The sequence below is a fragment of the Papaver somniferum genome, chromosome 8, assembly GCF_003573695.1.
Source record: "Papaver somniferum cultivar HN1 chromosome 8, ASM357369v1, whole genome shotgun sequence".
Lineage (NCBI taxonomy): Eukaryota > Viridiplantae > Streptophyta > Magnoliopsida > Ranunculales > Papaveraceae > Papaver > Papaver somniferum.
The window spans coordinates 88,461,460-88,533,548 of record NC_039365.1 but is presented as its reverse complement, the minus strand read 5'-3'; the positions used below and the strand labels follow the sequence as shown (position 1 = coordinate 88,533,548).

At 38.2% G+C, this 72,089-nt stretch overlaps 1 protein-coding gene and 2 pseudogenes across 1 annotated transcript; all 3 read right to left on the bottom strand.

The window, feature by feature from the left end:
• Positions 1-32,970: 32,970 nt before the first annotated feature.
• LOC113305749 lies at positions 32,971-33,821 on the bottom strand (annotated as a pseudogene).
• Positions 33,822-38,877: 5,056 nt separating this feature from the next.
• LOC113305748 lies at positions 38,878-39,969 on the bottom strand (annotated as a pseudogene).
• Positions 39,970-50,702: 10,733 nt separating this feature from the next.
• Positions 50,703-51,434, bottom strand: LOC113305746 (transcription factor-like protein DPB). The gene has a single exon (XM_026554752.1). It carries the CDS (start codon positions 51,432-51,434, stop codon positions 50,703-50,705), a length of 732 nt encoding a protein of 243 aa, XP_026410537.1.
• Between the last annotated feature and the right edge of the window lie 20,655 nt (positions 51,435-72,089).

Below are 72,089 nucleotides of genomic sequence, written 5' to 3'. Positions count from 1 at the left end.
CTTCTACAGATTCAGTTGTTGTTGCAGTTCTTTCGTCCATAACTACGTTATTCACCTCATCTAATTTATACGTCGATTCAGCTAACTGACGTGATGACTCAGCTAAATTCCTGAGAGTCTCTTCTAGAGAAGGAATAGGAACTGAAGGATCATAATAAGGACTACTTTTCAATAGTTTGATTGTATCCTCTAGAGACGAAGAACTAGTACTATAATCTTCTTGCTCGTATGACTGATGCACGTGTGGATAGTAATTGGGCTCACCATGGTATGACCCATAACCTTCAAAAGGTTGGCGTTCTCAACCACTATTCACACTATGGTCATAATAATGTCCATATTGTTCAGTTGGATAATTATATTCATTCTGATGGCTATTATAATACCAGTTTGACATTTTAACTGCAAGGGAATTCTAAAGAAGCACAAAGAAGGCTGACTCGACCACGACAAGCCTATTTTATCTAGCAAACAAAAAGCATGATGGCTCCCTTAGATTGTTTCTAGACTAGCTTCTATCTCTCGAAGGGGAATTCGTTACAGTTTGAGCAACCCCTCTAGATCAATCCGAGCTAATATGAGATGAAACTGAGGCGAGGGAAGCTCAATGGAGCTTTGATACCCAAGGCCTCACCGGCGTTACAAGGCGGCTTGTTTTAACTCCCAGAAGTCATCATGAACTTTGAAATTGCTTAAAAGATAACCAATATCCTTCAAAAAAATTTCCTAACAAGCTCGATACCCTATATGTCTCTTTCTAATCAGATTTTAAAGCTTGGGTTCGCGTTAGGTTTCGTTTTCCTAAGGCGGGCAAGAAGGGAGCGGTGATGAAATCCGAACCCTTATCTTGTATTGGCCAGGCCTTGCCCTTTACTAGGAATTTAAAAATAGTCCAAATTCGTCCTCAATCAATCAATCACCTTAAGGAATACAGTAACTCGCTTACAGGAGATTCGCGAGTGTTTCGATGGACTTACCTCCCGTACCAGACGGGGGATGAACCGTTGTCGTCGACTCGGGCCACGACTCCTATGTCGTGTGCGAACCCGAGGGGCCGAGGTGATATCGTAATCACCGTCCTTCTCTGCACACAATTTAATAATATTTTTTTTTTATTAATAATAAGACCCTTCCGTAGGGTTAAAAAAATAAAAAAAAATAAAAAAAATGTCCAAAAGTCCAGAATAAAGTCCAAATAAAAAGTCCAAAAATTACAAAAATTATGAAAAATAAAGCCTATTTACAAATTCTAAAAAAATAAAATAAAAGCTATATACAAAAGAAAAAATAATAATAATAAAAATTAAATCCTAAAAAAAAAATTATGTCTTTTTTTTCTTCTCTTTTAGCTTTAAGCTTTTTGTTCCCAAGTCCTTAGTATTCCAATTCGAACCTGTAAATCAAAGACACAAAAAGAAACGTAAAAAGGAACAAATAATAGTTAAAAAAAAAAAAACCTAAAAACAAATCTATAAACAAGTCCGCGTCAGCGGCGCCATTTTATTGTAGTATTTCGATTGCGGTAAATAAGGATTCGTTGCTCGGACTTGAAAAGATTTTTAAAACAAAAATATATACAAAATTTGTCACAGGATCAAGAGATACTGGGACTCAGGATTCCACCAATTCTTATACTCATGCGAATCAACTATTAATTCTAGACAATTATAGCTTATAATGATAACAAATATCGACTCTTTTCTTTACCAAAAAATAGATTTTATAAAGTATTAGATGTAAATCATAAGCATGATGCATCAAGAGTTCCTAGACTAAGCATACATCATCAGATAAAATCACAAATAATCAAGAAAAATCATAAATCAACTCATAATAGTGCAAATAGTCATAAAAGAATTAAAAAGAATTACTCATGCATAAAGAATGGTTTCCTCCATCATCCCAGTAATGGGGTTTAGCTACTTATATTAATCATGTACTCAAAATACATTATTGATGCTCAAAGTATGATTAAAAGAGTAAAAAAATATAAAACAGTGAAACTACGACCCTCTATAAGCGCCCAGAGAAGAACGATACTACTGCTGCAGAAGAACGATACTTTAGCGCTGCTGTTGAATAACGACGCAAGTCTGCTGCTGCTAGCACTGTTGAAGAACGACGACCCTGGAGGATCCGTTCTTCATCTTCTTCTTTCTCTTCGAGCAGCAGCAGGAAGCTTTCCTGCAGCTTCCTGTTCTTCGTCTTCCAGCCTCTCTGCTGCGTCTCTGTGGTCTCTAAACTTCCCCAAACTTCTTGATAACCCTCTCTGGGACTCGTATCATCCTATATATACTCCATAGCTCGACTAAATCTCCCCAATATTTGGGTTTATCTCTTTTTTTTTCTCTTCACACGTAAGTTACGGGATTCTCCCTGTAAACTTTCTTCACGCGGCTCTGTGAGTCCCCAGCCTCTATCAAGCTCTTTATAAGATATATCACATCTTCAGAAACTCTTGATCACGCTGGAATTCCTAATTCGACTCAAACAGGACCCGATAAACCTTAACTCCCCTGTTTAACTATGATCCCCTCTCACGGTTTATCCAACCAATTGGATCGAGGAAATTGCCCATAGCATCCCTGTTAAGTCCATTAGAGTCCATACCAATCGATTTCGGCAATTGAATCTCTTCATAGATCGATCAAAAATCCATCCATAAATCTGCATGCGTGATAATTCTTTTTCCCGCCAAAAACAAAGATTTGAATTTGAGAAAGAATGTCCCCTATCCAGTTCTGGTGTCCCTTTAGCAATTTGGGGATGAAATAGAAATTCTTGGGGTGGAAATAACCAAAACTTGGGTGCCTATAGTAATTTTTCTGGGATGTTTTCAGCACTTTTTCGGGGTTCTTCCGGGGTATTTCTGGGGTGCTTCCGGTACACTTCTGGGGCGCTTTCGGGATGTTATCTACGGAGGTCCAAATGCCGTATTTTTAGCCAATTTCGCCGGAAAGCCTTATTTTTCCAAAAACACCTACAAATAAATAAAATAACCAAATAAGTACAAATTCGAGCACTAACAATATATACAATTAAGATATATTAGACACATAAATGCGTCTATCAGGATGCTCTTCTAGAAACATGACTTTTTCTATAACATATAACCTAGAAGAAGGTGATGTTCATTGTACCTGTCAAAGGTTTACATTTAAAGGTATATAGTGCCGTTACGTTCTGTGTGTATTGGTCCATAATGGTGTAAGTGAACTCCCTGATAAGTACATATTGAGACGGTGGCGGAGAGATGTGAAAAGGTGTCATACAAAGGTGAAAGTGGGTTTTAGTTGTTGGAGAAATGATGACTCAACTCATCAATACTAAGATTTTCTTGGTAAGTCTATGGAGCTTGTAGATTCGGTAGCAGGTAATGATCATCTTTACCGCGTTATCAGTGACTGGTTGGATCATGTGAAACTAGAAGTTCAACAAGCAAATTATCGAAGCGAAGGAAAGCGCTAAAGTAATGTGATGATTTGTTTGTCTATTTACCGGGCTGTATCAGATCAGGACTTACAGATAACTTACATATAAGAAGTAACTTTTTTCGCGTGCGCTAATGTGGAAAACGTCAGGGGTATTATCCCGACCTCTATTCTCTTCTTTCTTCGTCTTCCCAATACAGTTTTCATGACTCCAACCCCTTTGTTCTTCGTCTCAAACTCAAGAACGCAGAAAAATCGACCGCCAAATCAAGTCAGTTCTCAGGATTCTCAATTGAAGTATTTCAACCCAACCCAATTCGATCATTAGGGTTTCGATTGTTACACTGTAACCTAACTTTACATTAAATTCAATTTCATTAAATTATTTAATTGGCATCTTATTTGGTTCCTCTAAATTCATCCAGAAGTCAGTTATCTTCGACTTCTAAATTCATTTTTCCCTATGTTTTCTACCCGATCATGATTTTGTTATGATTCTGGTAGATTAGGTTAGTTCTTTTATGTTTTGAATAAATAAGATTGCATTATAGCAATGATCAATTTATTTGTATTATATCTTTTAATTCTCATCCGTATGGAAAGTGTCTACCATTACGATTTCTCATACCTCCCAGAGGGACTTCGATTTCGTTCAATCTTTAATCCAACCAGTTACGTACATGATGATCAGAGATTACATAATTCGATGTGGAAAGATTTCAATTATCCAATCGTTTATGGTGATATCAGTTCTTATATGGTGAATTGGTGATAAACCATTAGAAGATTTCAATTACCCAATCGTTTTACATATATTTGGGACAAAATTTGGTTTTCGGTTTTTTTCGGTTCAGGATTATTGTACTAATCATGTAAATCGATTTATGGGTGCAATTGAATATTATGTATTTATATCTAATTAATTTTCAATAAAATTTGGGGTTTTCATGCTCCTTATTCCTTCAAAAATAAAATAAAATAAATAAATATATATATATATATATAAATCGAAAATATGTTGGTCAAGCCAAGTCTTTGACGATCACAACAAATTTATGTAAAATGTTGTGTATCAAACCAATGTCTTGGACATTCGGTAAAAACCGTTAAATTATCCAAATAAAATTTCAGACATGCATAGGTTAAATAGATCGGACCTGCAAATATCACTTAAGAAATATGCATGATAACTTTGGCCATGTGTAGATACCGTGCCGGTATATATACGATACGACCCTGTGTAGTTTCCCCGATTTTTCTCCTGCGTGTAATAGAAAATGTCACCAACATATGCCTACCGTAACATTTCGCAGCTAAAAATGTCGGTATGTGTAGCAGCGCTCGGGAAGAAAATGCGGAAGGAGGAATATAACACTGTCCTGGAATCAACGAAGGGCGAAGAGAAGAACTCGACAAGCTTCCGACAATACCACTAGGGCAACAAATCCACTTCCTGTAACAGTTTCAGCTTTCGTTTCTTTCTATTGATATTGAATTATCCGCCCATTCTAACAACATGAGTATCAGAACCGAGGGAAACTAAGGTTTCCCGATAATTGTTGAGTCCCCGAGTTAATGCAAGAGTTCCATTCTTAGTTTTCTTACTATGCAATGTTTGGTATCATATACAAGACCCTCCCCAGGAAACCAGAATAAAATTTCACCGCTAGTATAGTTAAACGCCATTCTCAATGGGTACGAGTGCCATTCATCCTAACCTATGAAACGAGGGTGATTCACAATAATTTCATGGGTGATGATATAAAGGTGACACCAAGATTTTCCTTATACATATTCTTGCATCACCCATACTTTCACAAGAATCGTGGGGACATGTACCAGTGCACAGATGCACATTTCCAGAATTCATATATCCTTCAAGACATGTCCCTTAACACAAGTTATAAATGGTAGTTGCAGTTCTTTAAATTCCTCTGTGTTGATGTCCCACGACAATACTAACTCAGATACTTGGCCTCCCTTTCCACATATCCAATGGAAAGCGCCATGAAAAAACACCTCACCTTTTGAATAACGAAGAAAATAAGGGATGATTTGCGAGCTCCATGACGCTTCTCGTAATCTGAAAATGTGAATTGATGAACTATCAGTGGTTCCACGAATACTTGCGGCAATTACCAGCTTAAAGTTTTCGTTCTTGCAATCATATCTTAAATTAGTAAACCTGATTTCGAAGTGGCCGCAATTTCTGAATTCATGTAATTCCGGTATTTGTTTGTGCTCGGAAGTAGCCGGGTTCCAAAGAATGATGAAAAATGATCGAGAGTAGATATTCTGATGCAAAAGGCCAACCACACCGTAGGATGAACCTAATAAACTTACATCATAATATGGATACTTGTAAGGGATATCCGAGACGATAGTGTACTCCGATTTACGTGAAGAAGCCACAACAGAATCATGACTTACGAAGATAATTGTCTTTGATACTGAATATCCGTAATACTTAGTTTCATGTCGATCTAGGGTTAAATGAAGAAATTTAAGATTATTTATTTGGACCGCATGTTTAGTGTGCATTTTAGCAAAATGAGGGTTGGAAATAAGGGTACGGAAATATCTGCATACACACTTGCAAACAAAAGTTGTTTTCACTGATACCTTAACTAGGATTTCAAGCCATACAGTTGGTAGAATACTTGACATCGTTATCTAGGATCTGCAGCAAGGTTGAGAATCAGACGATGATGAGAAATGGAATAGCCGAAACCTCCCACTATGCGGATATGCAGTACATTAATAGGCACATATATGTATAAAGACAATGTCTCTTCTTGTATATAACACCTTTGTGCATGTTGGTTATCTGGGTAATTAGAGCGTCCACAGTGGTACGATCAAAACCAAAGATCAAAGACCAAAACAAACGATCAAATTTGAGTTTAGTCTGTAGTGTCACGTTAAGGCAGTGGAGTATATTTAGTCGGGCGGATGTATAATCCACGCTTGCATGTGGAGCGTTGGTATAATCTTCGTTTGGGCCGGGCAGAGATATAATTAACGCTGCTTGTGGGGCGTTGATAAAGAATACGCTTGTTGTGGGGCGTACATATATTTCACGCTCGGAGAAGGGGCGTTTGTATAATCTACGCCTGGTGTGGCGAACGTATAATCAACGCCTGAATGAATCGTTTGTATAATCAACGCCTGACGTGGGCGGACGTATAATCAACGCCTGTATCAGGCGTACGTATAATCAACGCCTGACGTGGGGCGGACGTATAATCAACGCATGTATCAGGCGTACGTATAATCAACGCCTGACGTGTGGCGGACGTATAATCAACGCCTGTATCAGGCGTACGTATAATCAACGCCTGTATCAGGCGAACGTATAATCAACGCCTGTTTTGAGGCGTAAGTATAATCAACGCCTGTTTGAGGCGAACGTATAATCAACGCCTGACGTGGGGCGTACGTATAATCAACGCCTCCTCTTCTCTCAGGCGTACGTATAATCAACGCTTGGTTTGCAGGCGTATGTATAGTGTTGGACTTCCATTAACACACGTATCTAGCACGTGTGGCATTAAAGCCCGGCCAATCTCTAACCACCACGTATAGCCCACGTGTTCACTTTCCCTTTACCCTAATCTTCTCCGTCTTCTTCTTTTCTTTTCTACCTCCTCTTTGTTTCTACCGCCCACAAACACAACACAGCTTCTTAACAAAAACATCACAGTGAAGAGCAGTAAAAGAAAAGAAAAAACCAAGATACTTGATGAACCCGGGTTAAAAAAGAGGTATGTTTTTTTTTCTTAATCTCTTTTGTTTTATCCATATTGTTTGTATAATTTATTTAGGGTTTTATTTGTTAAAATTAGTTTATCTAAAGTTTGGTTTTAACGAACAAATAAGAATATGAAATTGGTTAAATTTAATTGGGTATGTGTGTTTTATGTTTTTATAGAGATTAATATGTATGTGAAAAAAACCATATTTGATGATTATGTAAATTTGGTTGAATTTTTTTTTAAAATAGTTAGAGCTTAAAAAAATTTGAGATTAATATTTGTGGGTATGTGTGTTTTATGTTTTTATAGAGATTAATATGTATGTGTGTTTTATGTTTTTATAGAGATTAATATTTATTAGAGCTTCCACAGTGGTTGTAAAAATTTATTTGTGGGTATTGTAAAAATTTGATTTGTGGGTATTGTAAATTTTTATTTGATTTATAATCTATTCACTAAAATTTATTAGAGCTTCCACAGTGGTATTGTAAAAATTTGATTTATTATTTTTGGGTATTGTAAAAATCCGTGGTTATGTAGATTATGTGGGAAATAGTTCTCACCCTTCAACTGTTTCAATCAACCTATTTCAATTGAGAGCTTCCTTTTATTGTTTTTCTTCATGTTGTCTGTTGGTAATTAATTTTAGTGAATATGGTTATCAATAATTGTAGTTATGTAAATTATTGGATTAATTTTAAAATTATTGGATTAATTTTAAATTATTGTAAATTATTGTAGTTATGTAAATTATTGGATTAATTATTGGTTTTCTGCATGTTGTATGTGAATATGGTTACCAATAATTGAATTTGTATTGTTTTTTATTGAATTTTGAGGTGATTAATTTTAGTTATGTAAATTTTGGGAGTTACATATGTAGAAGAGCTAATTGCGTGAGTATGGAATTGATTTTTTAGTGATTTTTATGGAATCTTGAAGTGATTAAATTGGGTTGTGGAATCTTGTAATGATTTTGGAAATGCATCGGTGACGATTTAATTTGTGTTTCTGGAATTATAGAATTTGGAATTGATATGGTTTGTGTTAAGGATTTATAGTATTTGGAATATAAATGGTGATGGACTAATAAAAATATTCGTTAATGAGGGTTGGTCTTTTAATAATGTAACTGCATCTATATTGTGTGTGCACAGATGTTGAACAAATTCACAACGCGTTTCAATGGTCGCATGAAGACGAACAAGAAACAAAAATCTGTAGCCGAAGAGGATTATAACTTAATCGCTACTGGTACAATTAAGGAGGTTGATATTCCCCGGTTAGGGAGGTTTCCTATACTGCAAGATGATAAACCGCACGCTACTACGGACATCACATTTACAGGGGAGCACAAATTGAAGTATCAACATCGTGGATCTTTGGCATCGGTAATTCATCACTATCAAACTATTTCACAACACTGTCCTAGAGCTAAATATATTATTGAAAAAGCGGGATGGCAAAATTTACTGGACATACAATGTAGCGAAACCAACCATTCAATGGTTGATTATATTGCTGAGCGGTTTTGGGATACAACAAACACTTTTCACTTCCCATTTGGTGAGATGGGATTCACCCCCTAGATTGGCTCATGTTGACTGGACTGAGTATCGGTGATGGGCCTGGTGTTCCTTATGATTCGGGGAAGTACCAATTTGAACATGTTCGTGAGCATATCTTTCCGGATATCCAAGATGTCACGCTCTGTCCAAAAGCACCGTCGTGGGTTTCAAATTCAATTACAATTAAATATTTAAGGTCATATTTCATCGAAGACAAGTTGGTTGCGGCTGAAAATGATAGCACCCTGGCTCATAGAGTAGCAATTGCCTTTTTCATGTATGTTTTGGGACATTTTTTCTTTTCTAATGCAAAGACTTATATTGATGCTGGATGGTTAGCTGCTTTTGAAAATCTTGATGTAGTATCCACGTATGACTGGGGTGGTGCTGCGTTTTCGAAATTGTATGCGGCACTCCGTTTATCTGGGAGGAGACATAAGGCACTATGTGGTCCATTCCAAGTATTAGAGGTATTCTTTCAATCTAGTTATTTTTCCTCTCATTGTTTATTTTTTTGCTAAGTTATTAAATTGGCTAATTATTTTGATGGAGTAGTTTTGGGGGTATGAATACCTGGGCATATGTCGACCAGAAATCCCAGAGGCGAGTACAGAACAAAAATGGCCCGTATCTTCTAAATGGAATGTACCGAAGAATACAAATGATATTTTCCGTTGTAGGGATTTACTAAGTAAGCTTACTGCTGAACAAGTGACATGGCGCCCATGGGAATCATACAGAGAAGTTCTTGCATCTGATATGGGATGCACGGCTACGCGGCTATCAGACTCGAGATATATATTTTCTTACATGGGCATTGTGAGTTAATTTGTAAATTCTATTATATAACATACTTTTTTCCTATATAACATACTTACTAAATTCTTATTCCCTTACAATACTGGACAATGGTAACCAACTCCAAAGATTACGTGACTCATCCTATTTGGGAAGCCCAAACATATGGGTATGTCGGTGACTTGTATACGGTCCCAATTGAACAACCTGTTGAACATGTACATATCCCTCCTCCACATCTATTATCCCACGTAAGTGTACTTTCGACTTTTTATTGTACGTTCGATTTTTGTTGGTATATTTGTACTTATATATTTTATTTTTTCTTCACAGCATGAAGCTTACACATTATTTCAAGAAAATGCTGATTTTAATCAACAATTTCGCGAATTTACATTAAAACAAACGAAGGAGAGGATGGACGTTATCATGTCGAAAGAAGCAGAAATACAAAGGCTAAATAATGCGAACGTTGATTTGCAGCAACAAGTATCTCTTTTCCGTATGCCGCACACTGTCCAACCTCAGCTTGGATACTGTTCCTTTTCCCAAACCCTGCCATCACAAGTTTGGAGTGGTATGAATCAGGGATCAGCTTCAACAATGTCCTCAGTCAATACCAATCCGAGAAATGGGATAAATGTCCGTCGGCAGAATCTGGGGCTTACACCGTGTATAAAGGGAGCGAAAGTATCGTGTTGGAGGCAGTGGTGTCGTATGACCTATGGTTTTGGCATGTTTTTTTTGGTATGCCCGGTTCTAACAACGATATTAATGTTATGAACCGTTCATATGTTTTTCGAAGTCTTGTAACAGGAAAAGCACCGCCGGTGAGCTATGAGGTGAACGGACATTCATATGATATGCCGTATTATCTAGGTGATGGAATATACCCAGAGATTCCTACTATTATTACGGCCATTAAACATCCGGTGGGTAGGAAAAAGGAAATATTTTCATCGATGCAAGAGGGTGCAGGAAAAGATGTTGAACGGGGATTTGGTGTACTTCAACAACAATTTGGAATCATCAAACAACCTGCAAGAATGTGGAATCCAGATGTGCTTGCCTATATCATGAAAACTTGTATTATCTTACATAATATGATAGTCGAGGATGAGCGTCTACCCGGTGACTGGCCACATGTTTATGAACAACGTAGCAACGCAACACCGGTTAATATATTAAGAGGCAATAGTGACGAGTTTTCCCAAATTAGAGCTCAGCAACGCCGATGTGCAATGCGTAACAAAGATGCACATATTCGCTTGCGTGATGACTTGATCGAATATATATGGGCAGAATATGGGAATTAAAAATTGTCGTTTGTCATTTCCTTTCTATTATCTCTTTGTATGTAAACATCCTCAAGTTTTAATTAAGGTCGTATGTTTCAAAAAAGTAGAAATTTAATTCAAATCAACGGAAGTAAATTTAAAATCCAAAAATTACATAATAATAATGCTAATTGTTCAGATACTAAGAAATTTAAAACATAATAATACTAATAATACTACTAATCACTAAATAGGAGAAATAATTAAGGTTTGAACTATTCCGCCTTTGTGTTAAGATTGGTTTCTTTTATTCCGAACTATGTCCGCCCTGCGAAGTCGGAAGTACTCTTGTTGTACAAGTTCCATTTTTTCAAGATCCATCATAATGATGCGAAATTCTTCGTCTTCAGCTTGCTTGGCTATTTTTGCAGCATGTTCAGCTTGTTTTGCTGCAAACTCTGCTGCTCTTTGTTCCATCTTGAATCTTGATTGTGCTTGGTAATGAGTATTGAAATTTTGTTGTTCTTTAATAATTATTCCCATCAATTCCTCTTGGTGACTGGATTTCTCTCTCCCTGTTTTCTTCAATCTTTTTGCTGTTTTTTTCCCCATCTTACGAAGATATGTGTTCTCTATGTCTCCCCATCTGTATCGTTACCGGTCTCTCCTTGAGTTGTTGTTTGCGGTCCTTCATCATCTTCCTCGTTATTCTCATAAGTGTCCAAATCATGCGTCGTATCGAATACAAAAGTCGATCATCGATTATATTTTATATTTTCTAACACAACTTGGTAGCACTCTTCGTGCTTAAATTTTTTCCCATCGTTGCATTCCTTGAACCTCTTGTTAACTTCTTCAAGCTGTTAATGTTTTTAAAAACACTTAAGTACATGGGCGCTTATTAAATATTAGAAAACAATGGTCTGCAAAATCAAGAATGCTTACCTTCTTTTCAGGACCCCATCCAGTATGATATTCACCTTCAACTTTTGCCTCTTTTGCCGAAAATAACGCCACATCTTTACTTATTCCCTGATATCGTTTTTGCCAAGAACTCCAAGACCGCTCTGGATTATTAGGTAAATGAAGTTCAATATCATCCTTGATACGAGTCCACAACGTCGCCTCTGATTGATCAGCTCCAACACTAGAATCTTGAGATATAGATAAATGAATTTTACACATTGTTACATCTTCGATTGTCGTAAAATTTGGACCTCGTGCTACTCTTGGTGCCATTGTAAGCGAATCCGTGAAAATTTTCCAACTGATTTGAAAGCAGAAACAATATTTCTTCTTATTGGTGTGGATAGTTTGAAGTATTGGTCGTGGGAAAATGTCACAGGATCTCATGTGTATATAGGTGTTTCTTCCGAAAAAAACCGAAATGTCTTCCAAACTTTCCAACGTTCCAAATTATCCAACGTTCCATTTTCTTCAACGTTCCATTTTCTTCAACGGTCGAATTACCAACGGTATAAAAAAATTTCAAAATCAATTTTGTCTAAGTATTTTTTTTTTTAAACTCAAGCTTGGGGCGTTAACTATATAAACGCCTGCCGTGGGGCGTTAACTATATCAACGCCGGGATGGGGCGTTAATTATATCACCGCCTGGCATGGGGCGTTAATTATATCACCGCCTGTCTGGGGCGTTAACTATATAAACGCCTGGCGTGAGGCGTTAAATGGGGCGTACACTTTATCAACGCCTGGCGTGGGGCGTACACTTTATCAACGCCTGGCGTGGGGCGTTAAGAATATCAACGCCGGGCTGGGGCGTTTGTATAATCTTCGTCTGAATGGGGCGTTCATTTTATTAACGCCTGACGTGGGGCGTAAACTTTATCAACGTCCCAACGGGCGAACATTTTATCAACGCCTGAACCGGGCGTAACTTATATACACGCCTCTTTATGGGGCGGTGACTTTACTTACGTTTCACAACAGGCGTAGATTATATATACGCCCGATGCCAAACGGTGATTATACCTCAGCTCCACTATATATAGTTTTGGTCTTGGTCCCAGACCAAATATGGTCTGTAATTTGGTTTTAGTCCAGATTTTAGTCTTTACTCCGTCCCGTTGCGTCTCGTCCTTGGATCATAATTATAGGTTTACTCGTCCATTGCAGTTGCTCTTAGGCCGCTGAAGATGAGGACTGATAACTGTGGTGAGGGTACACTCTCTTCTACTTAAACAAATACATTTTTTCCATTTTTCTTCCACCTATTTACCTCCGTTATTGACCTATTTTGTCCGGGAATGATACACTGACCGCGGGTTGAATTTCGCGGTCTCTCCCGGGAGAGACAAATATGGGTCCCTCATCAGCGGGTGGGTTAACAATGGGACCCACATATGGATCCTCTTTCAAAATCTAAGGTGCATCCAGATGACACATAGTGGTGTCAGATGATGGTGAGGAATGCGTGTGACGCCTAGATTGAAAGAAACATTATAGCACATAAAATCACTTTATTAGCGCGAAAATAATAGATAACCCCCGGTTTTTACGCCAATTTTTAGTTGGTCCATACTTTAGAATAGGCTCCCTATTTTTCCTCGTGGGGCAGTGTGGGAGGAGATCAATGGTGGATGGAGATGTCACCTCTGTAGAGGTGTAAGAAAGTGTTGTAGATACCAGGGGCTGTGTAGCACTGTTGTCGTTGAGCTACTTGATAACGCTTGGAAAATGCAAATTGCCCCACTCTCACTACTTGCTTTCTCCGTCGGGTGGGGGCACAATCAAATTTTGCTGTGGGTATTGCTTCTACCTTCTGGGAAAGGACTCTGCTACTCAAATGCTTTCCCAAATGACCTCCCCCAACTATTTCCACGCCACGTCATTATTATGCAAATGATAGACCCTGTTTACTTCGTGAGGAAGGAATGTGACGCCATATCATGGATGCGAATCAGATAAATGGGGGCCACATTTTCTACCATTGTCCAATTTTTTTCTTCTTATTTAATAACAACAAACCTTATCAACTCGTTTCACCCAATGCCTTTACACCTCTTCTTATCCAATAACAACAAACCTTATCTTATAGCAACAAACCTTATCAACTCGGTTCACTGAATCCGTTAGTTCTGGACCAAAACCGCTTCACCATCGCTTCGATTAGGGATCCTGATTTTCCCAAAATTTTGTCACCAATTCTCACATGCTAATTCGGGACTGTGAAACTGAATTGGAAACCGTGCAAACACTGTGTTGTGTTCAATGTCCTCACACGGATTGCGTAATATATTCTGCCTTGTTGTTAACCTCACATATCAATTTAAAAACCGGTTGAAATACAGTTTTCCAAAGTTGCATTAATTGAAATGATAAATTAAAGAAAGATGTACAAAACAAACATAAATGATTAACACATCGTGATAGACAAACCGGTTTTCTCTACTCGGTACAAAACTCGGGAGAACCCCTTCGGTGTGTTAATCCTTTTTGAAGTGGTATCATAAACGTTTTTTTCTTTGAATGACTTAATTATTCTCAACTACCAACTAGTAATAGTCATGTAAGTGGGTATCAGGTTCAGCTGTGGAACCTTATCTGCAGGATAGTTTCTGGGGTAACATTTTAACTTTTGAAGCATTTAAGGAATTTAAAATTTGGATTAGTGGACCCCTAACCCGCCTACACACAAAGTGGACCGTAGAAACAGTTTCTCTCCCACAATAACTATTGTTGTTGCACTAGGTTAGGCAGGTAGCAATAACTGTAACTACAGCTGGCGTCCACTATAATAATATGAACCAAAACCAACCTTATATTCAGTTCGAGATGATGTTCCAAGTAGCTTAACATTCAACCGTTTAAGGATATCACTGTTGGCATCTTGAAACACCCATCCACCTTCATGGTTTAACTTCCGAGTACCCTCTAGATTCCAGATCGTTAAGAAGTCCAAAGAAACAAATCTAGTTCGGTAGCATCCACTGTGATCGTAATGTTCGACTCTATCTCTCTTCAACATGAGTTCACCTCCCTACAGAAAGTTTACAAAAATGCAAAAGACAAAGTTAAACGATGTTAGTGGGTAAAATCTTCTCCAACCAGTACATCAACCCAGACGAGATGCCTTCAAAACTAAAAGATAAATGGCAACTTTCATATATGAACCCAAAGTTAACCACATAGGAAACTATAAGGGTGAAAATAGATTCGTGTTTACTCTTGAATCAACAGAGGATGCTGCTATGGATAAATGTAGAGCTCCTTGGAAATTCAAAAAGTTCACTCTAGCTCTAGCACAGTACGACTATATAAAAACCCCCAACGAGATTGGTCTGGATGTTGTGGAGTTCGATGTTTGTGTGTAAAACATACCACCCGACAAATGGGATGCAGACATCCTATACCAAATAGCATTGCTATTAGGCACACCTGTTTCGTATACAAGACCTCACACAACTTATTTTGGGGATCAGTACATCAAGGATAAAATAAAGATGAAAATGATCAACAGGTTTCCAGAAACCCTTAAATTTTGGTTCGATCCTACATACTCGATCATTGTCCGGTTTTTCTATGGTGGTTTCCCTAGTTACATCTGTCCGCTGTGCAGAGTGATAGATCATCCATCTTTCAGATGTACTACGTCTCGGCCTAATGATGTGCAAGACCAGCTTGTTGATGATGGTAGCCTAATGATGATCCAGCAGCCGTCAAATCCCTCTCAACCCATCAAATTCATTCCGGAACGGACACCACAAATGTCAACATCACCCCAACTATCAGATCTAGTCACTTCAGGGTTATCTGTTAAGCATGAGAGTGTTCACAAAAAAAGAAAAGAATCGCATCAGATAGCCTTCTCTAAGCCCGTTGAGCGTGAAATTTGTTATGTATCTAATCGAACACTTAATTCAAGTACCCATACTCCTCTGCCACCATCCACAAATCACACAGCTCAATTCCCATTATCATCACCTGCCGTCCAGTCATACCCCGTTACCCAGTTATCCTTATCTATTGTTACCAGTAGCAAGCTCGCCTCTTCCGCTACCAGGGATCTAAACAGCAAGCAGTCTCTCTCTCCTTGATCGGTCTTCCCACTACCACCCCCATTATCATCACCAGCCAACCTTGTAAATTCAACTTACAAGTTTCCCTCATCCGTTCGTGCCAGTTCGTTAAACCCCGGGCCCTATCCTGTACCTATTATTAACCGTGAAATAAATAAAAGTAATCCTGCATTAATCGTCAAATTTTCTAAAAGAACCTCACCGAATTCCAGTCCCTTATGTAACAACCGCTCTTTAGTCCGCCCTCTCCAGACTTCTCTGGTAACTACCAAGGCAATTAGTTGTTCAGGACCTGTTTGTGGAGATTGACGAGGAAGAAAAAAACGCCAAGCCTTTGGCAGATCCGAGACCGCTCAACAGTTACTTAAGGGATAGCAGGACTTGTGAGATACATTGAAAATGGTTGGTTTGAGCGGAGAAGATGCCTTCTGCCTTACTAGTTTTATCAATCACTTGCTCAAATTGTTAATGTTTTTTTTTGTACTGTGTTGTATAACCTATCATCGACATATTATAATGCAGGCTTATTATTATTATTATTAAGCTTCAACTTAAATGGAAAACCCAATAATGTTTTACACTATGTGATTGCGTGGATTCTCCGTGGCTGGAGTGGAACAGGAGAAGCTTTCGTTACAAAGAACAATTTAAGATACAACCTTCTTATGTTTCAACGGGTTGACATCGAAAGGGTGCGGAGGTTTATATTTTTATGATTGGTCTCCAGCAGGGAGGAAAATACATAACAGTATACAACAATCACCAACTTTGTATGTTTTTAGCAAGCTTTTGGTCTATGAAGGTAAAGAAAACGTCCAAAAAAACTTAATGTACCGCATAAAAAGAACTTATAAGTTACCTCTTCAGCTTTCACATTTTTTCAAAAGTTGGTCCGTCCCTGCTAACTCCATATGAGGCTAGATTTTGTGTAGTTTAGATCTCCATTCGCATATAAAAATTTGTTTATCTACGTCAAAAATTCTTGGTGAACCGTGGTTTCAAACCAAGGTGACAATTTTTTTTGTACTGGTAGTATTCCGTCCCTCTAGAATCACGGTGTGTCCAGATGTACTGTATTTGCATATCTCGATGTTTCTTTGTCTTTTATCTAATTCCGGCTTTTGGCTTATTCATTTCCCTTTGCCTTGTCCCACGGAAAGTACTGATCCAGACGGACCTGGAAAGCAGGGGATGGTATTCTGGATTTGACGTTTCACAAACTTAAAAGTGAAGGGGGAATGACTCTAGCTGGGATTCGTAGCGGGGTGGCAATCAAAGATCAGAATTCTTTGTCCCAAATGTGTTAAATGATCTGGATGGAGCCGCCTAATGGTGGAAAGGAATGAAGAAAGGGGTGGGGCAGCGGGGGAAGGGCAACACCCATTCGTACCACACCTTTTCTTCACGCGTGGCATTCTCATTAGTTTGGAGAAAACAGGGATGCATTAGTGTCGGGTTAACCACTAAGGTGACGACACGTACTGGGAAATATTTTTGGGCAATATTTTGGAGACTCCAAACAACACTCACAATATTTGGGGCAATATTTTGGAGACCATCTTTTCAAATATTAAAAAAATCTAGACAACATTAAACAACACTCTCACATAATTTTCAATTGTAGGGATTAGGAACAATGTGAGGGGTTGTTTATCTCTTTGTAAAATGTTATCAAAAATTCTTAACAGACTAAGAAAAAAAACCGAGTGAGAAGGGGTTTGGGGTTTATATGGGAAAATGATAAACTGACCGAGAAAATATACCGACATTTTCTCACGACTGAAATAGAGAAGGGACCCACTCTGCCACATTCCTGATCCAAATGATGAGAGAGCTTAATCTCGTCCATTCGTTTCCCTATCGGGAGTTTTCTTCGGGAGAAAGCTCGGTTGGTGTAGCATCTCTCGTTATATGTCATTTTCGTGTCAAAAAACCCTAAATTCATCAAAATTTTAAATGGTAAAAACAAGCAAGTCGTATCATAGCCCTTGCTCTTGTGGCTGTCGATGTCTTGCCGAAATTTCATTACCTCATGTTTGTCTCATAGTCATTAAATTTATTTATTATATTAATATTTATTTCTTGATTTAACACCCTGTTTTTTTTGTGTATTTATCGTGTTTGACTCCGAGGCAGAATCTATAAGTAAAAGAAGTCAACTTATTGTTCGATCTAAACCACTTTTTGAAGTTTTTTTTTGCCTGCTTCTAACTCAACCCTAGACCTGAAAACGATCACGCTCGCTTCTTTAACACTCCGGTGAGTTTGATTTCCAAATTTTATATGGGTCTGCTTTCAGAATGGGCGTTTGTAGCAACAAAAGTTAACCAGATTATTCAAGTTTATGTTTGAGATTTTCCAAACTCTTTCGGGATCTGATGATGATGAAACTAGTTACCCACATACATGGAGGCAAGTGGGGTTGGTTGAACCCACATACCCCTCTGTGGAACGGGATTCCATTTTCTGTTCTTTTTTGAAGTAATGGTTCAAACTTTTTTTTTTTAGTTTATTCAAATGTACTTGTTTTTGTACAAAAGTGACATTTGTTCGTGCCTTGAATGGTAAGGTTTTAATAGATAACTTGATTGTTCTTGTTTAACGAGTTGTAAATTGATAATCTCAAACCATCCCGCGCAAATTTGTAGCTACAACAGAGGAAAACAAAATAGCTCTGTATGATCATCGATCAGTCTATGATTTTTCAGTTCACAATTTCTTAACGCTGACAATTTTAACAACCGAAGTTTAGCACCTGTTGGCTCTTTGTGTGCGAGTGATTTCCACCATTTTATTCCAACTTTTATCCCGTCTTCGTGTGCAGTTATCATGACTTCCCGTAGTGGGAGAAAGTTACGCGAAGAGTTGGTACAACCTAAAACTCGACCACGAACCAACCGTAAATCCAGACGGTATGCTGCAGATCCGCTTTTAGGACAATTTCCAATAGCTCACCTTGAATGTTCTTCCTCTGATTCACATAAAGATGAGAGAGGCGCGAATAAAGTTGCTTTTGTCGAATGTGAGCATGAGTTGGCCTCTGGATCGGTACCACCTCCCCCGCTGCCTACGCTAAACAGAGTTCCAATGAATATAAATGACAGTTACGGACGCTGGAGCCTTGAATGGATTAAGTCTGCATTCCATCTTGAGAGGTAAATAAGCTTCTACCAGGGTGATGACGTTTTGACTGCCGATATGATCCGGGGATTTAACTTTGATTCTCAAAATTTGTTGATAACCGTCGGTCAGTTGGCTGCCGGATTAGTCCTGCCTCTTTATAATCCCGAAGATCCTTTTTTTTCATGATGTTCTCTCTAGCAGGGGCATTTCCACAAAAGATAAGAAGACGTACACTCGTGGGATTTACCATTATACTGATAACTTCTTAAGAATGCTCAATGAATGCTGGCGTCGCAGCCGTGGTGAAACTAATCTCCAGTCTTTTGTGCCACAATACAACTCTAAAGATTATACGGCTGCAAATTTTAATGCTACTTATGTTGATTCTGTTTCGAATGGAAATGGTCTTCCATGGAGCGTTGGACCTCGTCGTCTTCCCTTGTCTGAAAAGCAAAAACGTTTAGGTGGAGTCCGCCTCCTGACTGACATTGATAAACCAAAGATTAAGTACGTCCCCGGCAAGGAAAAAGAACAGGTGCGTGTCCCTGATGAGGATAGGCTTCGGCAAAATCATGATGATAAGTGGTGTCGCACCCCTCTTTGGGTTAAAGGTCCTTGGGCCCATGGTTGGTCTTCTACCTCCTCGCACCTCCATTCCCAGCAGGCAGCAAGTATCATGGTTACCTGCCTTGGGCTTTTAACTCAACTGATAATCTAGAGGTAGTCTGCTTTCATTATTTTTTCTTTGCTTATGTATATTTTTTCTTTTACGTACAGTTCTATTACTATTGCATTCATAATGCTCTTTGGAATTTAATTCTATGACAGGAGAGACTCACGCAGTCATCGGATAGTTATGGCAATGTGCAGTAACAAATTAATTGCAAGCCTTGTGACTCTCTGGACAAGGTCAGAAACAATGTTTTCTTTAGAATGTGTTCTTACGCTTTGGTACTTTCCCACTGATTCTTAGGAACCAAAACCTTTTGCACGTTGTTTCAGATAGCGACGGAAAGCACGCAGTTGACCGACTCTGCTAGGTCCCCCAATTTTAGTTCCGATCAAGATAACGAAGTGAATCACACTGTGCTTAGCCCTCCTCTAGGGTTTATTGATCTTGGCGAGTGTTATGATAATCGTAATGTCATATTTCACTCAAAAAAAGTATCTGTGACTTCCATACAAGCTATCGAGTATGAAGTTGATGAAAATGCTACAAGTCCGAAAACTGTAATTTCTCATGTTAATAAGAATTCAAGCTAAAAGAGAAGTATTGAGCCGCTGATTGTAGCAGTCAAGTATACGCTTTATAATTGGTCTTTGGGTTCTAATTTTTTTGAAGGAATCTCTTTGAGTACTTTTATTTGTAATTGGGAAGCTTTAATTGGGAACAACTAATGTGTCAAGTCTCCTTTATCGCTTGAGATTCAATCTGAGACTCCAAGTGGGTCAACGGAGGGACTTGATTCGGCAGATATAACAGAATACTCATGAAAATGTTTTATCGCTTGGTATAGAATCGGCTGACGCTGTTTCTCCTCTTCTTGGTAAACCCAAGGAAGTTAATGACCGTCTTGACTTCAACATCCATGTTGCTGCTGCTGACATCATGGGAAAGGGCACGAAAGACTCTGATAATCCCATATTTGAACCTACTGTTTCCCATATACCGGAGGATGCTCGTAAAGATTATGCGCATGAAAGAATTCAGCAAGTGGATTTTGGCCAAATGTGTGATTTATATTTTAATGCGGAACGATTTTCTGCTAGTGAGTGTTTAGGAGAACTCCCGCCCATGGATGTCAAATCTATGGATGCGTTCGTTGATGGGTATTCGAATTTTCTACCTCGGCTCACTCTTTTCACGGTAAGCTATTTCTCTAAATTGCAGTTTCTCCGTTGTTACCAGTGAATCGTGAAATGACCTCTCTCGTATCCCACAGTTGACCCAGCAGCAAGATTATTGTTATAAATTGTTGAAGCTTAACCGTCTGAAAGCTGCTAAGTTGTCTCTCCTTCTAGAGGAAGTTATAGATCATCGCGACCTATTGATCACTCAAATCGAGGATCTTAAAAACCAAATCGCCATCGGTACAATCTCCTTCAGTGAGGAGATCGAGAGGCTGCATCGGCAGTTGACACTGAGCCAGGAGTCCACTGCCGCTGCCGAACTGGCCCGTGATGAAACAATGAAAGCACGTGAACTGGCTGAGCAAGCGCAGTCCCTGTGGATACTTCTTCCGCGAGGGAGGCTGCAAACTTAATAGGTTAGCTTCTTAATCGCAACTCTCGCCTTAGCAAACTGGCTATTCTGCGTCTTAAATTCAGTGATCTGGGACTCGGTGGATTTAGGTACAAGTTAAAATCTGAGATGGAGTTCGTGGCTAAAAGCAAAAAAAAAAACTTTATCATCTCTTGTGTTTTCACCGTTGGAGGAGAAAGTTCTTTGATTTTTTTATTTGAATTTAGAAAAAACCCAATTCTGACAAAACCTGGCGAGGATTTTTATCGGGTTAACGCAGAGTCGGTGTTTTCCAAGAACAACTTAGAAGAATATTAAGTAGCGGTGAATAATTTCCCCTTTTTAGTGCTCCTTTATTCCTTGAGTTATAACCAGTATGTTTGTATTTCAGAGCTTCAAAAACTGGTTGCGAGTCTGGAGAAGAAGATAGATGATCTTAACGCAGATGTAATAAAGCAAACCAACCTAGTAAAGAATTATCAGACTCTTGCTACGGAAGCTGAGGCGAGGCACGACTTTTAAGGGCCGAAATTGGCAAAGCTAGGAATAAAAATGTGCACTTTTGTTGTACGAGAAACGGCCTAAAAGCACGAGAATCGATCCTAGAAAACCAGTACAAAGTTGTTGTGGAACAAATTAATGATATTTTCATCCAGCTTGAGAGTAAGCGGCGTAATATCAAGCTCCCACGCGTTCGTTGTCATAATTAGTCTCTGTCAGTAACGTTTTTTTTTTTTTTGCTTTGTCGGTCTTGTCTTTGTTACGTTAGATTTTACGAGCGGAGGTTCAATCGGTTGTAAACGTGGTGATCATTAACTTCGGATTGGAGGTCCCACGTTAAACCGTTAGATTTTGGTGTGTAATTTTGCTTTTAATGAAACTTGGTGATAGCGTGACGCCTTGTTAGCAAGACCTTATCCAACCGTGGCGCCTACAGTGGTGGTAATTTCAAATCCAAAAAGTCTTGTAGTGAACCTTGGAAGTTAAACAACCGCAAAAAAAACAATTTCGGCCTAACATTCATACCAAAACGGATACTTTTCAATGTTGAACGGTTTTTAAGGGGTTCGATATCACGTTCTATACGGAACAACTGTTGCAAAACGTAGTTCTCTTATGATCCTTTTTGGGCTGCGTGTCACCAATCCGACCGCCATCATTTGTTTCATTTTGATTAAATTGAAAAAGATATCAAAAGCATATAATAAAAAAGAAAACGAGTCTCTACCTCCTCTTTTCTCTCTGAAACACAGAAACAAAAAACTAATTTCTTCAAATTTTAGATTCTTGGTCTACCCGGTTTTGGTTTGATTTTCAGATCTACCGGGAAGATCAAGTTCGTTTGCTTGTATAGATTTATCTTCTAATAAAAGAAATTGTTTTCTAAACAATTTTATGATTTCTTATTGGTCTGATGGTTTCACAATACTATCAGGAATTGTCCTCTTCTTGTCTTTTTAGGTTTTTCCGGTGGATTTGCATTATCATGAAGCATGTTGTGGAGAAAAACGATCTACTTTGTCAGATATGGAGATCGTTTTTGAAGAAATTAATTTGGGCGTATTACTTCCCTCCTTTTATGGAAGCATCTAACATCCACGATGATCAGGAAACAAAATGGTTTGAAACCATTATAAGGATATCCAATCCTTCAAGGGGCTGCATAAGTTCAATTGATTTTTATATATTGTTTCTTTAAGTTTCAAATATAAATCATGTACTATCTGTGTTGTCCCATTTCTTGATGTAATTGATCATGATCAATCAGGAGGGTGTGTCTATCTACCACCTCTTCTATGTAATCATTCAAACCTCAATTTGAATGAGGTACTCAATAAATAAAATTTAGGGGATTCTAAGCCCCTTGTTCCTTCAAAAAAAGATTAAATTGAAAATGTGATAAGTGATAACTCCAGTCCAAACAATCTTTTTCTTTCTTTCTCCTCCTCACGGACGCGTACGGTACCTACAATTCTACACCACCTTCTTCTTCCTTTCTCATTTTTTTCACTAAAAATCCTAAACCTCTTTATTCTCTCTTCTTGCGTTACCAGTGCACACACCTACTTCTGTCTTTGCTCTCTCCAGCACAACCTTAACCTATTAATTTATCTCACGTTACTACTAAATTTTGTTCACCTTTATCATCTTCTTCAAATATTTCTAGGATTTTTTACCCTTTTTACTTAAATCGCCGTTATTACAGAACAAACTTTACCGATTAAAAAAAAATACTTACAGAAGAAAAAAAACTTTGCCGATCAAAATAAAATAAAATAATACAGAACAAACTTTGCCGATAAAAAAAATAAATAATAATACAGAACAAACTTTCATCAGGTTACAATTTCATTTCCGTGTCCGAGATAAATGGGTTTTCCTTCCGTAACATGTAATAAATTTTAAAGGAGATAAGTATTGATAACTTTTCCACTTTTCATTTTTCTTGGTTTCTAATTATTGCACTCAAGGGTAGGGTTAATTGGAATCCAAGTGAAGTAATATGTAAAGAAAATAACTTTTCACTCTCTCTCAGAAACTTCCCTTCTATCTGCTTCATCCTCAACCAGATTTGCTCGGATTCACCGGGTAAATCTAGGTAATGTTCGTAAGTATTTAGTTATTTGTGTAAATTACTATTCTATAATAAACTATAATCCCTATTTAGGTATATATTAGGGTTTTTATTTGTGTTGTTGTACTTTGTTTTCAAATATGATGATCTATTCCAGACAATTAGATCACATGTTATATATTATCATTATGATTTCATATAGCCTTCTTGAAGGTGTTTATGTCGATTGTATCAATCGTTTCAACCGTTATTCCAAGGGCGATCTACAACGGCTTGACGTAGATCAACACGTTTGTGAAGATCCATGGATACCTGATTGGATCGTAAATTCGATATGTAACGTAGATTACTCCTCTATTTGAGCATCCAGTCTTAACGAAGAAGACAAACATTTTTCGATGAAGAATATCAAAGAAAAAATCAAATGGTGGAATTTAAGTTCTAACACCATCCCTAAATCGATCTCCTTAGACAAATACATGTATTTAATACTGTTGTATTCTGTATTTATTCATGTAATTTAGTTTCAACGTACTTGATCGATGTGTACAATCTGATAATTTAATATATGAAATTAGGAGTTCGACTCCTGTTCCTTTCAAAAAATAAATAAATAATAATAAACAAATTGGAATCCAGGTGTTAATTAACTTCCATTTTTGTAGTTCCCACGTCGAATTCACAGTGAATGGGATTCTACTGTACAATTTTGCATTTTGATAACGTTACGGCAGTTACCTAAACGTCTATTTAGCGTGTCAAAGACTCATCATATTACATCGAAAATGTAATACCAAATACATTGCAAGCGAAAATGCTTTTTACCTCTCCAAAATGCTCCCCGGTTCTTGCAAGTGTATGCCGGATCAATGAGGAGCGAGCAGATAAAGTTTGCACTCTGTTGACCAAGATAACATACAAAGTGCAATGTCTGCACAATATACGTACGTGTGAATTGATGTTGAAATGGTTAACCAGATTCACACACCGGAATTTTGTCTCTCTGTTAACCAAATTCAAATACGATTGTCTGAGAACTTCGGTCTTTCCGTGAGATTCTGCTGACCAATTGGTAGCCGAGAGACGTGGTACACATCCGGTAGAAAATTTGTCTGTCGTGATCCAGATCTGGCTCTATGGGTTCGCCATAACCCGTTAAAAGTTTAGATTTGTTTCTCGTCATGGTGAAGTAACTGGGATGACTAGCAGCCTACTATCATTTGATTAGAAAGAATTCCGGTATTATCTTTGTGAGAAGAACAAGGGGGATAAGTTGGGGATGGTAATTGTCCACACCTTCTCACTTATTGAACCGACCCTCCTGCAGCATGGAGAACCGTTCTTGTTCCAAATTTGGGATATGAGATTGCACAAACTTAATGGTTAAGAGATAATGATTCTTGCACTGGGATTAATAGCGGGCTGGACAGGGAATTAAGTGACCAAAGGTTCAGTTTTACTGTTCAATATCTGAACCATAACCAATGGCAAGACATTTTCGGGCAGAGTTAAGGCTAAACTTACCTTAAAAAAAGATTTGTTGAAGCATGATATTAATTGACACAGTAGGTAACAGTATGTAAATTAAAGAGAGCCAAAAGAAAAAAAGAAAGAAAGATAGATGCACCGAAAAACGCTCACCGCGTTTTGTCCCGCGAGAAATAAAAAATGGGAACCATCTCGGGATGAGAGGTTATAATCTCTTCAGTCAATTCCCATCTCGGGATAAATCGCAGTGTAGACCTTCCGTGTGTGGTGTGTCAATTCCCATCTTTGATGTTTATATGAATACCAATCACAAAAACAAAAATGCATTGAAAATAGATTTGATGTCCCATATATGGACAATAAACATTGTGTTGGTTAAATTTCAACATAGAAGTCACTAACAAGTTGGTTAGGACAAGATTAGGAAATTGATGTAATCCTAAGGGAATTAGAAGTCATCTAGTTCTAAGAAAAGGAAAGACATGTAATAAGGTAATGGGACTAGGAAAATGAATTCATAGTTCTATATATATATGATCACCAAAGTTGTGGTTGATCATATGAGAAAGATTAGAGCTTGTGTTTAGTTTTGAGAGATTTTCTAAACATTAATAAAGAGAGTTGTCTTTATATAAGCTAAGTTTCATCTTGCAGTTGCCATTAATTGGTACCACAGTTTGTTTCTGAGCCATGGAAAACAAAACTACCATTGTGGGTGCAAAACAGTTCACGCCACCATCAATACAAGTTCCAATCCTCAATGCCACAAACTACACGGTATGGGCCATGAGAATGAAGGTACTGATGAAAATCTACAAAGTTTGGGAAACGATTGATCCTGGTACATTAGACCCAGACAAAAACAATGTTTCCATTGGATTTCTCTTTCAAGCAATACCAGAATGTCTTGTTCTACAAGTTGGTGAACAGGAAACTTCAAAGAGAATTTGGGATGCAATAAAGGCACGTAATCTCGGAGCTGATCGAGTTAAAGAAGCCCGCCTGCAAACCTTAATGTCTGAATTTGAAAGAGTGAAGATGAAAGACACTGATACTATTGATAGCTTTGCAGGAAAGCTATCAGAGATAGCCTCAAAAGCTGCGTCACTTGGACAATCCATTGATGAGGATAAACTGGTAAAGAAGTTTCTCAATAGTTTACCAAGATCCAAGTATATTCATATCATAGCTTCTCTCGAACAAGTCTTAGATTTAAAGAAGACTAGCTATGAAGATATAATTGGAAGATTGAAAGCATATGAAGAAAGAAACCTTGACGAAGAAAACAATGAAGAAACTCAAGGAAAAATCTTGTACACAAACTCTTACCAACAAAACTCTGCGATAAGAGGAAGAGGTCGTGGAAGAGGTGGTAGAGTAAACAGAGGCCGAGAAAGGGGAGGAAGGTTTAACTCACAAGATAGAACAACAAGTCAGAATGATCAAAACCAAGGGAAAGAAAAGAAGGATAAATCAAAAATTATTTGTTACAGATGTGATAAACCAGGACACTTCTTCTCTGTATGCCCTGAAAGAATACAAAAGATGGAAGAAGCAAACAAGAATGAAACAAGGGAAGCAGATACAACTCTTTTCATGCACGAAGTTGTATTCTTAAACGAAGGGAAACTAATACCAAAGAACTACGAATCAAAGGATGGAGAAGAAGGAATCTGGTATTTAGATAATGGAGCCAGCAATCACATGACTGGTAAGAGACACTACTTTTCTGAACTCAATGAGAAAATCAAAGGACAAGTGAAGTTTGGGGATGGATCTTCTGTAAAAATTGAAGGGAAAGGATCAATTCTATTTCAGAGCAAGACCGGAGAACAGAAGCTTGTCACAAACATCTACTTCATCCCAAACTTACAAAGCAACATTCTAAGTTTAGGACAAGCTACAGAAGTTGGATGTGATGTTAGAATGCGAAAATATTATCTAACAGTTCATGACCCAAGTGGAAGACTCTTAGTTAGAGTCTCACGCTCACACAATAGACTCTACAAGATAAGTCTCATGATTGGAAGGCCATTGTGTCTGAATATGAGACTGGAAGATCAGACATGGAAGTGGCACGCAAGGTTAGGACACATAAGTTTCAGAACCTTAAAAACTATGTCTCAGAACAAGATGGTTCGAGGGCTACCACAACAAAACAGAGTGGTGGAGAGGAGAAACAGGACTCCAATGGAGATGACAAGAAGTTCTTTAAATGCTATGCAGGTACCTAATTATCTATGGGGAGAAGCTGTACGACACTCCACATACCTAATAAACAGGATACCTACGAAAGCTCTGAAAGACATGACTCCATATGAAAGTTTGCGAAAGAGAAAACCAAACATAGATCATTTAAGAGTGTTTAGTTGCAAAGCATACGCAAAAGTTGATTCTGCAACTCTTAAGAAACTGGATGATCGATCTCAGACTCTTGTGAATCTAGGAATTGAGCCTGGATCCAAAGCTTACAGATTATTCAATCCAACAACGAAAAGAGTGATAGTGAATCGAGATGTGGTATTCGATGAAAAAGCAAACTGGAACTGGAAAGAAACTAATGATGGACCAAGTAGGGATCCAGGAATGTTTCACATGAGATGGGGTCAAGTAATTGATGAAGGCGAATGACCCATAATCATCAATACCAATGGAAACAATGATGTTAATCAAGAAGAAGAAGAGAATAATGAAAACACTGAGAATAACGAAGAAGAAGAAGAGATCGATGAATAACTCAACCCATTCCACTGCGAAAATTAACAAGACAGATACAAAAGCCACAGTATCTGGAGGATTATGTTCTTCAAGCTGCTGAAGAATGTGAGATTATGCTACTTTCTGTTAATGATGAACCAAGGAATTTTCAGGAAGCAAAGGTCTCGACTAAATGGACACAATCATGTAGAGAATAAATTATCTCAATCAACAGAAACAAGACTTGGTTTCTAGTTGATAAGCCAGGTGGGGTAAAAGTGATTGGTCTTAAGTGGATCTTCAAAATAAAACGGAATGCTGATGGTACTGTCAACAAATATAAGGCAAGACTTGTAGCTAAGGGATACGTTCAAGAATCAGGCATAGACTTTGATGAATTTTTCGCACCAGTTGCTAGACTAGAGACAATTCGTCTCTTAATAGCAGAAGCAGCATCAAACTCATGGAAAATTCACCACTTAGACGTTAAGACAACATTCTTACATGGTGAATTGCGAGAATATGTGTATGTTGAACAACCAGAAGGTTTTGAAGTAAAAGGACAAGAGCATAAGGTTTATAAGTTATCAAAAGCTCTATATGGTCTAAGACAAGCTCCTCGAGCCTGGAATACAAAGTTAGATCAAATCTTAAGAGAAATAAGACAAGCTCCTCGAGCCTGGAATACAAAGTTAGATCAAATCTTAAGAGAAATCAGATTTGTTAAGTGCTCTAAAGAAACATCAGTATACAGAAGAGAAGAAAAGGGAACGCTTCTTGTGATTGCAGTCTATGTAGATGATCTATTTTTGACTGGAAACTCCCTTAAGGTGATCAATGAGTTCAAGAGAGAAATGTCATCAAAGTTTGAGATGTTAGACCTCGGAAAACTCACTTATTACCTTGGCATAGAAGTCCATCAAGGAGTAGATGGGATTCAGATTAAACAAGAAGCTTATGCAAGGAGAATTCTGAAAGAAGCAGGACTTGGAACTTATAATCCAACTAAGATACCAATGGAGTTTGGACTTAAAGTTTCAAAGGCACAAGAAGAAGCTGAGATTGATCCAACGAGTTATAGAAGAAATGTTGTATGCCTTAGATACTTGTTACACACAAGACCAGACTTGGCTTTCTCTGTGGGAGTAGCAAGCCGTTATATGCAGAGTCCACGCAAGTCTCATGGTGATGTAATAAAGCAGATATTGAGATATCTAAGAGGAACAATCATCTATGGATTGAAGTATGGTCGAGGAGGATCAAAAGGAATTGTTGGGTATAGTGACAACAGTCATAATATTGACCAAGATGATGGAAAAGGTACAACTGGTCATATATTTTATCTAGGTGAAGCACCTATTACATGGTGTTCACAGAAGCAAGACACTGTAGCCTTCTCATCCTGTGAAGCTGAGTTCATGGCCGCAACAGAAGCAGCTAAACAATCAATATGGCTTCAAGAATTATTGGGTGAAATCAAAGGAAGAGAACCTGAAAAAGTTCTCATCAAGATTGATAATAAGTCTGCAATTGCACTCACTAAAAATCCAGTGTTTCATGGGAAGACGAAACACATTCACAAAAGGTATCATTTCATACGAGAATGTATCGAGAAGGAGATCATCAACGTTGAACACATACCAGGAACTGAGCAGAAAGCAGATATATTGACAAAGGCATTAGCTCGGATCAAGTTTGAAGAAATGAGACAATCGATTGGAGTACAAGATATGTCACGGGTAAGGTTGAAGCTTAACGGGGAGAATGTTGGTTAAACTTCAACATAGAAGTCACTAACAAGTTGGTTAGGACAAGATTAGGAAATTGATGTAATCCTAAGGGAATTAGAAGTCATCTAGTTCTAATAAAAGGAAAGACATGTAATAAGGTAATAGGACTAGGGAAAGGAATTCATAGTTCTATATATATATGATCACCAAAGTTGTGGTTGATCATATGAGCAAGATTAGAGATTGTGTTTAGTTTTGAGAGATTTTCTAAACATAAATAAAGAGAGTTGTCTTTATATAAGCTAAGTTTCATCTTGCAGTTGCCATTACATTGTCCGAGGTCTAGCATTTTCCGAAAATATCAAGACATCTATAATGACAATTAGACAACTACGTACGACCTCTGATAAGAGGTATGCCAGGATATCTCAGAAAATTAGTAATTAATAGGGATTGAACCGACTTAATAACAGATTACGGTAGGACTAATTGCACCGGTTTTCTATACGATGAATAACGAGTTTAGTCTTCAAATGAAAAATCTCCATGTCCCTCAATACGATGAATAACGAGTTTAGTCTTCAAATGAAAAATCTCCATGTCCAACAGGATTAGATTGACGAACAAGTCATCCTCACTATACTTAGAATCATGCAACCTTTCTGCAGTTGGTAATAAAAATGAGATACCCAACCTGTTGCACTCTTCTCAACTGCGATTACACTGTTCTGCGAGTTCGTACCACTCGTCGCAATAATCGAGTCCATCGATTCCTCTACGAAAATTAGTTACCTTGATGCTGGCTCTTGTAGAAAAGAAATAAATAGTTGTTTTCTTCTTCGCCAGCCAAACATTAGGTATCTCAGAGAGAACACATCTCTGGCTCTTGTACGTCCCATGCTCCTGGATTGAAGTTACATAGGTTGTCGAAGATTTCTGCGGCTTGATCAACTCCGAGTACTTCTTTAAGTCATGCGATTGCTTTCGCATACCTAAGAAAAATGCGTCTTGGGCGAAGAACATAAACCATTCATACTAACAATACTGTATTTATATACTATATCACTCATTCCGCGGGCGTTCTTAGTCAGATATTGTACACGCTCACTAACGAGTGTGGACGTGACCTTCTACTCTACTGTATGTCAATTGTCAAAGGATGGGACCACCCTAATCCTATCATTTTAGAGAAATATTACTTAATTAAGAGTATTATTTCAAGAAACTAGTTTGAATTTTGAAACCTAACGAGATAAGCCGCAACAGCGTAATACTTAAGTTATTGTGAACACGGTTGTGATTATATCAAGGAAGTTGAAGCAGATATGGCTGATATTATGTCATAAGTTACCCAGGACCCATACAGGTACGTCTAAATGGTGGTGTATAAAACCGGATCTCCATAGCAGACTATTAACGGTTTCTATGGCAAATCATCTTCGCCTCAGCAAGAAAACACTTAACATGAAGAGAGGCACCATCCAGGCCCTTGACTTGATTCCCATGGTAAAATTGGGGGTCCCACTACAATCACTTTCATGGTTGATGTTTTCCTATAAACAACATATATTTTTATAAGAACATTTTGTTCCATTTAGTTACATCTGCCTCGGTGAAGAAGAATCCCTAGCTGGTGTAATGTGCGCTTTTCATAAACAAAAATGATTAACACACCAAAGAGGTTCTCCCGAGTTTTATACTGAGTAGAGATAGAGTGCGGAACCCACACTGCAACACACCAATCCTGATGCTCGAGAGTTTCCCCAACTGCCGCACGATTATTTCTCGGTGGCTTTCACTGGACAAAACCCGATTTGTCTATCATTGTTGTATAAATATAGAAATAGCCGATGCAGTAAGTGAACAGTGATCAAACCGGTCAAATTTCAAAACCCAATTTTTCCCTTAATTTCATAGCTTTGTACATAATGCTTTAAAAATTAAACAAGGTTAAAAAAGTAAAAGCAAAAAATAATAGAGAAATGTCGGAATAGAGCGCGTCAAACATGAGAAGGCCCCAATATTGATTTCATGAACTTTTACGAGAACTGTGGGTACCAGGGGAAGGGCGCGCGTAGCACGGAGAAGGTGCCGCAAACCGTTTGCAATCCATTCTGCAAACCGTTTGCAGTCCACAACGCCTATCACCGTAGCAACCCTCTTACGTTCCTCTCCACTACCAAAACCAATCGTTCACAAAAAAGTTTCGCTTATAAAAATTAAAAAAAAATAATCCCAAAACACCTCTCTCTATTACTCAGATAATAGACAGTACCAATACTTTAAATAAGTATGCAGAGTGTACACAACTATCCACGTCGTAAACACACCTTCTTCTCTCCCTAATCTTTAACCTTATCGTTAACAGTAAACCTTGAAAAGCACCCGTTCCTCTTTATCTTCTTCTTTCTTCTCTCTGCCTTATCTTCTTCCAAAAATGCTATGTAAAATGGGGTAGGGTGAGGATGAAATCTATGGTGGATAAAGATAACACATAGTAGTGTAAAATGTTGGTGTATTAGTATGGCGTATACCTAACATCTTCGATCTTCTTCTCTCTATGTTATCTTTAACCTTATCGTCAACAGTAACCTACGTAGATAGTCCGTTTTAAAAAGCGAAATATGGTTATACACCAATGAGCTGTTGTATTCTGTAAAGACATTTATCTAGTTAATATTTTACAGAAAAAACAAAGAAATGATGGGAAAATATTTGTCCATGTAACCAAACGTGCTAAAGCTACGGTGAGACTGAGACGTTCTATAAACATTTGATCTCCGCCACGACACGATTTGTTAGTTTTAATGGAAGTCGTTCGATTATTTCCAAAACAAAAAAACTTAATGATCTGCCATTAACAACTAACTCCACCATTGGAAGTCGACTTGGTCGTCAATTACTCAAACTGTTCCCATGATTTCTCGACTGTAGGGGGCCCCACCCTCAACTCACCACCGGGTGGACCACCCACTCTCTCTTGCGGGGCACACCGCGGGATCCAGCCCGCAATGAGTGTAAAGTTCCTTGATAGAAATGGAGGTTAGGAGTTTTTTTCGATGTGTTAGGAGTTTTCCTCGATGAGTAGTCGAAACAAGGATATAAAATCAAAGAAACTTGTACAACCCTAAAATATGTAAACAGATGATTTTTCTCTTGAAAAGTGATGTGAGAAAGAAAAAAAAAATGCTTGAATTGTATCGAATAACCGACCAGTATTCAGAACTTTTGCAGAAATGCATGGAAAATTAGTAGACACTCCTGCAAATTGTAGGGTTAAACTCCTTTGAAAAGTCAATTTTCTTCATAGTCGGACAACCTTCACAAAATCCCATAGACTTAAGAACAAAGATGTCGTCATGTATCTGAAAAGTGTTATTGAAATCGAACTGCAACAGCTGCATATATCTGACATCTCCAATCCAATTTTTGCAGGTGTAGGTGTGTGGATTATGATAAAAGGCAACGACACACCCCCTGAAGTTGCAGATTTCCTACCTGAATAACATAGTTGCTCATTCTGCTGAACCAGATTCTGCAGGCCAACAAATTGATTCTCAAGTTCTTCCAAATATGCAGCCTTGTTTGCAATTTTGTTTCTTAGGCCAAGGTATTGAGACTTAAGATGTTCAACAGCATTTGGGCCTGCAGCATGAAGCATGCCTCTCCATTGTATCTCTATGTTTTTATCCTTAGATATGATATCCGCTGTAATAAGAACATTCAGGGAATCATACACTCTCCTTCGAATATTTTTCTCATAATAATTTCGTTTCATGTAAGGTATGGTTGTTGAAAGATCAGCAACAAGCTCATCCGTAACTTCTTTATATGTAGTTCTACATTTGCTTTCAACTTTTTTTCATACTTGGATACTAAACTGACGAAGTCCTCCTACTGCCCGTGTTTGCGCTTTCTTTTTCTTATTATTTCTCGCCGACCACGCATCATCATATTCTGCTTGAAGATTAAACTTATTAAAGGTTTTACTAGAAGGAGAAAATCCCACACTAGTACTTGTTGTTGACGTTGATTTCCCACCAACTCCAGCAGCGATGTCGCCGCTTCCGGATACATACGAACAACCTTCAGTAACCATCCCCTACTACTAACAGACTTATGTATTATTTATTCATGAACTATTGAAGTCAAGGTTTCAGTCTTCTTCATTCTTCGATTCAAACGAATTCTTTGAGAGAGAAGAGAAGAAAGACTGTAGTGTGGAAGTATCAAGTCATCCGAGAGGAGATTAACTCTTTTCCCAAATACAGTACACTCGCAGTCAATCAATTTTTTGATAGCATTCGGGATTTTCTACTTTTTATCCGAAGTAAAAATTTGTATTTGAACCCCTCCTTATAGTTTCCACTAAATGTGATCTTTGCTTGATCACTTACTCTTCCAACGATACGATGCTTGACCTATGAGAATCGCCTCATAATCCTCACCGAAATTTCAAATTACATGACAATGTATTCGTAAATACCCTAAGTTGATATCCTTTCCACATCTGTAAATATACAGATTATGTCGTTTTCTTTTTTCATGAATATAAAAACTGCGTAGGCTAATATTTCATTTATTCTTTAGATAACATTAGGGATTCAATTTGCTATGACGTCAAAATTTACATTTGAACTTTAAATCTGCCCATTGAGCCATAATACACTTACCATTTTCTTGGAAAATCGTATTCTTACTTCCTCTCATACTCTTCCAATGATCATAAAAACGAAAATAATGCTTGACAAAGGAGCGTCATGTCAGAATCCTCACCAGCATTTTAAATTACATAATAATGTTTTAAATAATACTCAGGATAGAATTTACCGTTGAACTATAAATCAACCAATTAAACGTTAAAATGCATACATCTTTTACATATAACCGTTACATGTTCTTGCTCTCTTACTCTTCAAATGATAAAAAAAAATGAACCCTCGCCCTAGTTTTAAATTTCAAAATAATTTCGTCGTAAAAACCCTAGGCTAAAATAATCTTCATCGTAGATTTAAATATACCGATGCCCGTCTTTATTTATTATGAATTTAAAGAACTGCGTATGTTGATATTATCGTTTATATTTTAGATATATCATTGAGAATTTTGTGTTTCTGAGATGAATTCATATTTTATACTTGAACCCTAAATCTACCTATTGAACCATAAAATGCTCTTTATATTTTCCACTAATTTTGATATTTGCTTTCTTACTTACTCTTCCAATGATCATAAAAATATGATGCTTGACCTATATGCATCATGCCATAGTCCACACTGTAATTTTAAATTGCATAATCATGTTGTCATCAACCACCCTCGGTAGAAATCTTTTTCATAGCTATAAATATACTTATCCCGTCTTTTTCCATTTTTATGAATATAAAACTGTGAGAGCTAATATTTCGGCAGATACATTACAAATAGCATTCGGAATACTCTCTTTTTGGTATGATGTGAGAAGTTACATTTGAATCCTAAGTTTGCATGTAAATCCACAAAGCACTTACCATCTTTTCTAAAAACTGAATTCTTTCTTGCTCTCTTTCCAATGATCTTAAAAATAATATATGATACTTGGCCAATGAGCGTCATGTCAGAATCCTTGCCGAGTTTTAAATTGCATTGTCGGCAAAACTCGGGTTATGATTTACGTTTGAACTGTAAATATACTCGCTGAATCATAAAATGGATACATCTTTTTCGAATAATCGTAATCTTTGCTTGCTCTCTTTATTCCAATGATCATAAAAATATGAATCTTCACTTTAGTTTTAAATTGCATAATTGATATCTTTATATTAGCTTTCAATGTATCGATCCCCGTTTTTTTATTATACTGGATCAGAAAACTACCTTGGTTGAATTATCATTTATTATTTCGACATCTCTTTTGGATCCGAAGTTAGAATTTACATTTTTGGACTTTAAATATATAGACTAAACCACAAATTGCTTACCATCTTTGTTTAAATGTAAATAGTTGATTCTCAGCCGTTGGATTAGAAATCCGAGACGTTATTATAAATTCAAACCTAAAGCTGAAACCCTAAATATTTTTCATGTTCTTTTTTCGTTTTCTATCGGGAGCGCACTCTTTCTCTCGTGGTAGATCTAAACCTAGGTTTCCAAATCCGAACCCTTACATAATTAAGTGAAAACATGCCAGAAAATCTTGATCTACCTTTTGTAATCGAAGCACTCGATTCGAAATTTTTCTGGTCTGTCATGCTTTTAAACTAGTAACCTCCGAAAATGATTTATGATCTAGGTTCATGGTTTTATATTTATTTTCTATTTCTAGTTTCGGTATTGCATTCCAGTGAAATTTATTTTTATCCTTTTAAACTAGTAACCTCTGACAATGACCCCCTTAAAAGAGATCCGTGATTTTTGAACATAACAATTTAACTTTTTGCTATGAGGATGATTATGTTAATTGAATTCCTATTCAGTTGTTTTAATTCATGCTGACAAGTTGAATTCGGTCTTCAAGTATATATAGATGAGCTTGTTAGGTTGTTTTATTGCATCCCCACAAGTTGAATTCTTTGTTCAGTTGTATATAGATGAGCTTATTGTGTTGTTTTGTAGACTAAATCTCAATAAATTGTGTTTCCCATTTTGTGGTATCTTTTGCCACATGGCCAGGATCAACTTAGAAAATTTGTTTTCTAAGTTATCTTTGGTTAAAGTTGAACCATGCTTCTAGTTTAATGGGTCTTATCAATGTTTGGGATTCAAATGTAGGAAGTTGTCAATCTGTGTGGATATATAAGTGGTTACAAGCAGGATTTGCTGCATCGGGAAACATACATTTATCAGGATGTTTCAGCGGGCTTGATTCAGATAATTACGTGACAACTAAGTTGGATTACGGTGACAGGTTTATGGTTTCTTGTGTAGTACAGAGGTGCGCGCATTAGACTGAAATAATATAATGTAATCCTATACCCTGTCTGCGTTTACCTCTGAAATTCACCTTGTTTACAACATTTTGTTCAATTTAATTACATCTTCCTCGGTGAAGAAGAATCCCTAGCTGGTGTAATGTGCGCTTTTCATAAATAGATTCAATATTTAAACCTTGGCAAGTGGTCAGCTGCTGTATTTTCACACTAGATATTTCAGATAATGTGTAATTTAATCGGCTGCGCTTATGCATAGATGGTGTTAAAATTGGTCTTATCCGATCCATGGGTACTTTAGTTACATATGGCTTTTCGCTGACCTAATAGAGGAGCTGGGAAGGCGTCGGGGGAAGTGTAGCAGCATCGAGAATTTTGTATAAATTTTGTTTTCCCCAAACCTGTAGATAACCCTTCCTTTGTAGTTTACCCAGTACTCATGCAGGTACGTCATGAATTATATAGTCAATTTCGGTTGATACGGGTTGAATAATATCGGTGTCGGTGTTTGTCCGTGATAGCGATTTTGCCGATAGTCACCGATGTTCTCGATGTTCACAGAAATATCGTGTCTCGATACCTGGTAGATATTTTAGGATCGGATAGGTGGCGTTTCCCGCCTAACAGGTTCATTGTGTTGCAAAGATTAGAGGTGGTTTTTTTTTTTTGATCGGCCAAGATTAGAGGTGGTTTCCCTGGATAGGCATCTTCGCCTCAGCAAGAAAACACTTAACGTGAAGAGGGGTCACCCATCCAAGCCTTGACTTGATAACCCCATGGAAAAATTGGGGGTCCCATCATAACTACTCTCACGGTTGACGTTTCCTAAGGTCCCACATATTTTTCCCGTCGTAAGTGTATAAATATAGCAAAAGCCGATGCTGTAAGTGAACAGTGATCGAACCGGTCAAATTTCATAGTTTTATACAGAATGCTTTAAAAATTAAACAAGGTTAAAACGGTAAAAGCAAAAAACAATAGGGGAATGTCGGAATAGAGCGGGTCACACATGAGAAGGTCCTAATATTGATTTCAAGAACTTTTAGGAGAACTGTGGGTACTAGGGGAAGGGCGTGTGTAGCACGGAGAAGGTGCCGCAAACCGTTTGCAATCCATTCCGCAAACCGTTTGAAATCCACAACGCTTATCACCGTACCGACCCTCTTACGTTCCTCTCCACTACCAAAACCAATCGTTCACAAAAAAAAGTTTCGCTTATAAAAATTAAAAAAAAATCTCAAAACACCTCTCTCTATTACTGAAGATAATAGTCAGTATCAACACCTTAATTAGATCTGCAAAGTGTACACAACTACCCACGTCGTAAACACACCTTTTTCTCTTTCCCTAATCTTCAACCTTATCGTTAACAGTAAATCTTGACAAGCACTCGTTCCTCTTTATCTTCTTCTCTCTGCCTTATCTTCTTCCGAAAATGCTATGTAAAATGGAGTAGGGTGAAGATGAAATTTATGGTGGATATAGATAATACATAGTGGTGTAAAATGTTGGTGTATTAGGGTGGTGTATACCTAGCATCTTCGATCTTCTTCTCTCTACCTTATCTTTAACCTTATCGTCAACAGTAACCTACGTAGATCGTCCGTTTTAAAGAGCAAAATACGGTTATACACCAATGAGCTGCTGTATTCTGTAAAGACATTTATCTAATTAATATTTTACAGAAAAATAAAGAAATGATGGGAAAAGATTTGTCCATGTAACCAAGCATGCTAAAGCTACGGTGAGACTGAGACGTTCTATAAACATTTGTTCTCCGCCACGGCACGATTTGTTAGTTTTAGTGGAAGTCGTTCCATTATTTCCAAAACAAAAAAAAATAATGAACCGCCATTAACAACTAACTCCTCCATTGGAAGTCGACTTGGTCGTCAATTACTCAAACTATTCCCATGATTTCTCGACTGTAGGGGGCCCTACCCTGAACTCACCACCGGGTGGACCACCCACTCTCTCTTGCGGGGCACACCGCGGTATCCAACCCGCAGTGAGTGTAAAGATCCTTGATAGAAATGGGGGTTAGGATTTTTCTTCGATGTGTTAGGAGTTTTCCTCGATGAGTAGTCGAAACAAGGATAGAAAATCAAAGAAACTTGTACAACTCTAAAATCTGTAAACAGATGATTTTTCTCTTGAAAAATGATGTGGGAAAGAAAAAAAAGACACGCTTAAACTGTATCGAATAACCGACCAGTATTCAGAACTTTTGCAAAAATGCATGAAAAATTAGTGGACACTCCTGCAAATTGTAGGGTTAAACTCCTTTGAAAAGTAGACTTTCTTCGTAGTCGGACAACCTTCACAAAATCCCATAGACTTAAGAACAAAGATGTCGTCATGTATCTGAAAAGTGTTACTGAAATCGAACTGCAACAACTGCATATCTGACATCTCCAACCCAATTTTTGCAGGTGTAGGCGTGTGGATTATGATAAAAGGCAACGACACACCCCCTAAGTTGCATATTTCCTCCCTGAATAACATAGTTTCTCATTCCGCTGAGCCAGATTCTGCAGGCCTACAAATTGATTCCCAAGTTCTTCCAAATACGTAGCCTTGGTTGCAATTTTGTTTCTTAGGCCAAGGTATTGAGACTTAAGATGTTCAACAGCATTTGGGCCTGCAGCATGAAGCATGCCTCTCCATTGTATCTCTTTGTTTTTATCCTTAGATATGATATCCGCTGCAATAAGAACATTCAGGGAATCATACACTCTCCGTCGAATATTTTTCTCATTATAATTTCGTTTCATGTAAGGTGTGGTTGTTAAAAGTTCAGCAACAAGCTCATCCGTAACTTCTTTATATGTAGTTCTACCTTTGCTTTCAACTTTTTTGCATACTTGGATACTAAATTGATGAATTCCTCCTACTGCCCGGGTTTGCGCTTTCTTTTTCTTATTATTTCCCGCCGACCACGCATCATCATATTCTGCTTGAAGATTAAACTTATTAAAGGTTTTACTAGAAGGAGAAAATCCCACACTTGTACTTGTTGTTGACGTTGATTTCCCACCAACCCAAGCAGCGACGTCGCCGCTTCCGGATATATACGAACAACCTTCAGTAACTATCCCCTACTACTAACATACTTATGTATTATTTATTCATGAATTATTGAAGTCAAGGTTTCATTCTTCGACTCAAACGAATTCTTTGAGAGAGGAGAGAAGAAATACTATAGTGTGGAAGTATCAAGTCGTCCGAGAGGAGATTAACTCTTTTCCCAAATGCAGTACACTCGCAGTCACCCCCACCCTTTTCCCCGTGGTGTGGCACAATCTCAATGCTTGCTCTTCCTTGACCTCTACGACGCATTCCACACCAAAGTTTTAGATATGAAAATGGGAGCCTGATGTATTTTCAAATGTTGTTGTAGATAGTGGTAAAAACTGGGTTCTTTTCGAACTTGTGAAGGTAACTTTTTTCTAGATTTAAATAAATAAAATTATATGCACAATATTAACAAAATATGGGAGAGAATTTTTACTGGGGGTCAGGATTCCACCATCCACCAAAATTTATGTGATTCAATAACAGTTCTTATCATGCAATTCTAGACAATATAACTCCAATAAAAGGAAATTGTGATTCTAATCATTGCCTAAATTAGATTTTGAAAACATCCATTGTTAATCGCGAGCATGAAGTATCAAAAGCAATTTAATAAGCATACTCCATCAAGAGAAAACACAATTGATTAATAAAAATCATTTACTCCATATTTATTCGGTGCAATTAATCATAAAAGAGTTGCATAAATAAATTTAAATAAATTTTACCACATAACTTTTGGAAGAACGGCTTCCTCCGTCACCCCTGGGATTGGGTTTATCTACTCATGATGAAAAACCTCTCAAATTGATTTCATTGATGCTCAAAAGTGTTTTACAACGAAGAGAAATACAAGAAATTGATGAAAAAAAGAACTCTGCGACCCACAGAAGGCGTCCAGAATCAACGACAGATCTGAAGTGCTGTTGTCGCTGAAAAGCTACGACCCACGACTGTCAGTCTCTTTCACTGTTGATAAACGACTGCTGCTGCTAGTCCGTTCTTCGCGTTCTTGGTGTTCTTCATCAGCAGCAGCAGCAGAAACAGAGTTTGATCAACTCTTGATTTCTGCGTCTGTGGCTCTCCTCTCTTCTCCCAACTCTCGACAGCCTCTCTGTAACAAATTAGGAACATGTTTATACGTAATTGAACCATTGAATCTCCTCCATTAATCCAAAAAATCTTCCCATTACTCGGCAGTGAATGAAAATATTCCCGATATTTTTTTCTTTAATTCTCTGATTTGTTACGGATTGTTCCATGTTTTATCCCTTCTCACGCGTCATCCTTGAGCTGTAGGGATTGTTTCCAGCCAATAAAATCAACCCATGCACGTCTCTTCCATCCAAGAATTCCAAGAATAGAATATTTTTCTTATTTTAGAATATCTTCCCTGATTTGATTACCACAGGTTATCTAACCAATTTTGACCGAATCCAACACCCATACCAGCTCTATCTAGGCCCTAGGAACAAACCCATTTAATTTGGGCCATTGAATCTCCTTTAATCCCGTCCAAACTTCCAACCCTAAATCTGCCAGTTGATAACAATTTTTCCCGCCAATTTTGTTTTTTTGAATTTGGGAAGAAGATGTCCTCCCCCTAACCAGAACTTGGGTGCGAACAGCAGCTGCCTTGGGGTGACCTGGGGGTGCCCCTTAGTAATTAGGTTACCCCTTATCCAAAAGCGAGAGTCCGAACAACACTTGTCCTCCGGGTGACAAAATCAACTTTTCGAGCAGAATTTTCCAAAAATGTTTATTTCCAAAAAATACCTACAAATACATAAAATAACAAAATTAGTACAAAATCGAGTGCCAACAATATATAGTATTGAGATCAAATTAGACACAAAAATGTGTCTATCAAATACCCCCAAACTTATTATTTGCTAGTCCTCGAGCAAAAATTATTCTTGAAAATTGACCGAGTTAATCTCGGGTGGGTTTATCAGAGGTGTACCCACAAAAACCAATACTCCAGTCCCTAGCTATCTACGCCGAACCTTGTAAAGCACTAAAGAACCTCCTTGGTTGGCATACAATTATTGACTCTAAGAGGAAGAACCCTGATGCGAAATTCCAATTGATGTACACGAGTTTGCACTCAAGCATACTAAAATTCATATAAGTGACAGAGCTCTACTAAGATAGTTTCACGATGGACATCATACTCGGAGTCAGACTAATCACATGAAAAGATTAAGAAGATGGAAAAAGAAAAATGTAGATGGTTGAAAAGTGAACGGTGTTTCCCATATCTGTCTGAAGGCCTCTGCCAAGATGAACCTAACCTAAATGACTGAGATACCGGTCTGACTAATATTAACACACTGGCATATACAAGGGAACCAGTGGTCAATAACTTAAATCTAGATCAACAAACTGGCAAATACAAGGGAACCAGCAGTTGACTACATAAAACAATAACCATTTTTTTTTAACTTAACGGCATGAATAGATCTTTTGGATCCAAGCGCATGCTTCTTGTCAGCAGATTACACGATAGTTCCCACGGGTACTGCATTCCACGCTTGCTTAGGCGACGGAAACAGGGAGAACACACGCATATTGCTATCCAAGTGTTAATACTTATTCCGATTGGTCTAACTGGTCCAGTCTTTTTTTTTTTTTTTTTTTTTTTTTTTGAAAAGGTAACTCAGTCACTCTATTTCACCCTAGCAAAGGTAACAACTTGAATCGTGTGCCCCACCAAATCACTTGAAACAAAAGAAAACTAAATAGAAAGTGAAAAGGACTCGACAAGATATGGCGAAACTATCATGTTATTTCTAACACCTGAGCTCTGTGCTTTTATGAATAGACTCTGTAGATGTTTCCATCTAGTCAGATTGGTTCCTCAACTCCTAAAACAAAAATGTTTCCATCCACTTAGATTGGTTAGTGCTATCCTAAATACGCATAAATTTCTAGGCTCTGGAGTTTATTTATTGCAACTAAAAAGTTTCTCCCATACCCCCAAACTTAAATCTAACATTGTCCTCAATGTTCTAAAGATGAAATTAAAAGCATGAACAAGGAGAGACAGTTACTATTTGAAGCAAAAGAGTGAAGGAAGGATATTACCGGGTTGCATGAGATTGGGTTACCTCCCAAGAAGTGCTAAGTTTAAAGTCTTCAGCCAGACTTAGGAAAGGATTAGTCAACTCGAACCATAAAGTAACAGTCGAAAAACTGTGGGTCTTCAAAACGAAAAAGAGCTGACCAAAGGAAACTACAATAACCCAAGAAAGTGAACAAGAATAACATGCCCTTATCTAGTTTCTTGATTAAGATATTTATATCTAATTGTGGTTCAGGTTCAGGTTCTATGAAAGGGTCTAAATAAAATATTTTCCTGGATGCATTTCCTCATAGGTTGGATCCAAATTATAGGTCCTAGAGTCTGGAAAAACTCAAATATGATCTTAGAAGCGCACAATAACCTAAATAACTGAGGATCCTCTAAGTCAATAAGATTTGACTTACAAATTTGACCACAATGAGAGTAGTGGTCATTCTTAAGAAAATGTGTCGATTCTAATTTCCTAAGCATTTAGGTTTAGTCTCACGACTTAATATTCGACACATTTGAAATCTATATGTTCCCACATTTGGAAGAAAACTATTTGGTGGGAAACAAAATCAATCTTGGTATTATTGCCTGGGTTAACCACATCAACCAGAGGATGGGTTTCTAACAGTTGAGACTCTTGTTGGATATCATTAGGTTCTGGAAAACGATTATGAAGATAATCTTGTAAGATGGTTGAGGCATTGATGTCAAGTCCCAAGTGAGGGACCTTACTAAGAGTTAAAGCACATGGAGAATGATACACCCCCAAACTTAGAGTTTTCGGCGTCTCTAGATAGACTGGTCATAACCTCCCTAATTTCTAGGTCGGCAATTGATTTTCTAAGTCAGGTTCATCCTCGCTAATCTCTACGAGTTCATCTAAGACTATTGTTTCTAAATCGTTTGACTCGACTAGATCTCAAGATAAACTGGTTCCTCTAAACCATCATCGGTTTGTAAACAGGACATACTATCGTCTGAAACGGGGGTATCTCTAGTCAAATCCTCGTCCTTTTGAATAGGTGAATAATTTTTAAAATTATTAGGATCTGAACCAGAAATAATATAATCATTATAAGGCTCAACGGGAGAAACAAATTCCTGATTACTCCCACATATTTCAGATTCTTCATCATCACTATCCTCATCATCATGATACAATTTTTGAAATTCAAGAATTCTCAATCTTTGTTCCAAACTACATGGTCTATGTTTATAATATTTCTCATAGATCGTTAGGGTGATTCCTCAATAAAAGTTGGAGTATCCATATATCGCTGCCCACGCATATATTCACCAAGAGTCATTTCCGAAGACGTCTCTTGATAACGAGAATTTCTAGACATATATTCTCGCAACGTCATCGCAGGTGGCGTCTCCTCAAAAGGATTCATCACCGAAGAAATATAAACTACAGAGGGATTCTATACAATCACAAACAAGGCCGACTCGACTCCACCAAAGCAAACCTAAAGATTTCTAGCAAACAAAAAGCATGATGGCTCCACTTAGATTGTTTCTAGACCAGCTTCTATCTTTCGAAAGGGAATTCGTTGCAATTTGAGCAAACCCCTCTGGAATCAATCCGAGTCAAAGTAAGTTGAATTGAGGCGAGGGAAGCTGTGGAGCTTTGATACCCAAGGCCTCACCGCTATCACAAGGCGGCGCAGTCACGCATTCAACTCACAGAAACCATCATGAACTTTGGAGTGTGCTTAAAGAAACCAATATTCGAACGAGTTTCCTACAAGCTCGTTACCCTATCGGTCTCTTTCTATCAATTTTAAGCTTGGGTTCGCGTTAGGTTTGTTTCCTAAGCGGGCAAGAAGGGCGGTGATGAAATCCGAACCCTTATCTTGTTTAGGCCAGGCCTTGCCCTTTACTAGGAAAATAAAGACAGTCCGGTTCGTCCTCAAACAATTATCACCTTAAGGCAGACAGTAACCCGCTTGCAGGAGATTCGCGGGTGTTTCGATTGGACTTACCTCCCGTACCAGACGGGCGATGAACCGTTGTCGTCGACTCGGGCCACGACTCCTATGCCGTGTGCGAACCCGAGGGGCCGAGTGATATGTAATCCGTCCTTCCCTGCACACAGTTTGTATTTAAGGGTACCCTTCCGTAGGGTTTAAAAAAATAAATAATAATAAAGTCCAAGAGTCCAGTCCAAAGTCCAAATAAAGTAAAGTGCAAAAGAAAAAGAAAAATAACCTAAAAAAAAATATAAAAAATCTCTCTTTTTTTTCTCTCTTTTCTATATATAAAACAAAAAAATTTCTCTTTCGCTCCTTTCACTTTAAGCTTTTCCTTCCAAGGTCTTTAGTAATCCACTTCGAACCTGCAAATCAAAGACAAAAAGAAACGTAAAAAGGGAAAAAAAAATAATAAACCTAAAAAAAAATTCTACCTAAGCACAGGTCCGCATCGGCGGCGCCAAAAACTTGATGTATTTTCAAATGTTGTTGTAGATAGTGGTAAAAACTGGGTTCTTTTCGAACTTGTGAAGGTAACTTTTTTCTAGATTTAAATAAATAAAATTATATGCACAATATTAACAAAATATGGGAGAGAATTTTTACTGGGGGTCAGGATTCCACCATCCACCAAAATTTATGTGATTCAATAACAGTTCTTATCATGCAATTCTAGACAATATAACTCCAATAAAAGGAAATTGTGATTCTAATCATTGCCTAAATTAGATTTTGAAAACATCCATTGTTAATCGCGAGCATGAAGTATCAAAAGCAATTTAATAAGCATACTCCATCAAGAGAAAACACAATTGATTAATAAAAATCATTTACTCCATATTTATTCGGTGCAATTAATCATAAAAGAGTTGCATAAATAAATTTAAATAAATTTTACCACATAACTTTTGGAAGAACGGCTTCCTCCGTCACCCCTGGGATTGGGTTTATCTACTCATGATGAAAAACCTCTCAAATTGATTTCATTGATGCTCAAAAGTGTTTTACAACGAAGAGAAATACAAGAAATTGATGAAAAAAAGAACTCTGCGACCCACAGAAGGCGTCCAGAATCAACGACAGATCTGAAGTGCTGTTGTCGCTGAAAAGCTACGACCCACGACTGTCAGTCTCTTTCACTGTTGATAAACGACTGCTGCTGCTAGTCCGTTCTTCGCGTTCTTGGTGTTCTTCATCAGCAGCAGCAGCAGAAACAGAGTTTGATCAACTCTTGATTTCTGCGTCTGTGGCTCTCCTCTCTTCTCCCAACTCTCGACAGCCTCTCTGTAACAAATTAGGAACATGTTTATACGTAATTGAACCATTGAATCTCCTCCATTAATCCAAAAAATCTTCCCATTACTCGGCAGTGAATGAAAATATTCCCGATATTTTTTTCTTTAATTCTCTGATTTGTTACGGATTGTTCCATGTTTTATCCCTTCTCACGCGTCATCCTTGAGCTGTAGGGATTGTTTCCAGCCAATAAAATCAACCCATGCACGTCTCTTCCATCCAAGAATTCCAAGAATAGAATATTTTTCTTATTTTAGAATATCTTCCCTGATTTGATTACCACCGGTTATCTAACCAATTTTGACCGAATCCAACACCCATACCAGCTCTATCTAGGCCCTAGGAACAAACCCATTTAATTTGGGCCATTGAATCTCCTTTAATCCCGTCCAAACTTCCAACCCTAAATCTGCCAGTTGATAACAATTTTTTCCCGCCAATTTTGTTTTTTTGAATTTGGGAAGAAGATGTCCTCCCCCTAACCAGAACTTGGGTGCGAACAGCAGCTGCCTTGGGGTGACCTGGGGGTGCCTCTTAGTAATTAGGTTACCCCTTATCCAAAAGCGAGAGTCCGAACAACACTTGTCCTCCGGGTGACAAAATCAACTTTTCGAGCAGAATTTTCCAAAAATGTTTATTTCCAAAAAATACCTACAAATACATAAAATAACAAAATTAGTACAAAATCGAGTGCCAACAATATATAGTATTGAGATCAAATTAGACACAAAAATGTGTCTATCAGAGCCACACGTCCCCCGTTTTTTTATACCACCATTTTACGCCCTCATTTGTCAGCTATATCCATATCCACCCTAGATTTCATCCTCACCCTACCCCACCTTGGAAAAACAGGGGGCCGTGTTAGTATTTTCCGTTGGATACAGATGCCTAGGCAGATATTTATTTGATTCTTTGGATCTCATGTGGTGGGATTCTCAATTTTTCATTTCAAGTTAGAATTGTGGTTTGAACTTCAAATATAACCCTTGAGTCATAAAATGCTTAATATCTATTCGACAAAACATAATGTTTGTTTGCTCTCTCTCTTAGTTAATATGACCATAATAATATGATTGTTGACCTACGTGCTTCTTGTCATAATCCTCACACGGGTTTCAAAATGCATAATAATATCGTCGTAAATACCCTAAGTTAAAATCCTTGAATATAAAAACCCGTGTAGGCTGATAATTCATTGATTCTCTCGGTCTCATGGAGGATTCTCACTTGTTGATGTCAAGTTAGAATTTACGTTTGAACTTTAAATCTATCATTGTGTTGAACCATAAAATGTTTGTCATCTTAACTAATCATAATCGTTGCTTGCTTTCTAACTTTTGGAATGATCATAAAAACAAGAATATGATGCTTGGACTTTTAGCGTCATTTTAGAATCCTCATTGGAGTTTTAAATTGCAAATGATGTTGTTCCTAAGTTAAAATCTTTATCATATATATAACTAAAAAAACTAATATTTCATTTATTCTTTAAATAACAATGGAGACTCTATCTTATGCTTGGTGGGTTCAACCGAGCAGTGCTCTAACATTTTTGGTACGGAGTCAGAAATTACATTTGAACTCAAAATCTGCTCATTGAGCCATAAAACATTTGCAACCTTATCGTCAAATTGTATTCTTGCTTGCTCTCTTATTCTCCCAATGGTAATAAAAAAAATGATACTTGACCAATGAGCGTCATGTCATAATCCTCATATTATCGAGAAGACTCAGTTTAGAATTTATGCCTAAACTATAAATCTACCCATTGAACCACAAAGAGCTTACATCCTTTTCGACTAATCACAATATGTGCTTGCTCTCTTACTCTTCGGATGACCGTAAATATATAAACCTCACCCTAGTTTTGAATTACATAATAATGTTGTCGCAAAAACCCTAAGTCGAAATCTTCATCATAACGTTAAATATTTGAATCCCCGTCTTTCTTATTATAAATCAAAAAAACTGCATACGTTGATATGCAATCAATTTTTTGATAGCATTCGGGATTTTCTACTTTTTATCCGAAGTAAAAATTTGTATTTGAACCCCTCCTTATAGTTTCCACTAAATGTGATCTTTGCTTAATCACTTACTCTTCCAACGATATGATGCTTGACCTATGAGAATCGTCTCATAATCCTCATTGAAATTTCAAATTGCATAACAATGTATTCGTAAATATCCTAAGTTGATATCCTTTCCACATCTATAAATATACAGATTATGTCGTTTTCTTTTTTCATGAATATAAAAACTGCGTAGGCTAATATTTCATTTATTCTTTAGATAACATTAGGGATTCTTTTTGCTATGACGTCAAAATTTACATTTGAACTTTAAATCCGCCCATTGAGCCATAATACACTTACCATTTTCTTGGAAAATCGTATTCTTACTTTCTCTCATTCTCTTCCAATGATCATAAAAAACAAAAATAATGCTCGACAAAGGAGCATCATGTCAGAATCCTCACCAGCATTTTAATTACATAATAATGTTTTAAAGAATATTCTGGATAGAATTTACCCTTGAACTATAAATCAACCCATTGAACGTTAAAATGCGTACATCTTTTTTGACTAACCGTTACATGTTCTTGCTCTCTTACTCTTCAAATGATAAAAAAAAAAATATGAATCCTCTCCCTAGTTTTAAATTTCAAAATAATGTCGTCGTAAAAACCCTATGCTAAAATAATCTTCATCGTAGCTTTAAATATACCGATCCCCGTCTTTATTTATTATGAATCTAAAGAACTGCGTATGTTGATATTATCATTTATATTTTCGATATATCATTGGGAATTTTGTGTTTCTGAGATGAATTCATATTTTATACTTGAACCCTAAATCTACCGATTGAACCATAAAATGCTCTTTATATTTTCCACTAATTTTGATATTTTCTTTCTTACTTACTCTTCCAATGATCATAAAAATATGATGCTTGACCTATATGCATCATGCCATAGTCCACACTGTAATTTTAAATTGCATAATCATGTTGTCATCAACCACCCTCAGTAGAAATCTTTTTCATAGCTATAAATATACTTATCCCGTATTTTTCCATTTTTATGAATATAAAACTGTGCGCTAATATTTCGGAAGATATATTACAAATAGCATTAGGAATACTCTATTTTTGGTCTGATGTGAGAAGTTACATTTGAATCCTAAGTTTGCATGTAAATCCACAAAGCACTTACCATCTTTTCTAAAAACTGAATTCTTGCTTGCTCTCTTTCCAATGATCTTAAAAATAATATATGATGCTTGACCAATGAGCGTCATGTCAGAATCCTTACCGAGTTTTAAATTGCATTGTCGGCAAAACTCGGGTTAGGATTTACGTTTGAACTGTAAATCTACCCACTGAACCATAGAATGCATATATCTTTTTCGACTAATCGTAATCTTTGCTTGCTCTCTTTATTCCAATGATCATAAAAATATGAATCTTCACCTTAGTTTTAAATTGCATAATTGATATCTTTATATTAGCTTCGAATGTATCGATCCCCGTTTTTTTATTATACTGGATCAGAAAACTACCTAGGTTGAAATATCATTTATTATTTCGACATCCCTTTTGGATCCGAAGTTAGAATTTACATTTGAACTTTAAATATATAGACTAAACCACAAATTTCTTACCATCTTTGTTTAAATGCAAATAGTTGATTCTTAGCCGTTGGATTAGAAATCCGAGACGTTATTATAAATTCAAACCTAAAGCTGAAACCCTAAATATTTTTTCATATTCTTTTTTCGTTTTCTATCGGCATCACACTTTTTCTCTCGTAGTAGATCTAAACCTAGGTTTCCTAATCCGAACCTTTACATAATTAAGTGAAAACACGCCAGAAAATCTTGATCTACCTCCTGTAATCGAAGCACTCGATTCGAAATTTTTCTGGTCTGTCATGCTTTTAAACTAGTAACCTCCGACAATGATTTATGATCTGGGTTTATGGTTTTATATTTATTTTCTATTTCTGGTTTCGGTATTGCATTCCTGTGAAATTTATTGTTATGCTTTTAAACTAGTAACCTCCGACAATGACCCCCTTAAAAGAGATCCGTGATTTTTGAACATAACGATTTAACTTTTTGCTATGAGGATGATTACGTTAATTGAATTCCTATTCAGTTGTTTTAATTCATGCTGACAAGTTGAATTCGGTCTTCAAGTATATATATATGAGCTTGTTAGGTTGTTTTATTTCATCCCCACAAGTTGAATTCTGTTTTCAGTTGTATATAGATGAGCTCATTGTGTTGTTTTGTAGACTAAATCTCAATAAATCGTGTTTCCCGTTTTGTGGTACCTTTTGCGACACGGCCAGGATCAATTTAGAAAATTTGTTTTCTAAGTTATCTTTGGTTAAAGTTGAACCATGCTTCTAGTTTAACGGGTCTTATCAATGCTTGGGATTCAAATGTAGGAAGTTGTCAAGCTGTGTGGATATCTAAGTGGTTACAAGCAAGATTTGCTGCATCGGGAAACATACATTTATCAGGATTTTTCAACGGGCTTGATTCAGATAATTACGTGACAGCTAAGTTGGATTACGGTGAAAGTTTTATGGTTTCTTGTGTAGTACAGAGATGCACGTATTAGACTGAAATAATATAATGTAATCATATACCCTGTCTGCGTTTACCTCTGAAATTCCTAATTTTTGCAGGTGTAGGCGTGTGGATTATGATAAAAGGCAACGACACACCCCCTGAAGTTGCAGATTTCCTCCCTGAACAACATAGTTGCTTATTTCGCTGAACCATATTCTGCAGACCTACAAATTGATTCTCAAGTTCTTCCAAGTACGCAGCCTTGTTTGCAATTTTGTTTCTTAGGCCAAGGTATTGAGACTTAAGATGTTCAACAGCATTTAGGCATGCAGCATGAAGCGTGCCTCTCCATTGTATCTCTTTGTTTTTATCCTTAGATATGATATCCTCTGCAATAAGAACATTCAAGGAATCATACACTCTCCGTCGAATATTTTTCTCATTATAATTTCGTTTCATGTAAGGTGTGGTTGTTGAAAGTTCAGCAACAAGCTCATCTATAACTTCTTTATATGTTATTCTAGCTTCGCTTTCAACTTTTTTGCATACTTGGATACTAAATTGACGAAGTCCTCCTACTGCCCGTGTTTGTGCTTTTTTTTTATTATTATTTCCCGCCGACCACGGATCATCATATTCTGCTTGAAGATTAAACTTATTAAAGGTTTTACTAGAAGGAGAAAATCCCACACTTGTACTTGTTGTTAACGTTGATTTCCCACCAACCCCAGCAGCGACGTCCCCGGTTCCGGATACATACGAACAACCTTCAGTAACCATCCCCCTACTACTAACAGACATATGTATTATTTATTCATGAATTATTGAAGTCAAGGTTTCAGTCTTCTTCATTCTTCGACTCAAACAAATTCTTTGAGAGAGAAGAGAAGAAAGACTGTAGTGTGGAAGTATCAAGTCGTCCGAGAGGAGATTAACTCTTTTCCCAAATGCAGTACACTCGCATTCACCCCCACCCTTTTCCTCGTGGTGTGGCACAATCTCAATGCTTACTCTTCCTTGACCTCTACGACGCATTCCACACTGTGGATGGGGAAACACGAGCCGCCGGTTTTTTGGGAAAGTGAAGAGTCGAGCGTGCTGTCGAGACTCCTCAGCCGGGCAAAATGTTAATCCTCACACAGATGCACCGTTGTAAAAGGGATGCTTAGATTCGGTAAATCAATCTGTATAACTCCGGCATAAACCAAGACAATGGCCGTTCCAGAGTCAATTCGGTCGCAAAGAGGGAGATGGGTTGATCTGTAGGAGGTAAGCTGAGAGTTGTGGGATCAGTGATGATCAAGGATTGTGGCTGTGTTGAAGGCTTCTGCAATATTGCTGAACTACTGAAGTTGAGTTCTGTGAATAAGTTTATATCGAGTTGTTGATGGATAATGATGATAATCGATGATAGATGATATCCTGATGTCCTCGATTTAGACTTATTTATATTGCAAGAATGATGTACCACTGATCCCTGTAAGTGTGACGGTTTCTTGAGTGAAAGATTGGGAAAGTGGGAGATCATGGTAAAGTCAGTTCCATGTCGTGCGGAGACTTGACTGATCGTGCACCCACTACTTTGCTAACTCCTTCAACCGTTTACAGGACCTACGCACATTTCTCATTGTGGATGAATCCACGTGCCGTAGACCGCCAGACCAAAACCCTAAGTGATATCCCCCTATTTGTGACGTGATTGATATTTCACGAATCGTGGAGTCTGCAAGGCAGACGTGTATTAGTTAGTTAGTTGTTGACTGATTTAGACTGTGAGTCTAGTTTTGTTGAATCGAGCATAAGTGGTGAATGCTCATTGATTCATGGATTGAACATGTAGTTCTCTGAGATGTCAATGAATTACTGACTAGAGCGACTGAGCAAGTATTGCTCAACTCGACGAATTGTTGAATATTGAGAGATTGTCGAGCAATTGAGAAAGTATTGCTCAATTCGACGAATTTGATAATTTTGGCGTGCAACTGAGCAAGTTTTTCTCAATTCAACAAACTATTGATGAATTACTGAACATTGATGGTTGGATCAATATTCGAGCAACTGAGTAAGTATTGCTCAATTCGACGAATTATTTACTGATGCCGTGACCCAATAAAATATTAATCAAAAATATTGGTGAATTACCGAATATTATTAATTTGGATGTTGATTGCTGAATCAACATTATTTTGTGTTTGAACCTGCTCAGAATGGTGATTCGTGGAGCGTTTGTTCGAAACCCTAATTTTTATCAATCCTTCATCAATTGGTGAGTTTCTGAAAATTGGTCATGAGTGAGGAGAGCCCGACCACACGGGATGATGAGCGTCCATGGGTGCCCAATGCTCGAGTGAGCACACACCAGGGTTCTCAGTTTGAGAGTTGGTGAAAGAACGATGATTAAATGCAGGTTTCATCATTTATTGAAATATTGCTGGATTTAGCATTAGGTGATAAAACCTAGGTATGAGAGATGAGGACCGACCAAGAGAGCATGGGACCGGCTCTTGGTGGTCACGGGACCAGTTGTTGGTCATTTGGAGAATCCCTCTGTTGGTTGGAGGGAGTTCGGGCCCAGTATGAGCAATTGAGCAAATTAGGTCAGAATTATGAAAACCTGTGAGACCGGCTTTGTGCAAGACCTAGGAATGACTATGGTCGGTCATGAAGGCATGCACATGTTGCCGTGGTGTCCGTGTTTCCATAATGAGAGTTTCAGTATTTTCTGATGCGCGTTCGAGCAACATAGTGAATTTTCAGAAGAGTTTCATCTTGACTGAGAATTCTCGATTTTTGTTAGAATGAGCATGTATTCTCAATTCATCAATATTTTGAGAATATTAAAATAATTTTTTTTTAATATTTAAAATTGTCGTGAGTGGCTAGCCAGTCGTGCGACTATGTTGGCTTTTGGTTTTTCGTGATTTGAGTAATATTCGAGAAAATATGGAGAAATCATGAATTTTGATCAAACCCCAAGAGTTTCATGAATTAAATAAAATAATAATTATGAAAGATTAGGGATTGCAAGGTGTGGGACCGGCCATGGCTAGGGCATGTACGGCCGGCTAGGTTTCCCGGTCCCGCATACCTTTCTCTATTTTATTATTTTTCATGAATCCTTGAAGTTATGGAGAATCCACGAGTTTTTGTTGAAACAGAGGAGTTTCGTGAGATTAAGTAATAATAATTATATAAAGCTAAGGATTGTGAGGTGAGGGACCGGCCGCGTCTTAGGCATGGCCGGCCGGTTAGGTTTCCCGGTCCCGGATACCTCTCTTTATTTTATAATATTATTTCGTGAATCCACCAAGTTATGGAGAATTCACGAGTTTTGCAAAAACAAGGAAAGTTGCTAAAACCAAGGAGTTTTCGTGAGTTCACGAAATTACAAAAAATAAGGAAAATAATGGGAGAGGCACGGACCGACCATGGCTAGGGCACGACCGGCTGGTGGGCCCGACCCTGGGCGTCTCTTATTATTTTATTAATATTTATTATTTTCTCCTGTTTTGCGATTCCTCATTATTTCATATTTTTGGACACTCGTTCGTGCATCCGGGTGCTCAGTCGTGCATCATTGTCGAGTACACTCACACCATTTTTGTGGGGCTTACTCGGTGATGGTCCAGATGCCCGGTTGTTGAGTATTTATTACTAATTTATGAAATTCAGTGGAGAATAATTCATGAAACTGAGTAATAAAAATGAATAGTTGTTCATTATTAATTCATAGGATCATCTGTGGATTCGACTACGTATTCAGAATAATAAAACAAGCATTACCACCCCATGGAATCGTGGATTCGACCATAGAATCAGAGTAATATGATTATCTATTACCATTCCATGAGATTAGCCGTGAATTCGACCATGAAATCGGAATAATGAGATAATATAGTGTTTTATTGCTATTCTATGAGATCAAGTCGTGGATTCGATTATAGAATCAGAGCAATTGTTTATTGCAGTTCCACGGGATCAGGCTGTGGATTCGACCATGGAATAGGAGCAATAATAGATTATTCTGTGAATTCAGTAGTGAATGTCACGACAGAATTAACCTATTACAGAAAAGATGTTAGCCACTTAAAACATCACATCTATTCTGAATGGTGCATAGTCAGGGAGTCACGATGTTGTTTACGACCTGAAGGCATTAGTGTTCTCAATCTATGGAGAACCTCCTGAATCTATGCACAGTCTCTCCACATAATCAGGGAACGCTGAGTTTCAATGACGTCCTGAAGGCGTCCGCCGCCCAACTATTCTTCTATGTGGAGGTGGGTATCTCTCCTGCAGTCAGGGAACAATGAGTATCACTGACGTCCTGAAGGCGTTAAGCTCTCAATCTACGGAGAACCGCCCAAATACATTATTCTGCATAGAGGTCACGACGAAATGCTATGGATCGAACGTTCAGCTGGTGGAGGATTTTCGAAAACATATTCATCATAGCTTCGTAAAATATGAATCGTTGCATGCTTGAAAGCCGTGTCAAAAACATGCCTCATGATTTTACGGTTTTGCCCTTTATTGAAAATCCACCATCTACATTAAGTCCCCTGCTTAATGAGGAACAATCATGTTCCGAAGTAAGCATTAAATGGTGATTTTCAGTCGATGAGATCATTGGTCGAACTCAGTCTACAAAGGTAGTTTCAGAATCTCGATTTACCCCAATGATGTCATGTACGAGCAAATGCACGGATGAGGACCCTGATCGTAAGATAGAGTGTCATCTCGTGAGCGTGGAGAGATGAGGCACTGCTGATTTGGGCGTTCGGAAGCTTAGTTATGGTCGGACTAGGATTTACGGGCCCGAGCCCAAAAGAGGAAACCTATGTTTTATTAGGTTTTTGGAAATAAATTTGATATAAAAGGAAATAACCCTAATAATAATTTTTTATTTTTTGACCGACCAAGCTCTTTTCATCATCTCACGAGTTCAGCAGGGAGGAGGAAAAGAAAACTTCACGACAGCTCCAGCACCGCCGCCGTCCGATCACCGTCCGGCAGGTAAGTCCGTGCATTTTGTTTTTGCTGTTCGTTTCGTGATTGATGAGTTGTTCAAAAAACTAAAAATCCCAAGGTTGCATGCATGCGTAGGATTTATGAAGGATTTTTAGAAAACGTATATATATGCCCGTTTGTTCGTTAGTTGAGGGAACGAGCAAAAATCCCTAATATGAAAGAGATATATAAAATTTTGAATCCATGGTTCAGTTGCAGTAGCAAAATTTTTGTTTATTATGTTTCATGAAAACCCAAGTTTATTTTTGAAAGCATGAACTTTGCAAATACTTTTAGGAACGTAGGTTTGTTCGTAAAAATTAATAAATAACGATCCTTAGGGTTAGAGGAATTTCGAAAAGACCTGGAGTTCATGATGAAAATTTGTTTGAGAACTTTCGAAATTTTATTCGGACTTTACAAAATAGGAAAGACCCTCGTTTCATAGGTGAATGCTCGATTGAGCAAAGTTAACTCACGTAAAAAGTTTTTTTTTTTATATGCGTATGTGAGTTTTTTTTTTTTGATAAAATAAAATCAAACAGTGATTTTGAGTAACTGTTGAAGATGAACAATTGTGTTTCATGATTTTATGATATATGTTTTGTGGTATAAAATCATGAGATGTTCACATGAAAAGTTTATGTGAATTGTTCATGGTTTCGCGAAAAGTCAGTGTTGACTCTTAAATGATAAGTTTCTCACTTATGTTGCAGGTTTGAAAGAGTAAGCGACTTTGGGGGTTTACGCTGTTATCACTAAGTTCGTGAAATCGTAAATAGGTAAGAGTTGAGGATTACCATTTTTGTAGACGTCGATATGAGCATCATAATTGTCTTGTTGCTTCAATTCTGTTGAGGAAATTTGTGTATGGATGTCACAACAACTTTGCGAAAATGGTCAGTCCCGTAGCGCTTCTGAAGATGATGCTTCTTCGAGAGAGGATGTTTCCACAGACGCCTCTTCTAGAGGTGATGGTTCCTCTAGAAATGATGATTCTGAGATTTCCAAGGAGAAAGAGGGAAGTACCAAGACTAAGAACATTCCAACTGCTGAGGATAAGTTCTTTATGTATCTATATAGACCTGAAAAGCGTCCCTTAGGCTCCTCGTTTCGGTTGTTAATAAATCCCAGGAGCACTACTCAGAATAAATTGGCATCTCCTCAAGAAGTAATCCGGTTTTGTTTGCAAGGAAAACACTTTTCGGCTTCTCATATGGAGTTCAAGCTTTCACGAAAGCCCCTGATGCATTTCTCGGGATGGGAAAGACACATGCTGGGTCATAGCCGTGTTAGGACCATATTGGATAGTACCCAGGTAACACGAGCCATTCAAGCTGCTGGAGATTTAATCATCAACCATGATATACCAGGTATGTTAGCCTTGCTCGCCCGTTGGTGTGTTCCTACTCACACGTTTATATGCAGATGGGGAGAATTCACCATTACTTTAGAAGATGTAGTTTCTTTGTTGCACCTTCCAATTACTGGTAATTTTCCTTAAGAGCTTTCGTCAAAGGAGAAGGAGATATCTAACATATTAGAGGCCAAGATGCACGAATTCAATGAGTCACGCGCATCCGTCTATGCTTAATGGTTATCACATTGGTGGCCGAGAGATAGAATTACTGAAGAACCGGTTGATGGCGCTTTAAAAATTGCTGCTTTCTTATGCTTGTAGCTCTCCAGGAATATCTTTGAAGATTGTGGACACTTGATGAAGCCGTTTGTGATACGCTTTGCCATAAAGATGGCCAAAGGTGAGAAAATTCCCATTGGCAGTCTATTCTTGGGTTCATTGTTCGCCAATTTAGACTGTTTAGTTATAAACTCCAGTATTTCTGATGGCTTCATGAAAGTCGAGACATATGCCAATACCATGTTCCTCCAAGCCTTGATGTGGGAGCATCTCGAGAGTTACGCCCCAATTCCCCGTAACATTTTGCAAGAACCCAAGGTCGACACTCGTTACTCCTTCCTTGAGAAAAATAACGCCAAGATCATGCGCTGGTCGAGAAAGAAACCACAATATAAAATATGCATTACTTACGTTTTGGACATTGCGCTTGAGTTCAACTTTCTCCCCTGGGTGTCGGTTCATTCTCTCTTCTCACAATTGATCACTTTCAATATTGCTGAAGAGAATATCATGCTGAGTACTGGTACTGGTCTGAGCGAAGGAGAGAGATCTTTTGTCTCGAGTTGTACTCCTGGTTTCTTGATATCAATAATGAATAGAGAATTCCAGGTAGAAGAATACAACATTGATAGAGCAGCTAGACAGAGTTTTGATCGGTGTATTCCAGGTTATCAGAAAAATAAGCCAGAGATTGAGTACCTGAAGGCTCACTTAGACTGCACACATGTGGATGGAAACGATTATTTGTTTCCATGTTCTGACCGAGATACTTTCGTAACCCATGGTTACATAGACTTTTGGCGTCAACAACTTGAGCGTCTGTATCAGTTTGCAATGGATGTTCAGTCCCCAGTTCGAGAATTCCCTTCCTTTGACATGATTTCTGATCGACCCAGGCTGAGATACCTTTCCAGTGGCGACAAGAGGAAGACGTCTCCAAATGCGACACAGGTAAGTTCCTTTTTTGTGATTTTAGCCAAAGTATATCAATCACACTTTTAGTTGTATTGTTGACCTTGTGATAATATGGTCGTGCTGTGAGACCTTGAATTGATGTAAACTCTCCAAACCTTCAAGAAATTCCTCAATGAGGAGAAGGAAGGAGCAGGGCATCTCATAGGATGATACCGAACAATATACAATCCCCTGCCGCTTCTTTGGTGAGTTGTTAGCGCCTTTCTTTGCCATTGTGACTTTCTCGTCTGTATAATTAGGATCTTGAAAGAATATTGTTAATTCGTTCCAGAATTTTGCTCCATCGGTTATTGAGGATCTTCGTTTTGCTCCTGGTCGAATAATTCAGGGATCCAACACCGAGGAAGTCGACGTAAGTATTCCCTTTTCGCGCTAATCATTGTAACATTCCTTTGGATGAATTAGTGATGATTGTTGTTGATGTATTCAGGAGGAAATCATTATAGAAAAGCAGCATATTAATGAAGCACACTCTTCTTTGAGTCATGGAGATATGGAGAGTTCCCGAAATCCCGAACCGAATGAAGACAACGGAGTTTCCAACGGAGATTCCAACACCGCCGAGCCTTCAAATGGTTTAGAGACTCCCCTAGTAAGTATACCTCCTGTGACCTCTTCATAGATATGTGATATTGCTGTTTTATGAATGAATGAGTGAAAGTCCATGCGAGTATACGAGTAATTTTGAAATACGCCATCAGGAAATTTCAGACTTCAGCTTTTAGTAAAAACACCATAGAATCCTCGTTTGAAGTCGGATTTTTGATGTATGCATATGTATCTTCAATCCCAGGAAATTTCCAAGCTTTTGTAAAGAAGCTTTTTGATTTTTGAGCATGTTTAGGGCCTGAAAAAGGCGAAACCGTAAACTTCCAGGAGATTTTCAGAACTTTTCCAGATTGCATGTCGTCCAATGTTTTGGCCACATCTCTTGCTCGTTCATCCGATAGTTATTAAATATTGACATGTTGTAGAGGACTTCCATAAGAAGAGAATGGTATATGACCCAAACTCAAATTCCTTACCAATTGCTCCCAGTTCGTCATATAATACATGGCAGTGTAGAATCTCTTCAGATGTGCTTGTTTGAAAACGCGTTTCATGGATTCTGCACCATTTGCTCATATTTTGGGTGCAAAATAAGGAACTTAGATGATGTTAGTTCACTTACATTCTGAATTTTATGGTTTCCTTTGATTTTACGGCTCTAATCTCATGTAATCTTCGTATTAGGTACCAAATACCGAAGTTGAGAATAACGGAACCAATGTTGAAGATTCGAGCAATGTGGTGAATCAAAGCAGTAACATCACCAACTCTCCACCTCCAGGTTATGAGAATATCATTGTTGAAGCCGTAGAGGAAAATGAGACTCCAGTTGCTATTGAAACCGAGCAAAGAACAGAAGAGACTGTCCCAGAAGAAGATGATGTAATGACAATGAAGGATGCTCCAGTAGTTGAGAATCGTGTAGTAATACACGAATATCCCAATGCAGGGATTGTTTGTGAGCCTCCATTTGGTGCTCAACTCCTGTATCATGTGTATGTTAGTGGATTCAGCGTTCCTACTGGGTATGAGCAGTTGTGGAAAATGTATGGTCATATTGTTGTTTCCAGGGATCCTGATCGTAGCTACTTCTTGAGAATGCAATTGGGAAACATATTGTGTGTTATAGATGACATACGAACCAGGGCCAGAAGTACTGTTACTGGAGATGTACTCTTTGATTGGGAGTACAACTTGGAGAATTCTGAGAGACTTGGCTTTAACTTGAAGTGGATTCGTCATAAGATCAACACTATCAAGGATGCAGTAGTGAAGAACATCCCTTTTACTAGTAATGCTGTGATGGAGAAAATGACCAAGATTGCTGAGCTGACCAAAAATATGGAGTTGGAGAGAGCGGATTTGCAAGTCTTGGAGAACGCTGAGAAGAAGAAATCATACTTCGATGGCCTCCTTTAGTTTTCTTCCGATAATCTCCGAACATTGAACTTCTGAGAGATGTGAGGTTTTATTTTGGTTTTGAATTTTTGATTGGTTTGAATTCGTGAGTGACTGAGGATTTTCTTTTGAATTTTGGATCCGATAGAGACTTTTTCTTAAATAAAGAACTTTGATAAATTACTGAATTCAAATACTGGATGCAAGTATTGCAAGCGTTTTGGAGGAATTGAAAATACATGTGAAAGAAAGTCCTAAAAGCAAACCAAATATTTATGTGTCTGGCAGGGAACGCCTGAATTGCCGAATACCTCAGACATCAAAAACTTTGAGCCAATTCTCATGAATTACTGGTATGGTCCTGCCATCCATGTTGATTAGATTGTAGTATCCTCCAATTATGGATCTTGCAACTATAAAAGGTCCTTCCCAATTGGAGATCCTTGCATAATGGAAATCACGTTTAGATGCTTTAAGAACTAAATCTCCTTCCTGGAATTTGTTAGGCTTGGTTGTACGCGCCTTGAATATCTTCTGCTGATTTGGGATTCCCCGAGCAGTGAAGTTTCACGGTTGTGGTACATGTGGACACTCACGCAGAGGGAAGCATCTAGGATACTGTTTATCAAACTCGGCCATTATTCTGGAGATGACCGTGTTGGTGGAGTGCTGAATTTTGAGAGGTTCTGCATCTAACCACTTAGTGAAGTATTGTTGAGGCGAAACTAGCCACTCATAACGTTTGGTGATAGCTAGGTTTTGAGCAGAACTGAGTTCCCGGACTAGGGTAGCATATTTGAAAGTTGCTAATATGGAAATATGAGGGGGAATAAGACTTGCCTGCGTGCGGAATCTCCTGATAAATTCATGTGCGCTTTGTTCAGGATTTTGTGTGAGTCCTATCAAGGCTTAGACTTTCTCCAAATGCTAGAAAGGTTGATCATCTTCCGAGTCAGAACTTTCTTCGACGGAGAATTGTGAAACTGAAGATGAAGATACCGCAACAACTCTTCCATCATGAATCCATGCTCTCCCCAGAACCATGTCATATTTCGGATCCTCTTTAATTATGAAGAGTTTAGTTTCGGTCCAGGTTGAATTATTTCTTATGTTGAGAATGATGTAACCATAAGCCTCCCTGGAGGTTCTCTCATGGTCTCGGATTGAGATAGGGGAATGAGTTTCCTCTTGTCGAGTAATACCAGCGGCTCTGAGGGTTTTCAAAGGGATGATGTTAACAGCAGTGCCAACATCGACCAATGCTCGTTTGAATTCATTTCCCTTGAGATGCACCATAGTGAGAAGTCCCCAGTCGAACATCTCTTTGTCCGTCACTGGCAGTCCAGGGAATGTCTCTTGAATTGTCAGTATTTTGCCTGACACAATATGGTTCAGTGCAGCAAACATATCATCTCTTTGAGCCTTTGACAAGTACAACAACTCGCAGACGTGCTCAATTAAGGATTGAACTGCTTCCTTGACTGGATGCTCAGAGAGTGCAAATGTTCTGATTGGGAGAGGATTTCTGTGCACTCCTTCAGTCCCCAGTTCTCCTGAGTCGGCCTTCTCTTTGAAAATGCGCTTCAAACTTCTGCAATCACTGGTTGGATGACTGATATACCTATGGAAATGACAGTAGCGTGCATTTTTCATTTGTTCCACAGTTGGTTCATTTTTGACAGGAAGTAGTTTGATTGCACTATCTTGGATCCAGACTTATAATAGTTCGATCACTTCTTCAATGGGAAAAGGGAAGTCAGGAACTTCTTGATCATTCTGCTGGGGTTGTGTATTTCTAGTCTGGTTGTCCTTCCTTGGAGCTTTCGGAGGGTGAGACGTCGGAGAAGCATTCTTATGTTGTTGTGCCTCGACTTTTGTCTTGCTCCCTTAAACAACATTCATGGAAGTTTCGACGTTGTACTGCTTGTTGATCAGACGCCGGGTAGTGCTGCTTCAATTGTATTTCGATTCCTCTACTTTGACAGTTTTCGTTCTTTCTAGCAATGCGGAAGCAGTAGTCGCTGATCGCTTGGCCGCTTCATGAAGTTCTGAAAAATGTCTGAAAGCGAAAATTTTCCAGCAAAGCTCTGTAAACTGGGATCATCCTATTGATGCACAAGTCCACCAGTTGTTGTTCAGTAACGTTTGGATCATGACAATCCAAAGCTTGAACCCTGAACCTCTTCACATAGTCATTCGGATTTTCAGCAGTTTTCTGAGACATCCTTCCCAAGTCAGAAAGAGTAATTTGCTCAGAAACAAAGAAGTACTTTATGTAGAAAGCATTAACCATTTCTCCCCAATTATCTATGCTTCCTGGTGCAATGTTGTTGTACCAAGTATACGCTCGACCCGTCAGGGATTTTGAAAACTCCTTCAAACGGATGACATGGTTGTGTTCATGTTCTCCTAATGCTTCCAGGAACCGAGAAACGTGTTCTCGAGCATTCCTCGTTCCATTGTAGAGTGTGAACGTTGAAGAAGTGTAGCCCTTTGGGAGAGGAATCCTTTGTATGGCTGCAGGGTACGGAGGCTGATTACGGTGCACGGTCTTTGTATGACCCCTTCCTCGATTCTCCATAAAACGTTCCAAGTCTTCACGGGTGATGAAACCAGCGGGTTCCGAAGCTTTGTGGGCCTTGTCATCGTCGTGGACTGGAATAACTTCAGGATCCGTGCTTGGAGATGTTTCCTTGTCTTTCCCTTTCTCCTGAGTTTTGTCTGACATCTTGTCAGTAAGAGTTTTTAGGTAGTTACATAGCTCATTCTGAGTAGCAGCCATATCATTTTGATTTTTGGCGAGAACTTCTTGGACTTTCATGAGATCAGCGATAGTGGGTGGATTTTCTCTGATTTCTTCGGGGTGTCGGACAAAAAGAGGATGATTTTCCACGTTGGTTAGAGGAGGAGTAGTGTCACCACCATTGTTGGAAGCAGGAACGGTTTCTGGAATATCACTGTTGTTGCTAGTGCTAGCGATGTTCGCGTTAGGATTTAACTGAACCTGACCTAAGATCAACTATTTTGCGAATATGTGAGATTGCAACCGAGAGATTAATCTCCCACTGTGGTCGCCAATCTGTGGATGGGGAAAAATGAGTCGCCGGTTTTTTGGGAAAGTGAAGAGTTGAGCGTGCTGTCGAGACTCCTCATCCGGGCAAAATGTTAATCCTCACACAGATGCACCGCTGCAAAGGGGGTGCTTAGATTCGGGAAATCAATCTGTATGACTCCGGCCTAAACCAAGACAATGGCCGTTTTAGAGTCAATTCGGTCGCAAAGAGGGAGATGGGTTGATCTGTAGGAGGGAAACTGAGAGTTGTGTGGGATCAGTGATGATCAAGGGTTGTGGGTGTGTTGAAGGTTTCTGCAGTATTGCTGAACTGCTGAAGTTGAGTTCTGTGAATAAGTTTATATCGAGTTGTTGACGGATAATGATGATAATCGATGATTGATGATATCTCGATCTCCTCGATTTAGACTTATTTATATTTCAAGAATGATGTACCACTGATCCCTGTAAGTGTGACGGTTTCTTGAGTGAAAGAAAGGGAAAGTGGGAGATCGTGGTAAAGTCAGTTCCATGTCGTGCGGAGACTTGACTGATCGTGCACCCACTACTTTGCTAACTCCTTCAACCGTTTACACGACTTACGCACATTTCTCATCAATTGGTTTGTTCGAAACCCTAATTTTGTGTTTGAACTTGCTCAGAATGGTGATTCGTGGAGCGTTTACTCGAAACCCTATTTTTTATCAATCCTTCATCAATTGGTGAGTTTCTGAAAATTGGTCATGAGTGAGGAGGGACCAACCACATGGGATGATGAGCGTCCATGGATGACCAGTGCTCGAGTGAGCACACACCAGGGTTCTCAATTTGAGAGTTGGTGAAAGAACGATGATTAAATGCAGGTTTCATCATTTATTGAAATATTGTTGGATTTAGCATTAGGTGATAAAACCTAGGTATGAAAGATGAGGACCGACCAAGAGAGCATGGGACCGGCTCTTGGTGGTCACGGGACCAGTTGTTGGTCATTTGGAGAATTCCCCAGTTGGTTGGAGAGAGTTCGGGCCCAGTATGAGCAATTGAGCAAATTAGGTCAGAATTACGAAAACCTGTGAGACCGGCTTTGTGCAAGACCTAAGAATGACTCTGGTTGGTCATGAAGGCATGCACATGTTGTTGTGGTTTCCGTGTTTCCATACTGAGAGTTTCAGTATTTTCTGATGCGCGTTCGAGCAACATAGTGAATTTTCAGAAGAGTTTCATCTTGACTTAGAATTCTCGATTTTTTTTGGAATGAGCATGTATGCTCAATTCATCAATATTTTGAGAATATTAAAATAAAAGTGTTTTAATATTTAAAATTTCCGTGAGAGGATATCCAGTCGTGTGACTATGTTGGCTTTTGGTTTTTCGTGATTTGAGTAATATTCGAGAAAATATGGAGAAATCATGAATTTTGCTCAAACCCCAGGAGTTTCATGAATTAAGGAAAATAATAATTATGAAAGATTAGGGATTCAAGGTGTGGGACCGGCCGGCTAGGTTGCCTGGTCCCGCACACCTTTCCATATTTTATTATTTTTCATGAATCCTTGAAGTTATGGAGAATCCTTGAAGTTATGGAGAATCCACGAGTTTTTGTTGAAACGGAGGATTTCGTGAGATTAGGGAATATTAATTATATAAAGCTAAGGATTGTGAGGTGTGGGACCGGCCACGGCTTAGGCATGGACGTCCGGTTAGGTTGCCCGGTCCCGCACACCTCTCCTTATTTTATAATATTATTTCGTGAAAATCCACCAAGTTATGGAGAATTCACGAGTTTTGCAAAAACAAGGAAAGTTTCTAAAACCAAGGAGTTTTTGTGAGTTCACAAAATTACAAAAAATAAGGAAAATAATGGGAGAGGCACGGACCGACCATGGCTAAGGAACGGCCGGCCTCCCGGCTGGTGGGTCCGGCCCTGGGCGTCTCTTATTATTTTATTGATATTTGTTGTTTTCTCCTGTTTTGCGAAGAATTCCTCATTATTTCATATTTTTGGACACTCGTTCGTGCATCCGGGTGCTCAGCCGTGCATCATTGTCGAGTACACTCACACTATTTTTGTGGGGCTTACTCAGTGATGGTCCAGATGCCTGGTTCCTGAGTATTTATTACTAATTTATGAAATTCAGTGGAGAATAATTCATGAAACTGAGTAATAAAAATGAATAGTTGTTCATTATTAATTCATAGGATCAGCTGTGGATTCGACTACGAATTCAGAATAATAAAACAAGCATTACCACCCCATGGAATCATGGATTCAACCATAGAATCGGAGTAATATGATTATCTACTACCATTCCATGAGATTAGCCTCGAATTCGACCATGCAATCGGAATAATGAGATAATATAGTGTTTTATTGTTATTCTATGAGATCAAGTCGTGGATTCGATCATAGAATCATAGCAACTGTTTATTGCCATTCCACGGGATCAGGCCGTGGATTCGACCATGGAATAGGAGCAATAATAGATTATTTTGGGAATTCAGTAGTGAATATCACGGCAGAATTAACCTATTATAGAAAAGATATTAGCCAGTTAAAGCGTCACATCTATTCTGACTGGTGCATAGTCAGGGAGTCACGATTTTGTTTACGACCTGAAGGCGTCAGTGTTCTCAATCTACGGAGAACCGCCTGAATCTATGCACAGTCTCTCCACATAATCAGGGAAAGGTGAGTTTCACCGACGTGCTGAAGGCGTCCGCCGCCCAACTATTCTTCTATGTGGAGGTGGGTCTCTCTCCTGCAGTCAGGGAACAGTGAGTATCACCGACGTCTTGAAGGCGTTAAGCTCTCAATCTACGGAGAACCGCCCAAATACATTATTCTGCATAAAGCTCACGACGAAATGACAGGGATCGAACACTCAGCTGGTGGAGGCTTTTCGAAAACATATTCATCATGGCTTCGTAAAATATGAATCTTTGCATGACCGAAAGCCGTGTCAAAGACATGCCTCGTGATTTTACGATTTTGCCCTTTGTTGAAATCCACCATCTACACACACCAAAGTTTTAGATTTGACAATGGGAGCTACACGTCCCCCGTCTTTTTATACCACCATTTTACGCCCTTATTTGTCAGCTATATCCATATCCACCGTAAATTTCATCCTCACCCTACCCTACCTTGGAAAAACAGGGGGCCGCTTTAGTATTTTCCGTTGGATACAGATGCCTAGGTAGATATTTATTTGATTCTTTGGATCTCATGTGGTGGGATTCTCAATTTTTGATTTCAAGTTAGAATTGTGGTTTGAACTTCAAATCTAACCGTTGAGTCATAAAATGCTTAATATCTATTCGACAAAACATAATGTTTGTTTTCTCTTTCTCTTAGTTAAGATGACCATAATAATATGATTGTTGACCTACGTGCTTCTTGTCATAATCCTCGCACGGGTTTCAAAATGCATAATAATATCATCGTAAATACCCTAAGTTAAAATCCTTGAATATAAAAAACCGTGTAGGCTGATAATTCATTGATTCTCTCGGTCTCATGGAGGATTCTCACTTGTTGATGTCAAGTTATAATTTACGTTTGAACTCTAAATCTATCATTGCGTTGAACCATAAAATGTTTGTCATCTTAACTAATCGTAATCGTTGCTTGCTTTCTCACTTTTGTAATGATCATAAAACAAGAATATGATGCTTGGACTTTTAGCGTCATTTAAGAATCCTCGTTGGAGTTTTAAATTGCAAATGATGTTGTTCCTAAGTTAAAATCTTTATCATATATATAACTAAAAAAACTAATATTTCATTTATTCTTTAGATAACAATGAAGACTCTATCTTATGCTTGGTGGATTCAACCAGCAGTGCTCTAAAATTTTTGGTACGGAGTCAGAAATTACATTTGAACTCAAAATCTGCTCATTGAGCCATAAAACATTTGCAACCTTATCGTCAAATTGTATTCTTGCTTGCTCTCTTATTCTCCCAGTGGTAATAAAAAAATGATGCTTGACCAATGAGCGTCATGTCATAATCCTCATATTATCGAGAAGACTCAGTTTAGAATTTATGCCTAAACTATAAATCTACCCATTGAACCACAAAGAGCTTACATCCTTTTCGACTAATCACAATATGTGCTTGCTCTCTTACTCTTCGGATGACCGTAAATATATAAACCTCACCCTAGTTTTGAATTACATAATAATGTTATTGCAAAAACCCTAAGTCGAAAACTTCATCATAACTTTAAATATTTGAATCCCCGTCTTTCTTATTATAAATCAAAAAAACTGCATACGTTGATATGCAATCTATTTTTTGATAGCATTCGGGATTTTCTACTTTTTATCCGAAGTAAAAATTTGTATTTGAACCCCTCCTTATAGTTTCCACTAAATGTGATCTTTGCTTGATCACTTACTTTTCCAACGATACGATGCTTGACCTATGAGAATCGTCTCATAATCCTCACTGAAATTTCAAATTGCATAACAATGTATTCGTAAATACCCTAAGTTGATATCCTTTCCACATCTATAAATAGACAGATTATGTCGTTTTCTTTTTTCATGAATATAAAAACTGCGTAGGCTAATATTTCATCTATTCTTTAGATAACATTAGGGATTCTTTTTGCTATGATGTCAAAATTTACATTTGAACTTTAAATCTGCCCATTGAGCCATAATACACTTACCATTTTCTTGGAAAATCGTATTCTTATTTTCTCTCATATTCTTCCAATGATCATAAAAAACAAAAATAATGCTTGAAAAAGGAGCGTCATGTCAGAATCCTCACTAGCATTTTAAATTACATAATAATGTTTAAAGAATACTCAGGATAGAATTTACCCTTGAACTATAAATCAACCCATTGAAGGTTAAAACGCGTACATCTTTTTCGACTAACCGTTACATGTTCTTGCTCTCTTACTCTTCAAATGATAAAAAAAAAAATGAATCCTCTCCCTAGGTTTAAATTTCAAAATAATGTCGTCGTAAAAACCCTAGGCTAAAATAATCTTTCCAATGATCTTAAAAATAATATATGATGCTTGACCAATGAGCGTCATGTCAAAATCCTTACCGAGTTTTAAATTGCGTTGTCGGCAAAACTCGGGTTAGGATTTACGTTTGAACTGTAAATCTACCCACTGAACCATAAAATGCATACATCTTTTTCGACTAATCGCAATCTTTGCTTGCTCTCTTTATTCCAATGAGCATAAAAATATGAATCTTCACCTTAGTTTTAAATTGCATAATTGATATCTTCATATTGGCTTTAAATGTATCGATCCCCGTTTTTTTATTATATTGGATCAGAAAACTACCTTGGTTTAAATATCATTTATTATTTCGACATCTCTTTTGGATCCGAAGTTAGAATTTACATTTGAACTTTAAATATATAGACTAAACCACAAATTGCTTACCATCTTTGTTTAAATGCAAATAGTTGATTCTCAGCCGTTGGATTACAAATCCGAGATGTTATTATAAATTCAAACCTAAAGCTGAAACCCTAAATATTTTTTATGTTCTTTTTTCATTTTCTATCGGCAGCGCACTCTTTCTCTCGTAGTAGATCTAAACCTAGGTTTCCAAATCCGAACCCTTACACAATTAAGTGAAAACACGCCAGAAAATCTTGATCTACCTCTTGTAATCGAAGCACTCGATTCAAAATTTTTCTGGTCTGTCATGCTTTTAAACTAGTAACCTCTGACAATGATTTATGATATGGGTTTTTGGTTTTATATTTCTTTTCTATTTCTGGTTTTGGTATTACATTCTTGTGAAATTTATTTTTATGCTTTTAAACTAGTAACCTCCGACAATGACCCCCTTAAAAGAGATCCGTGATTTTTGAACATAACGATTTAACTTTTTGCTATGAGGATGATTACGTTAATTGAATTCCTATTCAGTTGTTTTAATTCATGCTGACAAGTTGAATTCGGCCTTCAAGTGTATATAGATGAGCTTGTTAGGCTGTTTTATTTCATCCCCACAAGTTGAATTCTGTTTTCAGTTGTATATAGATGAACTCATTGTGTTGTATTGTAGACTAAATCTCAATAAATCGTGTTTCCCATTTTATGGTACCTTTTGTGACACGTCCAGGATCAACTTAGAAAATTTGTTTTCTAAGTTATCTTTGGTTAAAGTTGAACCATGCTTCTAGTTTAACGGGTCTTATCAATGTTTGGGATTCAAATGTAGGAAGTTGTCAAGCTGTGTGGATATCTAAGTGGTTACAAGAAGGATTTGCTGCATCGGGAAACATAAATTTATCAGGATGTTTCAACGGGCTTGATTCATATAATTACGTGACAGCTAAGTTGGATTACGTCGACAGGTTTATGGTTTCTTGTGTAGTACAGAGGTGCACGTATTAGACTGAAATAATATAATGTAATCATATACCATGTATGCGTTTACCTCTGAAATTCACCTTGTTTATAACATTTTGTTCCATTTAATTACATCTGTCTGGGTTAAGAAGAATCCCTAGCTGATGTAATGTGCGCTTTTTATAAATAGATTCAATATTTAAACCTTGGAAAGTGGTCAGCTGCTGCATTTTCACACTAGATATTTCGGATAATGTGTAATTTAATCGGATGCGCTTATGTATAAGATGGTGTTAAAATTGGTCTTATCTGATCCATGGGTACTCTAGTTACATATGGCTTTTCGCTGACCTAATGGATGAGCGGGGAAGGCGGTGGGGGAAGTGTAGCAGCATCGGGAATTTTGTATAAATTTTGTTTTCCCCAAACCTATATATAACCTTTCCTTTGTAGTTTACCCAGTACTCATGCAGGTACGTCATGAACTATGTAGTCAATTTCGGTTGATACAGGATGAATAATATCGGTGTCGGTGTTTGTCCGTGATAGCGATATTGCCGATAGTCACCGATGTTCTTGATGTTCACAGATATATCGTGTCTCGATACCTGGCAGATATTTTAGGGTCGGACAGGTGGCGTTGCCGCCTAACAGGTTCATTGTGTTGCAAAGATTAGAGGTGGTTTTTCTTCTTTTTTTTATCGGACAAGATTAAAGGTGGTTTCCCAGGATAGGCATCTTTGCCTCAGCAAGAAGACACTTAACATGAAGAGGGGTCACCCCATCCAGGCCTTGACTTGATAACCCCATGGAAAAATTGGGGGTCCCACCATAACTACTCTCATGGTTGATGTTTTCCTAAGGTCCCACATATTTTTCCCGTCGTAAGTGTATAAATATAGCAACAGCCGATGCTGTAAGTGAACAGTGATCGAACCGGTAAAATTTCAAAACCCAATTTTTCCCTTAATTTCATAGCTTTGTACAGAACGCTTTAAAAATTAAACAAGGTTAAAAAGGTAAAAGCAAAAAACAATAGGGGAATGTCGGAATAGAACGGGTCACACATGAGAAGGTCCCAATATTAATTTCATGAACTTTTACGAGAACTGTGGGTACTAGGGAAAGGGCGCGCGTAGCACGGAGAAGGTGCCGCAAACCGTTTGCAATCCATTCCTCAAACCGTTTGCAATCCATTCCTCAAACCGTTTGCAATCCATAATGCCTATCACCGTAGCGACCCTCTTACGTTCCTCTCCACTACCAATGCCAATCGTTCACAAAAAAGTTTCGCTTATAAAAATTAATTTTTTTTTCCCAAAACACCTCTCTCTTACTCAGATAATAGACAGTACCAACACCTTAATTAGGTCTACAAAGTGTACACAACTACCCACGTCGTAAACACACCTTCTTCTCTCTCCCTAATCTTCAACCTTATCGTTAACAATAAACCTTGAAAAGCACCCGTTCTTCTTTATCTTCTTCTCTCTGCCTTATCTTCTTCCAAAAATGCTATGTAAAATGGGGTAGGGTAAGGATGAAATCTATGGTGGTGTTGATGGTGGTTTTTAGCTTAGGGTTAAAATCGTAAAACTGTACATCTGACATGACGTCACTATGACCACTAGCACATTTATTGAATCAATCAGCATGCCTATGTAAGAATTATCGGGGTACCCTTTTTTTTACATGGGTCATGTTCCACGACATAACCCTTAACACTGACTGACATCATCTATGTCAAACCCTAATTCTCATGCTACCGCGCCAAAGCATGCCAGCCATGCCAGCCGCACCACTGTGCCAATGGCATACCATGCCAGCCACGTCACCGCACCAAGGCATGCCAACCATGCCAGCCACACCACTGTGCCAATGGCATACCATGCCAGCCACATCTCCGCGCCAAGGCATGCCAACCATACCATCCGCACCACTGCGCCAATGGCATGCCATGCCAGCCGCACCTCCGCGCCAAGGCATGCCAACCATGCCAGCCGCACATCCACGCCAAGGCATGCCAACCATGTCAGCCGCACCACTGCGCCAATGGAATTCCATGCCAGCCGCACCTTCGCGCCAAGGCATGCCAACCATGCCAGCCGCACCACTACGCCAATGGATTGCCATTCCAGCCGCACCTCCGCGCCAAGGCATGCCAACCATGCCAGCCGTACCACTGCGCCAATGGTATGCCATGCCAGCCGCACCTCCGCGCCAAGGCATGCCAACCATGCCAGCCGCACCACATGCGCCAATGGGATGCCAACCACCTTGCTACGCCATACCATGCCGGCCTTCCCTATGCGGCTACCAAAACGAAGGAGTGCGATGATCAACGACCACCCTTCCATCTTAGATGCAAATCTTAGCCGTCCAAGGTCGCCAATCAACGCATGGTAACCTTTGGCCCAAACCCTAGTTTTGGCCACGCCAAACCTCGCCAAGGCATGCCATGCCACATGTGCCAATGGCATGCCAACCACCTTGC

Bases quoted from the DNA above. Each gene is read 5' to 3' on its own strand.
- LOC113305746 (XM_026554752.1), bottom strand. From the start codon at position 51,434: ATGTCTGTTAGTAGTAGGGGGATGGTTACTGAAGGTTGTTCGTATGTA.